The sequence below is a fragment of the Amblyomma americanum genome, chromosome 3 (assembly GCF_052857255.1).
Source record: "Amblyomma americanum isolate KBUSLIRL-KWMA chromosome 3, ASM5285725v1, whole genome shotgun sequence".
Lineage (NCBI taxonomy): Eukaryota > Metazoa > Arthropoda > Arachnida > Ixodida > Ixodidae > Amblyomma > Amblyomma americanum.
The window spans coordinates 107,744,419-107,815,863 of NC_135499.1; the positions used below are offsets into that span (position 1 = coordinate 107,744,419).

The 71,445-nt window shown below is 48.3% G+C and overlaps 1 protein-coding gene, 5 non-coding genes and 1 pseudogene across 6 annotated transcripts; all 7 read left to right on the plus strand.

Moving 5' to 3' along the window:
- The first annotated feature begins 19,516 nt into the window (after positions 1–19,516).
- Positions 19,517–19,588, plus strand: TRNAM-CAU (transfer RNA methionine (anticodon CAU)). The gene has a single exon. It is a non-coding gene; the product is annotated as a tRNA-Met (tRNA).
- A 102-nt stretch (positions 19,589–19,690) lies between these two features.
- Positions 19,691–19,762, plus strand: TRNAM-CAU (transfer RNA methionine (anticodon CAU)). The gene has a single exon. It is a non-coding gene; the product is annotated as a tRNA-Met (tRNA).
- Positions 19,763–20,038: 276 nt separating this feature from the next.
- TRNAM-CAU (transfer RNA methionine (anticodon CAU)) lies at positions 20,039–20,110 on the plus strand. Its single transcript has one exon. It is a non-coding gene; the product is annotated as a tRNA-Met (tRNA).
- Positions 20,111–21,332: 1,222 nt separating this feature from the next.
- TRNAM-CAU (transfer RNA methionine (anticodon CAU)) lies at positions 21,333–21,404 on the plus strand. Its single transcript has one exon. It is a non-coding gene; the product is annotated as a tRNA-Met (tRNA).
- Positions 21,405–22,997: 1,593 nt separating this feature from the next.
- On the plus strand, positions 22,998–23,069 carry TRNAM-CAU (transfer RNA methionine (anticodon CAU)). Its single transcript has one exon. It is a non-coding gene; the product is annotated as a tRNA-Met (tRNA).
- Positions 23,070–23,229: 160 nt separating this feature from the next.
- LOC144123954 (uncharacterized) lies at positions 23,230–24,130 on the plus strand (annotated as a pseudogene).
- A 97-nt stretch (positions 24,131–24,227) lies between these two features.
- Positions 24,228–37,872, plus strand: LOC144123955 (uncharacterized). The gene is made up of 5 exons (XM_077656659.1): positions 24,228–24,348; positions 26,949–26,958; positions 27,052–27,235; positions 35,930–36,523; positions 37,837–37,872. The coding sequence occupies exons 1-5, from the start codon at positions 24,228–24,230 to the stop codon at positions 37,870–37,872; spliced, it is 945 nt and encodes a 314-aa protein (XP_077512785.1).
- The last annotated feature ends 33,573 nt before the right edge of the window (positions 37,873–71,445 follow it).

Consider the following 71,445-nt stretch of genomic DNA (forward strand, 5'->3'; position numbering starts at 1 on the left):
CGCACCCCTGCCATCTCCTACGCCTTCTTCGTCCTTGTCCGCCTCGGCGCTGGCCGCGCTCACTGCCACGGACCTCCCCATGGAACATCGTCGAGATCCATCGATTTCTTCGCTCCTAGATGCCCTCAATGCGCCGACTACGGCTTCGTTACCTCGGGCCCTTCGCCGTCAAGCTTCCCATTTCACGATTCGCGACTCTCTACTAAATCGCCGCAACTATAACCCGGATGGCCGCAAATGGCTCTTGGTTATTCCTCGCCAGCTTCGCTCTGAAGTTTGTGCGCACCACCATACCGACCCACAAAGCGCTCATGCAGGCTTGCTGAAAACATACGAACGTATGCGGCAGCGATACTACTGGCGTGGAATGTACAATTTTGTTTGCCGTTATATACGCTCCTGCATTGCCTGTCAGCAGCGCAAGTTCGCTCCTCGCCCCTCCCCCGGCCCGTTACAGCCATTGCCTTGCCCAGCTCGACCCCTCGATCGCGTGGGCATCGATCTATATGGTCCCCTGCCGTCCACGCCTGCCGGGAATCGGTGGATTATAGTTGCCGTGGACCACCTAACTAGGTATGCGGAGACAGCAGCCCTGCCCTCAGCTAGTGCTCGCGACGTCGCATCCTTCCTCCTCCATCATTTCATCCTTCGCCACGGCGCCCCTCGGGAACTTCTCAGCGACCGCGGCCGTGTTTTCTTATCTGACGTCGTTCACGAGCTACTGGATGCGTGCCACACCGTTCATCGCAATACCACGGCCTACCATCCCCAAACGAACGGCCTCACTGAACGCTTCAACCGCACTCTAGGAGACATGCTTGCCATGTACATTTCCTCCGATGCCTCCAATTGGGATCAAGTGCATCCATTCGTCACTTATGCTTACAATACTGCCTCTCAAGCCACAACGGGTTTTTCTCCGTTCTTTATTTTATATGGCCGTGAACCTTCTTGTCTCCTGGATGACATCATTCCGTACCAGCCCGACAGCTCGGAATGAACTTTTCTCTCTGACGTTTCCCTCCATGCCGAACAGTGCCGCCAGCTGGCTCGCTCTTTGACGAGTACCACTCAAGGCCTCCGCACATATGCGAGTGACCGCGGCCAGTCCGCCCATGACTTTCCTACTGACTCGCTCGTCTGGTTGTCTGTGCCGGCTGCCTCCAAGTTTGCAGTTAAGTACCTCAGCCCATACCGTGTTTTGGAGCGCACGTCACCTATGAACTATAAGGTCGAGCCAGTGACCCCCTCTTCGGATCATCGCTGTCGGGGCCGCGAAATTGTTCATGTCAGCCGGCTAAAGCCATACTATGACCCCCTTGTCACCCCATCGCCCTGAGTCGCCAGGATGGTTCCCTCTTGTCGCCGGGGCAGTTGCAATGAAGATGACGACAGTGTGCCACCATCGACGACGATGAAGAGGTTGGGCCGGCATCGGCGACCGGCTGCCGCGCGCGTGGGAGAGCTCGAGCTCGCTCTGGAAGTCTGTTCTGGTGCCGCTGCTGCTGAGTCAGTTTGTGCAACGGTTACGCCGCCAGCCCTTTCGGCTCTACAATAAACCACTCTTCAAAATGAATAAATATAGTTCTGGTGTATGTTTGCCTCTCCTTCGCTATCCATAATGTTTCACATTCCCTTTAAGGAAAAATGAGGAAAAGTTGGTGTCTGGAGTCAGTGTGCACCAATTTTTTCTATATGCATCAAGAAATAATGAGCACTGGACATGACTAGGGGAAGCAGGCACCCTGAACGAACGCTGAGCGAGAACTTGTATACTGTGAGTTAGGGTCTTTCGGAGCGCCGTCGAATGCATCCTCTGCTTGTCTATAGGTGTGGGTATGTGAGCGAGAGTGAGCGCATTTTTATTCTCCCCAAATCGGGTCCATCGTAGAGCACCGACGAAGGGGCTGTGTTTCGCCTAAGGCGTGTGTATACTGCCTCGCCCTGGTCACTGTGCAGAGTCATTTTCCAGGCGACAGTTTCGGAGCAGTGACTTCGAGGATATGCTTCAATTCACACAACACATTGCCAATTTGATTGATTCAAATTCTCTTTGATTGGTCATTACAACGCATGTGCTCACAGGGACCATGGACGCGGACTATTGCTGATGAGGCTCCGTATCACGGTAGAATAGAGAGAGGTGATGTGACGGTGGCGTTAGGCGTGACCAGTTTCTTATACGCATGACGCGGCCGTAAGCTGCAGCACCAGTACTGGGAATCTTTTTTGTCGCTCTTTTTGCTGGTGCTTCTATGGGCGCGCGTTAGACGGGCGCTTGATTTCGATACATATATTTGGTGCTCACATGCTTTAAACGACGCTGATTTGTTGGAGGGACGTCTCTTCATACTTCTTACATGTCGTGCCGTAATTCGACTCAGGGCGCATGAGTGACCCCTTAAATGATGAAGGTAGCTGCTGCATTCTCAGCGCATAGCTGCATTCTACTGCAACTTCGAAGTTTATGAAAAACGTGGTTAGTATAATTTTCACTGACTGAAAACTAAGTGTGCAAACGTGTATTTAGAGTGGTGCAAGAGCACAAGGTCAGTAGAACCCTACACAGCTGCCAACAAGCACGCCATGTTTTGAAGTAGCTAGCTGTCGCGTGTATCGTGTCATGGCACAATTTTAAGTGTTTGATTATTGAATTCTGAGTTGTACTCGCGATGTATTAACCAGAAACAGTGTAGTTGTCTTAAGAAAACTAATATCGAACATTATAGACAGGTCCCAGATGTCGTTTGAAGAAGCCGGCATCCGTCTCCTTGAATGCTTAAAACAAAACTTCAAATACTGCAGGAAACATAGAAGAGAAACACAAAACCAGAACCAGCACCGCATACGTTTGTCATATGATTTTTGTTTGAAGGAGGTACTGTAGGGTTGGGATAATAATAAGAAGCAATTGCGCAGACACCTGCCCTCGCTCGCCTGCGCGTCGCCTGCTCAGCAGACTAAGGGTCCCTCGGCGGCCGGAAATGGAAGCATTTTAACGTTGAGTAGTAAGAAAGCTTCGACCTGATCAGAATTAGGCGGCTAAATAAAGAAAGGAGGCATATATCAAGATGGGCGCCTTTTGAATGCAAACTTAAGTCGCAGAGTTTCCATGCGTGCTCTTCTGCTACCTAGCAACGCCATGAGAATCGGCGGAGAGGAAAGTCGCCTGAACACGTGCTGCCCCTAGCGGCGGCGCTCACTTCCCGTAGCAATAAGTGGCCGCTCTCTTGCCGCACAGCGGCCGCACCGTCGGATCACCACGCTTTCTTCCACCGTGTTCACTACGTTAATCAGACAGCAGGAACCAGCGATGCCAAATGAAATTAAACCAAGGTGCCTAACACTGAACTCTGAACTACTCCTGCATCTTTTTTTTCCCCGCATACTTGGATCGTAGCGTCTATTAATGGCAAAGAAAATCCCAAAGCCATCATTTTTTATTTTGTTCACTGTTTCTCTTAGTCGTTCCGTACAGAAGTAACGGTTCCTGCATTTGAAAACTATGAACACTTTGAATACCTTTAACGCCTTTGAACACTACGCGGCAACAGAAAACGCTGACATGGGACTTGTGGCTGGTTGCACACAACGTAAACTTCCCAATGTTGATCATGGTTAGTGTTCATTTCTAAATACAGTGGTCGCTGTTACCGGTACCATAAGTATTAACCATTCGTTTCTTCACTTGCAGCTTTTCAGCCTGCGGAGGGTATGGAGGCGCATGCACGATTCGCGCGGCAGAGCACCTTGAATGGACCAGGATGTGTGTAAATGGCTGAACGATTTTCATCCGCAAGCCTTTCTTTTGACAATGCGAAACGATAGAATTTCTGGTTCTACATCTTTTCAAAGTGTGAGTTATTAATTCATACAAAATGCGCCCGACCGCAAGGAAGGCGGCTTCGGTTACCTCCGGCCATTCTTCATGTATGCCATGTACCTTACCACAATCCGCCACATTCACTTCGTCCCTTGTAAAAAATAACATAATATGGTAGCATAGGTAGCATAAGGTAGCATAAGAGGGTTCTCGCACAGTTTCCCCCCTCAACGTTCGACCTTGTCCTACGTCCGGTGCCATGCGCGAGGATGACGCTGCTGAACACTCTCAAGGTTCGGTTGCGCATAGCCAACACGCTATCTTTCTGCCGCCCCCTACTGCGTTTGCCTTCTCCTGGAATCCACTCCGTTACCTTTAAGAACATGCGGTTATCTTGCTTTCTCATTACATGCCCCGCCCAAGCTCATTTCTTCTCTGATTTCGATTAGGATGTTATTAACCCATGTTTGCTTCCTCACGCACTCTGGCCGCTTCCGCTCTCTTAACGTTACATCTATCTTTTTTTTTTCTCCATAGCTGGCTGCTTTGTCCTTATCTTAAGCTAGAAGTGCGATGGCTTGATACTGAACCTTGCCAGACACTCGGCACATCCGCCTTAAACGGCTAGATCCGGCAATGGCTTTTTCTGTTCCTCGCGGAATACCCCGCCCAATTGTATGCTTAATACACAGCTTACGTATAAACATCGCCTTCACGTGTAAGTACTTGCATTTAATTGGACAAACGGACTGCGCGACTGTTCCACATGTGGCGTGCTCGAGACTGTAGAGCATGTCCTAGTGGCGTGAGCAGCATATGAACGATAAAGACTCATGTTAGCATCTAATGTGAGTCTTTTGACCGAAGGCCCATCTCGGAGGATTTGATCCTAGGCACTTGGCTAGAGAGTTCAAAAACTCTGCAGGCATTGTGCGCGCTCTCATTGTTTTTAAGCGACACTGGCCTGGACTTAGTTTGTAATCTTAGAAAATGTTCCTTGTCTTATTTTCATTAGCCTTCCCTCATCATCAACCCCTTGTGACCCTCTTTTCGTCCTCTTTCCCTACCCCAGTGCAGAGTAGCAGGCCAGATGTTCATTTTTCCGACCAACCTCTCTGCCTTTCCCGTCCATAAACCATTTCTCTCTTAACGTAAGTTGAACCCTATTGGTTAGCCTCCACTTTTCTGCCCCATAGATGCGCACCGTTAGGGTACAACTATTGTGTACAGCTGTTGTGCTGTTGTGCACATGAATGCCCGCGACAGCAGAAGATTGGACATCCGTCCCCCTAGCTAAGCTGGTAGATCAGCAGGCGTGATAATCGGTGTTCGTGGGTTTGAATGCCCCCGTTGGCATGTGGTTGTTTTCTCTACAGCTATGTCATAAGTTATGCCTAAAATTATTACCATAATTTTCCACTGATGAACACAAATTTTTTAAAGAAAGCTGCTTCATGCTCCTTAGTGTCCCAACTAGACGCCATAGTTTCCGTGACTGTTGGTTTCGTCATGTATGATAACATAGTGATTTTAGTCACGACCGCATGAAACATAGTATTTTCAAGCGAGGCTCTATTTTTATTCATATATTCATATATTCGTTAAAGTGAGAAGTTGGGCTTGATGGCACGTATTCATGGTTAACGATCGCAAGGAGTACGGAGAGGAAGGGATGATGACGAGAGCAAGACACGAACGCCATATATTCCATATATTCGATATATATTCTATTTGGTGCGCTATGCGAGCAATAACACAAGAGAAACAACGACGCGTTGCTTGTGCACCGTACAAGACGCATTCTGAATAGAGCGCGTCGCCGAATGAGGTTGCGTTTCAAGCTCGGTAAATACAAATGATCAGGACGAAGTCTGTTCTTCAGAAAATCGACTACCGTGAGTGAACATGTCACCCCCGTTTCTTCCTGCCAAGTATTCTCACTTTCACAATACGAGGCCCTTTCTCTGGTCGGTGCCTTCGGCCTCGGCGGACAGCTTTGATGGCGACCTCTTTGTCTGGTTGTTCGACGTCCTTCACTGGCTCTTCTTCCATCCCACAACACTTCTCATGTCTGGAGGTTCTGCGCTGCAGAGCCGCAGGCAGTCTAGTAGCAGGGCTCGCTTTCTTGTGCTTTTCCGTCGAAGCGATGGCAGTGGGAGACTGCCTATGGTGTGGAGACGACGTCCCGGGTTCTTCCCATGTGACATTTCCGTCCGTCCACGCTGCTGTACTGGCGCGTAGTGCCGATAACGTTTGGGCTCTGGAGGCCGCCGAAGACGAAGGCTCAAGGAGTGAGGGCACGTGGTCGTACCCTGTGAAGCGACCACGCGACACGTAATACGCGGCCACGACGAGCGCCAGGCCGGAAATTACCCCGATGTACAGCATGCACAAGAAGCCGGGATGGCGGCGGACTTGGCGAGGCTGGGACGGGCTGAGGCCGCCCCGGGCAACGGCGCGTTCGGCTTGGGGCGCTCCCCTGACGGTGGTCGTGGTTTCGGCCACCTCGATGGCGGCGCCTCTGCGCGGAGCCCGCGGCCGATGTTCGACGCCGGTGGGCACCACGTTGGTTGCTGCTGCCGGACACGCTCCTCCGAGTTCATGCAGTTCTCTTGCGGGTGTCAGGGCCCCGGGTGCCTGGTTGCCGACCGCTGTACGCATGTTTGTCATGGACGGCTGGCCTTGAGCCCCTGCCGCCGTGGACAAAACCGTTTGACGGAAGGCCACCCACTTCTTCATCTTCTTCGCTGTCGGCAACCATCTCCACAGCGCACCGTCAATCCTTGCGCGGCTTGCCCAATTCCGCCATAATCGTTTTTTTGTTAAGCCAGTGCGACGAAAGGTGGAAATTGCGCCGTCATCGCAGCACCGCTAATCAAATTATTACAAGGTTCCTACGCTGTCTACGAGTTGACTAGAACGTAAGTATATAAGAATACAGCTAGTTTAAAAGCAGCTGTGCCTTAACCGAAAACTCCCTAATTCAAACCCAGAAATCCCTATTTCTCTCCCTTTTTTCGCTGCAGTGGCTTAAAAACGCAAAACGATGTAAAAGTCGGGCAATTTCGGTTTTTAAATTCTCTGTAACTCCGTGAATATTGGTTTTCGATAAAGTTTGCTCCTCACTGTTTAAAAGGCAAATTATCTTCGCTGCATACAGTTTGGAATCCAGCGGGCAAATCTGCTGACACTAAGAAATTATAATGAAACTAGAGGAGAGGTGGCAGTGTAATTTAGCAATGTCACGTTCGCTGTGTTGATCATAGTGGCGTTGTGCTTTGGATATCATAAATACGAACTCTGTGTCAGCTGCGGGCACTCAAGAAGCGAAGGCAACTCCTTACGAGCTATTGAAATGCCGTCCGGCACATCGTGCTTGACTATATTGGCACGAAAGTTCTTACTCAATGTTTCGTCATAAGAATTTACCTTGTGTGCGCGTTATGAATGAAGGTATCCTCAACTAAAACTGCGTGACTCTAACCCTTTTGGTTTTATGATAAATTTGCACACATTTTAAGCTCGGGCTATGCATGGTTTCATCCTGAAAACAGCGCAAACAAGACAAGGACCACGGAAGGAAAGGACAACACGAGCACTGTCCTTGTCTTTTTTGCGCTGTTTTTAGGATGAGTGCATACCAACTCGCCCAGGCTTCTACTTTGACTGTGCTCGGTTCCGAGGTGACCAATTCATTTCTTGACGTGCGCGTCGTAACCTTTTGGCCGAGTTATGACGAAGGCTGAACCAAACAATTTACGAAGCGCATCCTGTTGAAAGGCAGAAGAGTTGCGGATCGGGCTAGTTGTTGCACGTTTGTCATTTTTCGCAAGCGCCAAAAGAGCACGGACAAAGAAGGAACTGAGAGGACGAGCGCTTCCTGTCTCGTCCTGTCTGTTCCTTTCTTGTCCGTGTTGTTTTAGCGGTTGCGAAAAATTACTGTTGAAAAACAACTGCATGCAATCTTTTCTATGTTGAAGCTGAGCTCAATTCTGGTTGCGCTGCTCACTCCATTTGCCTACGTTCCTTGGAACTGGAGCGCTATCAAGCAGTATTATAGCAGAGCTGGACGTTAAAAGAGTTTCTAGCCATTCTTGCACATTCTTTATGCGTCTATTTAAAACCTAGCTTCTCCTCACATCAAGTTCTACTCTGTTCAGTCTTCCACAATTGCACAAATACCGAGCCAGCATTGGCCGCTGTGCTTGCTGGCGAGACAGGGAAGAGGACAGAAGAGCGTATAAGGAGCACATTTTGTAGCAGCTGAAATTACAGACGTAATATTCTGCGTTGTCATTGGCTCAGCTGGGGGAAGACGAGGGCCCTAAAAGCGTCTCATCGGCGCCGTGGAACCAGCTAGACTGGCCTTGCCCGTGCATCGACGCCCCTCGCGCTAGCGATACCAAGATTATAGATACCCTTCTGTGTTATCCAGTCGAGGAAAGTAAGAGTGCCTGCCCCCGCCCACCCCTCCTCCCCCCCCCCCCGCCAAAAAAAAACCCTGCAAAGACAGATCATATATCTTCCTCCCGTGCAGGAGAAACTTGAGTAGGTCTAAAGCAAACAGTGTAGCCAAACGCAAGCGCTCTTTGCACGGGAAAGCAGAATAAAATTAAGATTGGTTTACTTTTATGGAGTTTAACGTCCCAAAGCAACTCATGTTATGAGAGACGCCGTCGAGAGGGCTCTAGGTAATTTCGACCACCTGGGGTTCTTAAGCGTGTACGGGCATCTAGCATTTCGCCTCCATCGAAATGAAATCGCCACAGGCAGAACTGAACTCCCTCTTTAGGGTCAGCAGCCGAGCATCACGATTACTGAATCACCGCTGCAGAAAAGGCACATTGATAAAAAGAGTTTTCCATACAATATAGACACCAGAGCACTATTTCAAATAAATGACAGAGCTATTTTATCGAAATCAGGAGTAAATCGGGAGACAAGTATGAAATCATCGAAAACAAAGTAACAGCAGGAGCTTTGGTCTGTTATATAACCTGCTTGTTATCGCAACTCAGCACTCCAATCTTGAGGTGGATTTAAGAGAAGGAGGCGAAGCAGTCACTGCGGGTCGAAGGAAGCGCACGTTTTTAACGAGCGCGTTTATTCACATCGTCGCGACACAACTCGCTCGTTTACGGTCCACTTCCTGTAGTCGTGGCGGTCGAACAGCAGTGACGTCCGCTGTCACGCCCGTACTACTAAGATGCCCGGGGGACGGGTCGATTCAGCTTTTTGTTCCTCAGTCGCAGAGTTCCCGTTCGATTCCGCTATTGATTCCGTTGCTGGTTCTGGGGCCGATGAGTTCATGTTCGGCGCCGGTGATGACGAATCATCTTAAGTTTTTCCAAGGTAGGCGCCACTGTGAGCTTCGTTACGTTCGATGGTAAATCTTCGGGCAAGCTCTCCGTATCCTCCTCCATGGTCGAGTTTTCCCCTTCTGTGGCCGGCGCCTTGAAGGGCGTCTCCTTCAGCGTCGGCCAGGTGACAGGCGTCCTCAGCTCAGTCTCCGGCACTACTATAGAGTAGTTCTCGAAGACTACCTCGGTGGTCGTGTCTTCGAGGTATCTGCGCCCCACGTGCAGCAGCAGCATCAACTTGCTCAGGGCAAGCACTGCGATGACGCCCACCGTGGCCGCCCTCGCCGACTGGTGGAGCTCATCGTCCGCTCTGAGGTCGGAGGGCGACCCCAGCACAAGGGCCGAATGGGCGCTCTTTTTCTTGCTTGAACTTGATGTGTCCTGCTCGACCTGCGGGCACACGAAGCACGCCTTGAATTACAATAACTGTCTTTATTTAAAGATCTGGGCCGTCTTATGTATATGTATACCTGTGTACAAATAAAAAAACTGGACTATAAAACCGTCGTTAAAACCGCAGCACTATATTACAATATGTACTACCCCAAATCGCTCTTTGAATTCTTAGTTTGTACGTATACCAATGGGATTCATTAGCACCGTTGCGTTGGCGTTGCGTTTGCGTTCGCGCGTGCAATCGGACCTTCTAGTGGCTTCTTTGTCGCGCGTATATTTGACAACAACCTCACCTTGCTGCCGCTGCTGGTCGTGCAGTCGTGGCTCACGGACTTCGTGCCATCTCCCGAGGACGAGGATGAGGGAACGGATGCGGCAGCGTTTCCAGAAGGCGCACTTTCGTTGATACCTGACTCCATCTTAGTCTCGGAATGTTTTCTTACTTGAGACTCCAATACAAGCGCCCTTGATATCACGTCTATCTGGTGCACCGAACAGAAGGATTCAGCGGGTACCCCCTTGTTTCTCCTCTTTTTCCTTTGGCTATCGAGATCCGAGCGGCGCAAAATGGTCATGAGGTCAGTAAACTGAAGTTATTAAATAAAGTATGAGCAGAAGTAGAATCAAAGCCATAAAAAAGGAGGGAAATAAAATAGAAGGGGTTAACAAATTTAACCGGTGCCCAAGAAAGAAGTTGTGGCTTGGTTTTGACCTTGGTCAAGGCGCGTTGCAGTGAAAAACCATCTTTCGCTCTCTGTCTTGCGCGGTGATCCTTATCTTACAGGGCCTACGCCTAATAAACAATTGTAAGTGCTTAAATAGAAAATAGTACCTGATAAGAATGAAGAAAATTGACATGTTTGATTTGCGAAAAATTTAATAGTGGTGTGCTGGGAAAGCTTTCAAGGGTTTCGGAGCAGAGCCACCTGGAGCGGCTAAAGCCACGCTTCTTATGAATATTTAGGCACATACCAGCGGGAATTAATATTCTTATAATCTGGCTTGTGGTAAATATAAATAGGAGGACAGGAGGAAAGAATTTTTTATTGTCCAACAGTTTCACTCCAAGTATTCACTGTCTGGTTATGACCAATCCCCCTTGTGGTCATGTGGTATTTTGCGAGGCAATCATCATCATCAGAAGGCACCCTGGCCAATCCCCCTCTGCCGGTACGTTCCAATCCAATAGAGGGTAGCAACAACAACAAATGGCATTCTCCCACCTCCGTCGGCACTAGGCCGGGGAGGCAGGAGGCAGGAGACACTGATTTAGATGCTGGCCTTGTGTCCTGGCGGCCTCTCAGCCAGTTGGACATGGCGGAACTGGATCTCAGAGCCCGAACTTCGCAGCAGGGTCTCCAAGATTCTTATGAATCCATATTTAGCGCCCTGATGGGAGAATTTGGGCATTCTCAGATTATATTATAGAGACTCTCCCAACTCACAGTGTGTATACTCGTCTGATCTTACCTCCACGAACATTTGGTTCGCCAGGACCAGTTGTGGGCACGTACATGTTTTGAGTAGTCTTCACGAGACTGTCTGCGTGTTATTTAATGACGGGTCTCGTGGATGTATACCAGCCTGCGTTGCAATGTGTAATGTTGAGTTATTTCCCCTTATTATGCCATGTGTTCACCGTACCCTTGCCCGAGGAGGTCGTCACATATGCCCAGTCGTATAAACCTCGAGCTACCTCGTGAGCAGCCTCGTAGCCGGGGTCGGCAACATGTACCGGTGTCCAGATAAGCGTAATTTTTCTCGAAATTTGTCGCTGGTCGACAATCTTCGCCACCGTGGGCGAGATTCCGACATAGGCTGCAGACAAATATCTTTCGGTGTTTATAGTTTTTCCTTAAAAAGAAATAATAGTACACATAAGAAGACAGCACGAACGGAAAGACTCGGACAAGTGCGCGTCTGTGTCTTAGCGTTCATCCTGTCTTCTTTTGTGCGCTGTTATTTCTTTTTAAGTATGAACCATCAACACGCCCAAACTTATTCCATTTCATAGTTTCATCCGCCACCCACTCGAATTACATGCTGTTTGACATTAAAAGCGCCGCGGTTGCACATAAATGCGCCTCCTTTTGCCACCATCGGTAGCTGTAGTTAAGCAAGAGGTCGGTTTACACCCGCCCTGATTAACACATAGGCATCGCTTTCGTAAAATTTTAAGAATTTTCGACCCCGTCCGGTGAGCTTTATTAGCCGCTTTTCTGATAAGTAAAAGAAAACAGGTTTTCTGAGTGGATCTCTGGAACGTCGCACGAATTAAACCACATTTAAAGGGACGGTGTGCTTACTTTCGTCGACAAAATTTTTTTCTGAATGAATCGGAAGCTTATTTCTCAAATAAACGAATGCCTGACTGCGGCGTAGATAGACTCCCGCTGAAGAACACCTAATATTTAGATGTGGAGCTCTCAATTTCTCGTGGTAGTTGGCAGTTGGCGTCTGCAAGAGCGTTAACATCACGGGCACGACGGTGGCTGCGCCGCCTAGACGACGTGCAATGGCATTAATGAGCGGGAAATAATCTGAGATGCAGAGGTTTAATAAACCTGTCTACCATAGGTTACATTGATCTAGATTATATAGTTAATTAACTAGAAAGAAATTTCAAAGGAATCAAAGAGGGGCATAGAGAGACGACGAGTGTTTTGGAGGCATCAAGGTTTTCGCATTCCTTCAATTCGGGTAGCCGCATTGATTTCTGACATTTTTTGGTAACGCACGCAGTCGACCTGAGGTGACTGATCTGAACGAATGCGAATGCTAGCAAACACACGAACACCGCGCTGAAACCTTTGTTCACAGTGGAACCACACCTTTATGGCGGCGCTGCTATCGAAGACTCTCTGTAGGGGGTCGACGGGGACTGCGGTCGTCGGGGTAGGTGGAAGCGAAGAAAGTGTAATAATGGAGGATGAGCCCAGCAAAATGGACTTGAGGATGTTCAGGAAGAAAACTATTAAAAAGAAAGTTAACACCAGTATCAGCTACATAAACATACAAAGGTGTAGAAAGAGAGCGAACTGGTTAGAAACAGAACAGCAGTTAAAGGGCGATCAAATACGTGTATACGCTCTCTGCGACATGAATCTTAGATTTCTAAAAGATCCAGCGTTTATCGATGGCTATGCCTTGGAAGGGTGTAACAGAACAACAAGGAAGAAGGGGAGGGGAAGGCATGCTGAGACATCAAGGAACTAATTGGCAAAGAATGAAATAAACTATACAAAGAGCATTTCTAGGCATCAGGGGCAACTGGAGGTAGGAGGAGTTATATGGGGAGAGGGAGAAATGTAGGCAAGAAAACGAGGATCTTATTGTCTCAATAAAGATGTAAGACAGTTTGGAGACAATGCCGATATCACTGTAATGAGGGAACATGAATGACCAAATCGAGGATCTGGATGCATACTGAGATTGTAACGGGAAGTTAATGCTAGAACTTTGTGAGTGGCGCAACCTAGTTATGACAAATAGAGAAACTTAATCTGAGGGACAAATCGCGCGGGAATTCTGGAGCAGGCAGTCCACCATTGACTGTTGCCTAATGTCGCAGGAAATCTATAGCAAGCTGGCAAAAATGGAAACAAACTAGGAGAAGGAGCACAGTTTTTGGAAGTCATCATAAACGTATTACTCTGGAAAAGGGAGACGTCAGCAAAAGACAAATGCTGATGACACAGAACGAATACGGAAAATTTAAGGGTTATTAAATTAATGCGTAGATAGCAGCAGGCGTCGAGGAACAAATCGAGAAACGTTGCATAGAAAAGTGGGACAATAGCCCTGTTTGCATGAACCTGATTGCGTCGGGTCGAGTCGGAGGTCAGGTTGAGCAAGGTCACCCCAACTCGACGGCTGCGTGTTTACATGAACTTGATTTTAACGAGTCGAGACCGGTTGAATTGCGGCGACGCCAAGCGTCGAGAAGCGCAGTGCCAGCAAGCAGTGGCAGCCTCCGAGATCACGGCCCGTACCGCTGTCTCGGAGGCACGACTGCGCAAGCGAAAAACAATTTCGCGTTTATTCTCTGCCCTCCCCCTATCCTAACTCTTCGATAACGCAGCGTTTACAAGCACATCGAGGCAGGGTCGAGTTGAGTCAAAATAACCTTCGCGGGAGAGTTGACTGGAGCCGACCACTCGACTCTCAACCCTACTCGACGCTCGCTTACATGAACCCAGTAACCAGTTTTGGACCTGATAGCTCGACTATCAGGTAAACGACCCTTATAATCACAACTATCATCAGTCCGGAAATGAAACAAGTAACAGTGGTGTTATGATCGGGCGTCGACCTACAGCCTAAGTGGATTAGCAGGCGGTCTATGCTTGGGCAACGATGAGTCAGGAAAGGCGTCGTCGCGGGGTCGAGTACCGGTATAGCCTTGGCGGCGGTGATGATACTAGAAAGCATCCTTTCTCGTCCCTGCGGGAAGAAAGGGATCCAGCCCCACCTCGCTGGCAGGCCAATTTCGGCGGCGCGCCCACAATTATTCCGGGCTGCGCCGTCCGGATGGCGCCGTAGGAAGCAAACCACATTTCTTCCCTGGATGGAGAACGGGAACGGCGGGCGAAGCAAGCCGTATTTTCCCACTGGTTGCTGCAGACAGAGGAAGACGACTTCAAAAGAAATGGGTGCTCAAAGTTAGTTGAAGTTGAAGCTGAGTTTTATTTTGGCAACGGGACAGGTGTCAGGGAGATTGACGAAAAGGCAAAACATGCCTGGCTAAGCGTCAACCTTCTGTAACACGGGACGCTTCATACTGAACATGGAAATAAAAGAAATAAAATCGAAGTGACAACATATACATACAACTGCATCTACAAACACATTCGTCAGGTTCAGTAGTTATAACTAACAGTAATTAAAGATGTTCAAGGAAGCCTCATTTTTAGGAGCTGTGGGAAGAACATGTGGAATCATCAACGGACAATACATATTTATCACAGACAATACGTATTTATCAAAAAGATTCTTGATCATTTCTAGAGATTTCGTTTAATTTATGATAGGCATATGATTTGAGGAAGATTATTAAGGAGGTCTGCTATCTTATAAGCCAGATTTTGCGCGGCGCAATTAGTACGGATCTTCTCGTGTGTATTTTGTGGAGTCCAATTCATAATGGTCCCCCCCGCACACACACACATTCGCACACAGTAGACTCAGAAGCTACAGGCAAGCAAACAATGGGACAATACGCACGGTACCGGGGGAGGCGACAAACGTATTTAGAGATGAACATTACGAATACGTCAACACTGGGCACACTGCCCATAGCCACGAGTCTCTGGGCAGCGTTTCTGTAGCCGCACCGTTTTCAGAGGCGTTGATCATTCTTCCGATTGGCCACGCACGGACCGTTATCCTCGGCCGGAACGTTTAAGAGAGACAATAAATGAAAAAAAAAAGAATGACTGCTGCAGGATTTTCTTCGCCAAAAACGACGCCGTGAGCCGCTTACGCAAAAAAAAATTGAGCGGAATAGAACTTGAGAGCACTCTTACGCGCCTCGGTTCATTGCATTCGGTTTCACCGGTTCCTGCTGTCTGATTAACGTAGTGAGCCTCATCAGCAATGTTCTATATGTGCGGTCGTTGTGAGCACGTGTTTTGATATGACCAATATGTGATATGTGTGAATTGTGATATGTGTGAATATATGTGATGTGTGAATTGGAGGAGAATGTCCTCGAAGTAACTGCTTCGGTGCTGTCGCCTGGAAAATTGCGGTGAAGGCGATGGAGTAAGAGAGCGTTCCAGGTCAAACAAAGCGACTTCGCACGTGCCCTACGATGGACCCGATTTGAGGAGAGTAGAAATGCGCGCTCTCCCACTCACACATGCGCGCGCATAGAAAAGTAGAGGATGTGCTGAACGATGCGATGCCAAACGCTAGCTCACATTACAAGCGCGGGTTCGACGTTCGTTCTTTGCGTCTGCTTCTCCTTTAAATGTCCAGTGCTCATTATCTGTTGATGCACCTTGATCATTCGTGCGCAGTGACCCTGCAGACACCAACTTTTCCTCATTTCTCGCTTAAAGGACCATAAATTGGTATAAAAAGCCAAGGACAACCACGCAGACATACGCTAGCCTCTTTCTTTCGGGACTAGGGTGATAGCAATGGTTGATGAGCTTAAAATATTTGGGCATAACCTTTTCAGCTGATAAGACCTGGACTGGTCACAATGAATCATTATTAGATTACTTCTAATTCATCACACTGCTTTTGCATCTCACAATAATTGCTGCGCGCTTATGCGGGATAAAACTAGTTTTATATATGCGCACATTATTACACGGATGCAACTGAAAACACTGCTGCACATTGTCAATTTGCCGCGACTACAACCAAGTCGCAAATTTTTTACTGACATTAATGCCACGAATATATTTGAATTCCGTTTGGTGCACTCATTGGTTTTTTATGGTGAGAATTGTTAAGCACTTTTAAGTGCTGGTTCCGGCCTAACCGCGCAGAGAAGTGATCCTTGAACCGGTGCATTAAACCGATGGCTCATACCACATCGCCGTGTGAGATACATACTGCAACCACTTGCCTATAAAGTTACCTTCCTTGTAAATAAATACAAAAAGAAGGTGTTGATTACTTTACTTTTACGCGAAGACAGACTGCGAGCTTTTTTTTTATAAATTTGCGATATTGCCTTGTAATTGTCATATGCAAGGTCCAGTTCTTTCCAGCTATATTATTATATAGCTGCTTTTAATGCTGAACAGACGCCTTGAAACATAAGCTGCTTGTTTATGCCTCGGCATTGTTGCTATGTAAACTTTCATTGGCTGTGGAACTTGTGGGTTACCACCCTCGCCAAAAGCAGTACGCGACTGCTACATTGCTGGGGTGCCCCGAACCTGGAGTCGGGAATAAAAATTTGTTGATTGAATGCTTGCTTGAATAATTGATTAATTAACTGGTGTCTGCCGCGGCTATGTAAAGCATTCGAGTGATAGGTATTCCAATAGCAGTCACCTTATAGTATGAATTTATCAGCTCTCAGCAATTAAAAATGACGCTTGCCCTCTCTTCCCTCAAGTGATACAGTCCGACTTCTAAAGAAAACATGTGTGGTCTGCGCCCCGCCCGAGAACTCTTCACCCATCGACAGCCGGTTTGTTTACTTCTGGTGGCCGCACTCGCTTACCCACCCGTCATCACAATCGCTTGTATACCTTTCACCGCTATCACTGTGAGCGCATCATGAACTCCGATCTCAAACCGCGTGCCCTGCAAGGGACAACTGCTGTGTTCTTAGAAAACTACAAACATGCCCTGCGTAGAAACGCGCGTCTGAAAGCCGGCGATGGCAGTGATGACTCGTTGGCTCATAGGACTCTCCCGTCGCACGGGAGGTGTAGCCGTGACGTCATGTCCCGTGGTTTAGCCGTGACGTGATGCTTGCACGGAATGGAAGCGCCGGGCTCTCTGTCACTCACCATGACATCCCCGGACTCGTGCTTTATATATTTTTGAAAAAGAATTCCAAAAACCGTCACTACGTAGGTGATCAATCAACTTGAAGATTAAACAAAGTACGGATTTTGAAATTTATTTACAAAATTCTGGTTACGTTTGAAAGACTCATATCTCGTGTGAATGATCAAAAGTATTCGTTATACGCACTGAACACATTTACGGAAAAGCTTGAGAACCGTTTCAGAGTCCTTTTAAGTCCCCCCAGCCTACGCGACCGGCGCAGATGTTTCTGACTTTCCGGACATTGCATCCGGCTATTCACAGGCTGGTACAACAGGCGGTACAAAGGTAGTACAACGCTTGATATCATGTTAGCTGGGAACAAGAGAGGTATGCTGGGGCCAGCGCTTTACAGCCATATGTGAGGTCAGATTCCGCGGCCTCGGCCTCCAGTAAGAATATGCGTCACCAGTGGCCGCTACAGCTTTCTGTTGCGAGATTTTTCTCAACATGGTGAAAACTGTAGTGTGTAAAGAAAACAGAGTACAAGTTGAAGTTGATCTGTATCGGTGTGTTGCCGCACTATAACGGCCAAGACTCCTCTAAATACACAAAAACGCGTTTTTTGTTATGGGGATCGATGAACATACCCGAAAAAAAAACCATCACTAAGGAAAAAATTTTTAGACTGTCAACAGACTGTCCAATCTTTTGTGATCAAGTCTAGAGAGTTCCTATAAACAAATCTTATAGACTAGCCTTTAGAGAATGGTAATACTATACGCCGTTTATAGGCTATCTATATATTTATGGCTACACACCTTTGTAGATTTTTGCCTGTAGACAGTAATCAACTTTGTAAAGCCAAAAAAGTTTATAGGAAGGCAACAGAGTCTGTGAAAAGTCTATGGGAAATCTATAGACCATATATATTAGAGATATAACAAGGTTCGCCAAGCGCAAAATTGATGCGGTTGATGTTACAGTCCCTGTCTGAACAAGTTTGGAGGCGAGAGGGAAACAAGAAACTCTTTTGTTTCCGAGGCCCAGAACATCCCATCATGAGACTTCAACTCGCTCAGATTGATGCCGAAGCCTCGACGATGTTGCTGAAAAGACATGCTCTGGAACGGCTCACCAGAACGAATTCAGACACATGGTCCTCTACAGCCTCGAATTGCATTCGTGTCTGCATGCTTGGAAAACAAAAATATATTGAAAAAAAAATCTATTCACCAGTAACGAAAAGGAGCACCCTTGGAGTACAGTCTGCAGCTAGTATTTTCTATGCTACCGAAGCCATACACAAAGACACATAAATATAAAAATACCAGGAAATAACTCGAATATAACAGTACAAGTGAAATCAGACCATGTTTGGAAAGCGGCTGCAAAACAAGCAAGAAATTGAATCACACTACAAAATGAAAAATGTGTTAATAATGAATTTATTTAAATATGTTTCGAGCAGGTTGTTTTCAAACGCAGCAAGCAATTTGTGGAGCATGCAGCACAACATACAGATTTTGCATGGTCGCACTGGCATTTCTAATTCGCGTGCAATAGGGTTCATGAAATATTGCACCCTGCATGGAGCTAACTGAGCGCTTACGAAGGCGTTCGATGATTACAACGAGAAATTAGATGCAGCAGGGCAACACACCCTCGAGCTGGCGCTGCCGGTTAGGCCGGACGCGGACAGTCTATCCCGCTCGGCCGCTGCTGTCAAGGTCATTCACTTTCTCACGTAGCGACCGGCTCCCATTGCATCTGTGCGAAGGGCATCCGGTGCCGTGCCTAGGTTCAGGAGGCCCAACTGAGCCTCTGCAGAAACCGGTTTATAAGAAAAAAAGCAGAGTGGCGCAGTGGAAGCGTGCTGGGCCTATAACCCAGAGGTCCGTTGTTAGAAACCACGCTCTGCTATTGTTTTGCTTTTTCTTCTATCCTCTTTTTTCAACAGTAGGATTCAATCTGTACTACAATTTGCATTCTAATATAGGGTACGTTGCAGTGCAGCGCAATCAGCAGAGTATGTATTTTTACACTGTTGGGATGGGTTTATTTTTGGGATGTATTACAGCGAACCTTAAAGAAAGAATTTCCACTAGACCCGTATGGCATCCGTTACTTATGTGTTGAAAATGAGGATGGGGTGCCTTATGATTTAATAATGCTGACAGGCCTCCACTGTATATGGCGCTCGAGAATGGCAGGCTTTCACTGTGACAGAGACGCAAGACCTGCCCGAATCTACTTTCGAGAAAGTATGGACATGTTTCTGGCCATTCAGAAGGCCGCAGCGGAGCCTCCGGAGTGGCTCTCAAGACTAGAGCCACTCTGTACACTGCGTGAATTTTAAGTTGACGAAGTCAGACTCATGCTGGCTGACTTCGAGTCGGGTGTACATAGCGTTTGTCTTTTGCTGATTGTTTGTTATGTGCAATTTTCTGTGTCAAAGCCAGGCAATAAAGAAAAAAAAAGCAGAGTGGCGCAGTGGAAGCGTGCTGGGCCCATAACCCAGAGGTCCGTGGATCGAAACCACGCTCTGCTATTGTTTTGGTTTTTTTCTTCTATCCTCTTTTTTCAACAGTAGGATTCAATCTGTACTACAATTTGCATTCTAATATAGGGTACGTTGCAGTGCAGTGCAATCAGCAGAGTGGCGCAGTGGAAGCGTGCTGGGCCCATAACCCAGAGGTCCGTGGATCGAAACCACGCTCTGCTATTGTTTTGGTTTTTTCCTTGTATCCTCTTTTTTCAACAGTAGGATTGAATCTGTACTACAATTTGCATTCTAATATAGGGTACGTTGCAGTGCAGCGCAATCAGCAGAGTGGCGCAGTGGAAGCGTGCTGGGCCCATAACCCAGAGGTCCGTGGTTAGAAACCACGCTCTGCTATTGTTTTGGTTTTTTTCTTCTATCCTCTTTTTTCAACAGTAGGATTCAATCTGTACTACAATTTGCATTCTAATATAGGGTACGTTGCAGTGCAGTGCAATCAGCAGAGTGGCGCAGTGGAAGCGTGCTGGGCCCATAACCCAGAGGTCCGTGGATCGAAACCACGCTCTGCTATTGTTTTGGTTTTTTTCTTCTATCCTCTTTTTTCAACAGTAGGATTCAATCTGTACTACAATTTGCATTCTAATATAGGGTACGTTGCAGTGCAGTGCAATCAGCAGAGTGGCGCAGTGGAAGCGTGCTGGGCCCATAACCCAGAGGTCCGTGGTTAGAAACCACGCTCTGCTATTGTTTTGGTTTTTTTCTTCTATCCTCTTTTTTCAACAGTAGGATTCAATCTGTACTACAATTTGCATTCTAATATAGGGTACGTTGCAGTGCAGTGCAGTCAGGCTAGGGCACCTCTTTTTAAGGCAGCTGGTGAACCGTTTTTTGTTTTTTCGCGACGTCTCAGACCCGTTCTTGCGCACCGTTTGCCAGGTCAGGCTGCGGCGTTTGCTGCCCGAGTTTGTTGTTACCACAGAAGAGCTCTCGGGTGGAATTTTTGGTTACTACAAAGAGATTGTAGCAAGTGTTAGGTTTCTTTCAGCGCGTTTTTCTAGCGATTATTTGTATAAAACTAAAAGAAAGAAGTTGTACCATGATCTTTGTGATATTGTTTTCCCAGAGCCTATGTACAGGGCCTTGTACAGTGGAGGTCCTGGAGCTGATGTTTTAAAAAGGGTAAAGAAAATGCAGGTGCCACCAGGAGTAAAGACCTTCTTTTTTAAATTACACACCGGGACACTCCCAGTTAAAAAGTTTTTGGAAGGAAAGGATTTCTTTTTACCGTGGGGATCGAACTGCTTAATTTGTAAACAGCCCGAAACAATAGACCATGTTTTTTTGCATTGCTGGGAAGGGGTTTATTTTTGGGATGTGTTACAAAGGACAATAAAGAAAGAGCTACCACTTGACGCGCAGGGAATTCGTTATTTAAGCACAGACAATGAGGATGGGGTACCATTTGATCTCATAATGCTCTTGGGCCTCCACAGTATATGGCGCTCCAGAATGGCAGGCTATTATTGTGACAAAGACGCACGACCTGCCCGCATTTATTTTCGGGAAAGAATGGACTGCTTTCTGGCCATCCAGAAAGCAACTGCGGAGCCTCCCGAGTGGCTCTCTAGGCTAGAGCCGCTCTGTATGCTTCGTGAATTTTAGTATGACGAAGCCAGACTCATGATGGCTGACCACGACAGTGTCGTATGTACATAGCGTTTTGTGTGTTTTTTGTTGAGTGTTTTTTGTGTAAATGTTATGTGTCGCAGCCAGGCAATAAAGAAAAAAAAAAAGCAGAGTGGCGCAGTGGAAGCGTGCTGGGCCCATAACCCAGAGGTCCGTGGATCGAAACCACGCTCTGCTATTGTTTTGGTTTTTTTCTTCTATCCTCTTTTTTCAACAGTAGGATTCAATCTGTACTACAATTTGCATTCTAATATAGGGTACGTTGCAGTGCAGTGCAATCAGCAGAGTGGCGCAGTAACCAAAAATTCCACCCGAGAGCTCTGCTGTGGTAACAACAAACTCGGGCAGCAATCGCCGCAGCCTCACCTGGCACACGGTGCGCGAGAACGGGTCTGAGACGTCGCGAAAAAACAAAAAACGGTTCACCAGCTGCCTTAAAAAGAGGTGCCCTAGCCCCAACCCCCCGTCTTTTACCCGCCGGAACAGGTTCGTTCGGCTGCAACGTTCCCATTCCGAAGCCCATATAAAGACGGCAAAAATCCGGTGTAACTTCTGAATGTGCACCCGAGAGCAATGCAAAACCTGCATCACATACCAGAGCTTGCTAATAAAAAACAGGTTGCAGACTGTAGCTCTGGCGAAAATGGAGAGATTGGTGCCTTTCCATTTTCCAGCTCTGTCACGTGCTTCTTTCGTTTGCTGTTTCCAATACTCCTCGCTTTCGCGATAAGCATCGAGCGGAACGCCCAAATACTTGCCCGGTGTCGTCGCCCACGGTACGTTGGCAAAATGGTCCGGGTGGGATGGCCACCATCCATGCCAGAGATTGTAGCAAGTGTTAGGTTTCTTTCAGCGCGTTTTTGTAGGGATTATTTGTATAAAACTAAAAGAAAGAAGTTGTACCATGATCTTTGTGATATTGTTTTCCCAGAGCCTATGTACAGGGCCTTGTACAGTGGAGGTCCTGGAGCTGATGTTTTAAAAAGGGTAAAGAAAATGCAGGTGCCACGAGGAGTAAAGACCTTCTTTTTTAAATTACACACCGGGACACTCCCAGTTAAAAAGTTTTTGGAAGGAAAGGATTTCTTTTTACCGTAGGGATCGAACTGCTTAATTTGTAAACAGCCCGAAACAATAGACCATGTTTTTTTGCATTGCTGGGAAGGGGTTTATTTTTGGGATGTGTTACAAAGGACAATAAAGAAAGAGCTACCACTTGACGCACAGGGAATTCGTTATTTAAGCACAGACAATGAGGATGGGGTACCATTTGATCTCATAATGTTCTTGGGCCTCCACAGTATATGGCGCTCCAGAATGGCACGCTATTATTGTGACAAAGACGCACGACCTGCCCGAATTTATTTTCGGAAAAGAATGGACTGCTTTCTGGCCATCCAGAAAGCAGCTGCGGAGCCTCCCGAGTGGCTCGCGAGGCTAGAGCCGCTCTGTATGCATCGTGAATTTTAGTATGACGAAGCCAGACTCATGATGGCTGACCACGACAGTGTCGTATGTACATAGCGTTTTGTGAGTTTTTTGTTGAGTGTTTTTTGTGTAAATGATATGGGTCAAAGCCAGGCAATAAAGAAAAAAAAAGCAGAGTGGCGCAGTGGAAGCGTGCTGGGCCCATAACCCAGAGGTCCGTGGATCAAAACCACGCTCTGCTATTGTTTTGGTTAATTACTTCTATCCTTTTTTTCAACAGCATTATTCAATCTGTGCTACAATTTGCCTTCAAATATAGGCTACGTTTCTGTGCAGGGCAATCAGCAGAGTGGCGCAGTGGAAGCGTGCTGGGCCCATAACCCAGAGGTCCGTGGATCGAAACCACGCTCTGCTATTGTTTTGGTTTTTTCCTTCTATCCTTTTTTTTTCAACAGTAGTATTCAATCTGTACTACAATTTGCCTGCAAATACAGGCTACGTTGCTGTGCAGGGCAATCAGCATAGTGGCGCAGTGTATTCTGCTTCCGGCCGTGCTAGCGAACGGACGCGTTATCATGAGCTCCGTCGGAGCGGCGTCAGCGGCCCAGCAGGGGCGCGGAAACAGCTCTTTTGGTGCTTTTTCTTCGACAGGTGCTGAATACAAGGTAGGTCTACCGAGTTTGCCTACAGGGCGTTTTGTTGCCAACACAGTTTTTTTGCACTGTGATATAAGGGCACGCCCATACCGGGTGGAAGATTTTCGCGATGTTCTGGCTGAGTTATCGCTCCTGCCGGAAGTAATCGCCATCGGAGCCTACAGGATGAGCCACGTGTGGGCGGTTACGTTTAAGGATGAAGACGCCGTGAAAAAAATTGTGAGTGCTGGTGAGCTCGTTGTGAAAAAGTGCCGGTGTCTCGTCATCGACCCAGCTAACCAAGACGTGCGCATGAAAGTCCACTGGCTTTTGCAGTGTTCCTGACGACGACGTGAAGCTCACCTTCGCTGCATTTGGCAAGGTGACTGACGTTGCCCGCGAGCGGTGGCGAGTGCAGGGTATGGCAGACAAAGGCTCCACTACTTGGCTCGTCACCCTGAAGCTGAAACCGGGAGTGAAGCTCGACGACATTCCGCACCAGGTGAGCGTCGCCGGTGAGCTGGCTGTCGTGGTCGTGCCGGGCAGGGCTCCGCTCTGCCTTCGCTGCCGTGGCACGGGCCACATACGCCGGGAGTGCCGCATACCGCGGTGCGGTGCTTGTCGAGGGTTCGGCCACGAGGACAGCCAGTGCGAGCGTACCTACGCAAAAGTCACCGGGTCCGTTAACACTCAGGACGCTTCAGCCTTGCTCATAGACGCGGCGGATATGGAAGAGACGTCTGCCGCTACTACTGCGACAGCGGCGGTCGAGACGAATGCCGTGGAGACATCGCAACAGGACAAAATTGTTGCTGAGGAGGGCGTAACCATACGTACGTGAACCAGCTCCTCGCCAGGACGCAGGGCCGAGGTCGGAGGGCGAGGTGAAATCCCCAGTCGCTACTGGGGCTCCTTCCATTCCTCCTGACCCTGTGAGCATGGACATGTCTTCCGAGGCGGCTAACCTAGCGGCGGGAAAGCGCCCGCACGACGACGGTGAGAGCATGGCGCTTCAACAGGACGGCAATGGCGGAGACGAGCCGCCGTCTAAAGCCGCAGGTATGAGGCGGCCGACCTTGAAGACGCGGCCGAACACTTCGTCCGAAACACGGCAGGCGGGGAAACCGCCTCCGTAGTTTCATGCCTAGAGCCCGTTATGGGGTCTGGGGATTTTTTTTTTAGGCGTGGCGCGAAGGCAGACACCATAAAGTAAGGCGTTTTTTTTCTCTCGATATGGCTCTCATTTTAACTGAAGCACTGCGTGTAGCCACTTTAAACGTGCGAGGCCTTGCAGCAAGAAGGCGACAATGCCAGCTCAGTCGCCTTCTTTTAGACAACAATGTGCGCGTAGTTGCAATACAAGAAACTAAAATTGAAAGCCAAGAAGCTACAGAACGTGTGGTGTCAGTTTTCCGTACGCACTTTGAAGTATGTGTGTGTCCTTCTGTAGGTGCCTCTGGCGGCTGCGTACTTTTTCTTCGCAATAATTTCGGTATTACGGTGCAGTCACTTTTCTCGTGTGATAGCGGCCGTCTTCTTGTTGATTTTTTGTACTCTGGCGTTGAGTTCCGAGTTATTTGTGTGTATGCACCAAATGCGGAGTCCGAGCGAAGAGTGTTTTTTGACCGCTTTGAGACATACCTAAACTGTGACAAAGTACTAATCCTACTGGGCGATTTCAACTGCGTCTGTCAGGCTACCGATCGTGCAAGAAGTGCGTTTGTGAGAGATAGGAGTGCTGATGTCTTGAACGAATTGGTCCATGGCCATTATTTAGAAGATATTGGAAGTGTTTTCACCAATGGCCCTTGCACACGGTATACCCATTTTCAGGGCAATAGCCATGCCCGATTGGACAGAGTGTATGCGTCGGCAGAACTTTTTTCACTATGCACATTGTATGATGTCAGACCTGTGGCTTTCAGTGACCACGCCCTAGTGATTACAACCTTTGGCAGGCAGCAAAGCAAAAAGCGGTTTAATTAGCATTTATGGAAATTAAATAATAAGTTGTTGGAGGACGAAGGATTCGCTAAGGAAGTAAAGCAAGAACTAGAGAAGCTAATTACAGCGCAACCGTCGAACTTCGCTGCAGAGTGGGAGGAGTTTAAGCAAAGGGTAAAAATAAGAGCGATTGAAAAAGGTACGCAGTTGAAATATGCCGAGAAACAAAAGGAAGCAGAGCTTCGTGAACAGCTTGAATACCTCACGTGTATAGAAAGCGCACAACCAGGCACATGCTTTAATGAAATCAGGGATGTCAAAGCCCAGCTGGAAAAAATGGACGCCGATAAGTATACTGCGGCAGTTATTCGGGCGCGAACTGAGCAGCTATGGGCAGGGGAAACACCAACAAAACGAGCGATATCCGATGAAAAACGATACTCGTGCCGAAAGCAAATATGACAAATAAACACTGGGGCAGGGGTTTCGGCAGACAGTGGCGTAATCAAGGAAACAATCTGTGATCACTTCAAAGATATGCTGGGTCATTCGCGGAAAGGGGCTTCCATTGCGAATTTCTACCACTTATGCCGAAACTTGACGAAGAAATCAAAATACCGCTCGAACAGACGATTTCCTTGCAAGAAATAGAGGACGCGATAGATGCATTGCCAACCGGTAAAGCTCCTGGCCCCGACGGCCTGGGAGCAGCTTTCTACAAAGCTTTCAAAACTGCAATAGCCCAGATACTGCAAGTCATTGTCGTTGAAAGTTATGAGAAAAAACGTGTTCCGCTGTCCTTCACAACTTCGCACATAGTGCTCATTCATAAAACCGATGATGCTGAAAAGCTCCTGATGGTGGGGTCTTATCGCCCGATAAGCCTCACAAACGTCGACTACAAGATTTTCATGAAGGTGTTGGCGAAGAGTCTGCAGAGTGTTATAACATCGACTGTAGGCACGCACCAAACGTTTGGCATAAAAGGTCGAAGTATCGCTACGAACATACACCTGGCGCGGTCCATTCTAGAATGCAGTGACTCTTTTGATGACCGAGTGGCGATGATACAACTAGATCTGCAAAAGCCTTTGACCGGGTGTCTCATGACGTCCTGTTTGCCGTACTAGAGCATGCGAATGTTGGCCGAATAATAACAGAAGGTGTTAGAATGGCATACGCAAACTGTACGACTCAGATTGTTGTGAACGGCGAACTCACTGACAGCCTGCAAGTGCGATCTTCTATAAGACAGGGTTGTCCCCTGTCGCCATTGCTGTTCGCGGCGTACCTTGAGCCACTTTGCTTGGCCATCCGGAATAATGAATGCATAACGGGTATCAGGCTGCAATCAGCGCACGTAAAGATCTTGGCTTATGCTGATGACATCGCTGTATTTTGTGCAAATACAGAAAGTATTTCTGAGGTAACGAACGTAGTGCACAAATTTTGTAGCTGCACTGGAGCCCTGATCAACTGGGAAAAAAGCATCGGATTCTGGCACGGTGGCTGGGACGTCACGCCTGAACACTATTCTCGGATGCGCTGGTCCACCACTCCAGCGTTGTATTTAGGAGTACCCCTTGACAGTTACCGGGACCCAGATCCGTACTGGCTTGATCAAGCATCGAGGGCCAAGGAAAGAAGTGATGCATGGCAAGGGAGACAGTTATCGATCTTTTCGCGTGCCATTATCTGCAACCTGTTCCTTACAGCTAAAGTGTGGTATGTGATGAATGTGCTCAGTGCTTCCCGGGAAAGCATTCAAAAACTTCATCGTGTATTTGCGGTTTTTATTTTGGCTTCGACCTGGGAAAGGACGAGTCGAACAAAATTGTTTCTTTCTGTTAAGAAAGGTGGGCTTGGCCTGGCGCATTTATTTTTGAGACAAGTTGTCTCGCGTTTCATGTACCTACGGGATGAAAATGATGTCTTCCTCCGGACCGTAATGCAAGTACGGCTTTGTCGACTTCTTCCTGACCTTCTTGTAAGTTCGGTACATGTAAATGGTGCGATAAGAGGGTACCTTAAAGAAGTTGTGCTCGCGTACAGAATGCTGCATGTTCGGTTTTCCATGGAGTATTTGTGTAATGTCAAGAAAAAAAAATTGTACGTGGACTTAGCGGACACAATGCTTCCTCTGCCGATATATCGTTTGCCACACATTGCAGGCCCAGCTGATGTACTTAAAAGAGTTAAGAAGATGCCAATATTGCCAGCGATCAAATCCTTTTTCTTTAAACTCCACACTAATACCTTATCAGTGAAAACGTGGATGCACGATAAAGGTCTTTTCGTCCCTTGGTCAACAAACTGTTTCCTGAGCCACAAACCGGAAACCATTGAACATGTTTTTGGACTGTTGGGATCCCATTTTTTTCTGGGATGTCCTTCAGAGAACTTTAAAGAAAGACCTACCATTAGATGCATATGGCATAAGATTTCTACCTTTTCAAAAAACAGATGATTTTCCATTTGATGCAGTAATGCTCCTGGGACTTCACAGCTTGTGGAAAACCAGAATGGAGTTTAACAATGCAGATGAACAAGTGAAACCTGTACGGGAACATTTCATTCAAAATGTTGTGCGATTTAGGGAGGCGTATAAGGCCCTCCCTGAACAACCAAAATGGATCGATGTGCTTGATGATTTGGCAAGACTGAAAAAAATTTTAACATGCCCTGTCAGGCAAAGGTCTGCCGACACGTTTTAATCGTTCATCTTATGTGTTTTTGAATGTCAAAGTCAGCAAAAAAAAAAGTGTGGCGCAGTGGAAGCGGTCTGGGCCCATAACCCAGAGGTCCGTGGATCGAAACCACGCTCTGCTATTGTTTTGGTTTTTTTCTTCTATCCTCTTTTTTCAACAGTAGGATTGAATCTGTACTACAATTTGCATTCTAATATAGGGTTCGTTGCAGTGCAGCGCAATCAGCAGAGTGGCGCAGTGGAAGCGTGCTGGGCCCATAACCCAGAGGTCCGTGGATAGAAACCACGCTCTGCTATTGTTTTGGTTTTTTCCTTGTATCCTCTTTTTTCAACAGTAGGATTGAATCTGTACTACAATTTGCATTCTAATATAGGGTACGTTGCAGTGCAGTGCAATCAGCAGAGCGGCGCAGTGGAAGCGTGCTGGGCCCATAACCCAGAGGTCCGTGGATAGAAACCACGCTCTGCTATTGTTTTGGTTTTTTCCTTGTATCCTCTTTTTTCAACAGTAGGATTGAATCTGTACTACAATTTGCATTCTAATATAGGGTTCGTTGCAGTGCAGCGCAATCAGCAGAGTGGCGCAGTGGAAGCGTGCTGGGCCCATAACCCAGAGGTCCGTGGATAGAAACCACGCTCTGCTATTGTTTTGGTTTTTTTCTTCTATCCTCTTTTTTCAACAGTAGGATTGAATCTGTACTACAATTTGCATTCTAATATAGGGTTCGTTGCAGTGCAGCGCAATCAGCAGAGTGGCGCAGTGGAAGCGTGCTGGGCCCATAACCCAGAGGTCCGTGGATAGAAACCACGCTCTGCTATTGTTTTGGTTTTTTCCTTGTATCCTCTTTTTTCAACAGTAGGATTGAATCTGTACTACAATTTGCATTCTAATATAGGGTACGTTGCAGTGCAGTGCAATCAGCAGAGCGGCGCAGTGGAAGCGTGCTGGGCCCATAACCCAGAGGTCCGTGGATAGAAACCACGCTCTGCTATTGTTTTGGTTTTTTCCTTGTATCCTCTTTTTTCAACAGTAGGATTGAATCTGTACTACAATTTGCATTCTAATATAGGGTTCGTTGCAGTGCAGCGCAATCAGCAGAGTGGCGCAGTGGAAGCGTGCTGGGCCCATAACCCAGAGGTCCGTGGATAGAAACCACGCTCTGCTATTGTTTTGGTTTTTTCCTTGTATCCTCTTTTTTCAACAGTAGGATTGAATCTGTACTACAATTTGCATTCTAATATAGGGTACGTTGCAGTGCAGTGCAATCAGCAGAGCGGCGCAGTGGAAGCGTGCTGGGCCCATAACCCAGAGGTCCGTGGATAGAAACCACGCTCTGCTATTGTTTTGGTTTTTTTCTTCTATCCTCTTTTTTCAACAGTAGGATTGAATCTGTACTACAATTTGCATTCTAATATAGGGTTCGTTGCAGTGCAGCGCAATCAGCAGAGTGGCGCAGTGGAAGCGTGCTGGGCCCATAACCCAGAGGTCCGTGGATAGAAACCACGCTCTGCTATTGTTTTGGTTTTTTCCTTGTATCCTCTTTTTTCAACAGTAGGATTGAATCTGTACTACAATTTGCATTCTAATATAGGGTACGTTGCAGTGCAGTGCAATCAGCAGAGCGGCGCAGTGGAAGCGTGCTGGGCCCATAACCCAGAGGTCCGTGGATAGAAACCACGCTCTGCTATTGTTTTGGTTTTTTCCTTGTATCCTCTTTTTTCAACAGTAGGATTGAATCTGTACTACAATTTGCATTCTAATATAGGGTTCGTTGCAGTGCAGCGCAATCAGCAGAGTGGCGCAGTGGAAGCGTGCTGGGCCCATAACCCAGAGGTCCGTGGATAGAAACCACGCTCTGCTATTGTTTTGGTTTTTTCCTTGTATCCTCTTTTTTCAACAGTAGGATTGAATCTGTACTACAATTTGCATTCTAATATAGGGTACGTTGCAGTGCAGTGCAATCAGCAGAGCGGCGCAGTGGAAGCGTGCTGGGCCCATAACCCAGAGGTCCGTGGATAGAAACCACGCTCTGCTATTGTTTTGGTTTTTTCCTTGTATCCTCTTTTTTCAACAGTAGGATTGAATCTGTACTACAATTTGCATTCTAATATAGGGTTCGTTGCAGTGCAGCGCAATCAGCAGAGTGGCGCAGTGGAAGCGTGCTGGGCCCATAACCCAGAGGTCCGTGGATAGAAACCACGCTCTGCTATTGTTTTGGTTTTTTCCTTGTATCCTCTTTTTTCAACAGTAGGATTGAATCTGTACTACAATTTGCATTCTAATATAGGGTACGTTGCAGTGCAGTGCAATCAGCAGAGTGGCGCAGTGGAAGCGTGCTGGGCCCATAACCCAGAGGTCCGTGGTTAGAAACCACGCTCTGCTATTGTTTTGGTTTTTTCCTTGTATCCTCTTTTTTCAACAGTAGGATTGAATCTGTACTACAATTTGCATTCTAATATAGGGTACGTTGCAGTGCAGTGCAATCAGCAGAGTGGCGCAGTGGAAGCGTGCTGGGCCCATAACCCAGAGGTCCGTGGATAGAAACCACGCTCTGCTATTGTTTTGGTTTTTTCCTTGTATCCTCTTTTTTCAACAGTAGGATTGAATCTGTACTACAATTTGCATTCTAATATAGGGTACGTTGCAGTGCAGTGCAATCAGCAGAGCGGCGCAGTGGAAGCGTGCTGGGCCCATAACCCAGAGGTCCGTGGATAGAAACCACGCTCTGCTATTGTTTTGGTTTTTTCCTTGTATCCTCTTTTTTCAACAGTAGGATTGAATCTGTACTACAATTTGCATTCTAATATAGGGTACGTTGCAGTGCAGTGCAATCAGCAGAGTGGCGCAGTGGAAGCGTGCTGGGCCCATAACCCAGAGGTCCGTGGTTAGAAACCACGCTCTGCTATTGTTTTGGTTTTTTCCTTGTATCCTCTTTTTTCAACAGTAGGATTGAATCTGTACTACAATTTGCATTCTAATATAGGGTACGTTGCTGTGGAGGGCAATCAGCAGAGTGGCTCCAGAATGGCAGGCTATTATTGTGACAAAGACGCACAACCTGCCCGAATTTATTTTCGGGAAAGAATGGACTGCTTTCTGGCCATTCAGAAAGCAGCTGCGGAGCCTCCCGAGTGGCTCTCGAGGCTAGAGCCGCTCTGTATGCTCCCTGAATTTTAGAATGACGAAGCCAGACTCATGCTGGCTGACCACGACAGTGTCTTATGTACATAGTGTTTTGTGTGTTTTTTGTTGAATGTTTTTTTTTTGGTTAAATGTTATGAGCCAAAGCCAGGCAATAAAGAAAAAAGAAAGCAGAGTGGCGAAGTGGAAGCGTGCTGGGCCCATAACCCAGAGGTCCGTGGATCGAAACCACGCTCTGCTATTGTTTTGGTTTTTTTCTTCTATCCTCTTTTTTCAACAGTAGGATTCAATCTGTACTACAATTGCATTCTAATATAGGCTACGTTGCAGTGCAGCGCAATCAGCAGAGTGGCGCAGTGATTCTAAAATTCACGAAGCATACAGAGCGACTCATGCTGGCTGACCACGACCGTGTCTTATGTACATAGTGTTTTGTGTGTTTTTTGTTGAATGTTTTTTTTTGGTTAAATGTTATGAGCCAAAGCCAGGCAATAAAGAAAAAAGCAGAGTGGCGCAGTGGAAGCGTGCTGGACCCATAACCCAGAGGTCCGTGGATTGACACCACGCTCTGCTGTTGTTTTGGTTTTTTCTTCTATCCTCTTTTTTCAACAGTATGATTCAATCTGTACTACAATTGCATTCTAATATAGGCTACGTTGCAGTACAGCGCAATCAGCGGAGTGTGTTTCAATCAGCGGCTGTGTTTCAACATGCTCCATGCTGGAAACAGCGCATCGGCCGTTGGCCGAGGTCTACCGACGTCTCAGGACACTACGGACTCGTACAAAGTTGTCCTTCCCCGATTGCCAACCGGTAATGTTGTCCTTAATACCGTTTTCCTGCATGCTGACCTTAAGGGTCGCCCGTACCGAGCACCTGACTTCCGTGACGCACTCGCACAGATAATGGATCTCCGGGAAATTTTGTGCATTGGTCAATACCAAATGAGCCACGTGTGGATGGTTACCTGCGAGAGTAGTTCTTCCAAACAGAAGCTTGTTAACAAAGCGGAGTTTCCTGTCAAAGGACTGCGGTGCATGGTGTTTGACCCGGATACTAAGAACGTCAAGGTTAAGCTCCTTTGGCTTCCCCGCTTTATGGAACACCGGAGGATTGTGGAAGCATTAGAGCCTTATGGCACGGTCCAGTCTGTGGAGCGTGAAAAGTGGCGGTGCCCAGGGATGGAGCATATGGAAACGGCGAACCGTGAACTCTCCCTCACACTCAAGGATGGAGTGTCAGCTAGCACCATTCCACACACACTTAATGTTTATGGAGTGCAGGCATTAGTCCTTATCCCAGGGAGACCTCCACTGTGCCTCCGTTGTAGCCGGGTTGGACATGTCCGGCGCCAGTGTCGCACGCCTCGATGCACTCAGTGCCGACGCTTTGGCCATACTGCGGAGAACTGTGTCTTGAGTTACGCTGACAGGTTGCGTCAAGGCCAGTGGTCACGGGAAGATGACGTGGCATCAGAACACATTATGGATGTGTCTGAGGTTGTGGACGCGACCGGAGAACTAAGTCATGAGCATCGAATAGATGGGGAACAGAAGACTTCAACACCTCAAAACAACACGGAATATGAAGCGACTGGCCATCTAGCATCCACGCCTCCAGGACGAAAACCGCAGGCCCCGGGCCCCCCCGTGAGTGTTACAGAGACTGCTGTACTTGCTGCACAGGAACACCTCGTTGCCACAGGTCAACGTCCGGATATGCCTCCTGTGGAGTCAGTCGAGGCGATACAGCCAGTGAATGCTCGCCGATCCTCCTCTGATGCTGATTCTGCTTCGTCGTTGGAGGGTAACGGTGAGACGTGTGTGGCGTCGATCTCGGGTGTGTCAGGTTCTCTGTCGGCAGTCAGTGTGGCAGCGAGTGATGTGCTCCCTTCGGGTTCGTGGGCCGAGGCCTTGGCTGTCTCAGAGGAAGACATGGACAGCACCGCACCTCTGAAACGTCCTGCAGATGCTGACGAGGTGTGTATCGATGGCGCTGACCAGAAGGCACAATGTGTAGAGGCCACGGGAAGGGTGGTGTTAAAGAGGAGGGCGATGTCTGCCCGAGAGGCCGCCAATTTGGCGGCGGGCCACCACATTCCAGGGGATGGCGTTTGTTAAGACTGGCACCAAAATGGCGAGCGTCGCAGCATATCAAGTCGCTACCCTTAACGTTAGGGGTATGCGTAATCGTAGGAGGCAACAGCAGGTACGGTATCTTTTAAAGAAATGGAGTGTGTGTGTAGCCGCTATCCAGGAAACAAAGTTGTCCTCTGATGAAGAGACAGCAGCTGCTCTTGAGCCTTTTTTGTCGGAATACAGCATTATTGTTAGCCACGCGAGAGGCTTATCCGGAGGTTGTATGCTATTCCTGGCGAACACGCTAGAGATGACAGCCATGTCTTATTGCATAGATGACGAGGGGCGACTTATATGCTGTGATCTCACAATTTCACGTGTACAGTGGCGGATTATTTGTGTTTATGCCCCCACAAAGCAGCGCGATAGAAGGCTTTTTTTTCTGTCATTAGTTGAACATTTGTGCACGGACCGCAAAATTATATTGTTGGGAGATTTTAATTGCGTTTGTAGGGATGAGGACCGTTCAGTGGTATCTAAGGGATTCGACCATAGTGCTGCATTACTTACCGATTTGGTTTCTGAATATAGTCTTGTGGATGTGGGGCAGGAAAAAGGCGACAGTATACATTTCACTCATTTTCAGTTTTCCTCTAATGCACGCCTTGACAGAATTTACGTTTCTGTTGACGCATTAGCAAGTGTGTTTGGCTACTGGGTGCGGCCCATTTTCTTCAGTGACCACTGTATGGTGTCTCTTCAGATAGGAAAGTACACTCGGCATGTACTTCACCCTCGATGGGAGTTGTGGAAGGTGAATAACTGTCTGCTCTCAGACGAAATCTTTCAGCGTGCTGTACCTACTTGTTTGAAGGACGTATGGTCACGCCGTGATCTTTCCATTTTTCAAAAGTGGGACTTGTTTAAACAGGAGATCAAAAACTTGGCAATTGAGGCCTCAGCAAGAATCGCTTTCCTGAAGAGACACCACCTTCGTGAGCTTGGGCGCACCCTAACGGAGCTACATGACCTAGAGAGGGTAAGCCCGGGTGCCTATCTCGAAGAGATTAATAACGTAAAAGCACAGCTTCAGCAATTTGCGACAGACAGATATAAGGGGGCCTTGATACGATCTAGGTCCCGAAGGTTTCTGGATGAGCAACCTTCTCGTCGGGCCGTGAGTGATGAAAGAGAGAATGCTCTTGCGAAGGAAATATTGGAAATTCAGTATGGTGATTGCACATACAGTGATGCGGCTGGTATTCTTGCTGCTTTCTTCGACTATTATCGGAAGCTGTTTGGCAGTTGCGAAGATCCAAGTCAGGGTTTCGATTACAGTTCCTTGCTCGGAAACTTCCCTCGACTTGATGATGAGAATTTTGCTATAGTGAAGGGACCTATCACTTTGGATGAAATTCAATCAGTCATTTCTGCCCTGCAGAGCCAGAAATCTCCTGGGCCAGATGGTATTACTAGCGAATTCTATAAAACATTTTCGCTTTGCCTAGTGCCTGTTTTGATGGAAGTTTTCAAAGCATCTTATGATGTGGGTGTCCTGCCTCCCACTTTTTATTCTGGGCACACAATATTAATTCCCAAAAGCAAAGATACTAATCGGTTGAAAACTGTTGAGGGATATCGTCCAATTTCTCTTTGCAATGTTGATTACAAAATTTTTGCCAAGGTTCTTAGCAGTCGTCTGCAGCTCGTCATTATGGACTTGATAGGTCCGCATCAGGTCTGTGGTATTAGAGGCCGCAGTATTCAAACCCATATCCATATTGCACGTTCAGTATTAGAGACAGTATCAGATGAGATAGGCCAAGTAGCTCTGATTCAAATTGACTTGGCTAAGGCGTTTGATAAAGTTCGGCACGATTTCTTGTTCGCGGTCTTGGAGTATGCAAATATTGGTGACGTCTTGCTCAAAGGCATAAGGCTGTGCTATAAGAACTCCTATACAAGGGTTATTGTTAATCAGGAGCTAACGAAACCAGTACCACTAGAAGCATCTGTTCGTCAAGGATGTCCACTGTCTCCATTGTTGTTTGCCCTATATCTGGAACCCCTCTGTCTCAGTATAATTAACAGCGCAGCTATCCGCGGTTTCTCTCTGGCTCAATGTGAAGTTAAAGTTTTAGCTTACGCTGATGATGTCGCCCTCTTTTGTTCTGACAAAAAGAGTGTACTCGAGGCTCTAAACTTGACTAAACAGTTCTGCGATGTATCAGGCGCGGCTCTTAATTTAGAGAAATCCAAAGGCTTTTGGTTGGGTCATTGGGGAACTAGGCCAAGCCACTTCGGTGGTATGTGCTGGAACTGTAGCCTCTTGAGTACCTAGGCGTTCCGCTGCACCAAGTTCGCAACAGTACAGCCTACTGGGATTCACAAACTGTAACTCTACGGCGGCAAACACAGGCTTGGATGGGTAGGGAACTCTAAGTGTTTGCGAGGGCACAGGTCTGTAACATTTTTTTGTTTGCAAAGCTCGCGTATGTCCTTCAAGTCCTGCATTGTGCGAGGGGGAAGGTGCAAGCAAAACATAGAATATTTGCAGCATTCGTTTGGCGCTCTCAATGGGAGCCGATGAGGCGTGACAACTTGTTCCTTCCCTTAGAGGGTGGTGGAGTGGGCCTTGTTCACCTGTTCGTGCATCAACTCGTTTCCCGTTTTTTCTTTTTCAAATCGGCAAACGACCCGTTTCTGGTAGCTGTGCTCATTAGGCGGCTTAGTTTTCATTTGCCTTACTTATTCGCACCGACTGTGCAGGCTCGTGAGGGGACTTTATGGGGATTTCTTAAGGAGGTTGCTGACACTTTCAATTTTCTCACTGTGCGCTTCTCTTTAGATTACCTGTATAGCCTCTCGAGAAAGCAGATGACCCAGGCTCTCACTGAGTCTTTGTTCCCTACACCATTGTATCGGCAGCCTTATTTGGGGTCTTTGGACATCAGTGTTCTAAAGCGTGTTAGGCGGATGTGCATTCAGGCAGCCTCTAAAACGTTCTTTTTCAAACTACACACAGCGACGCTGCCTGTCAAGACATTTGTTAATGACAAGGGGATGTTTGTACCCTGGAATGTGAATTGTCGTCTGTGTAACGTGCCTGAGACAATTGATCATTGCTTCATCCTGTGCCGTGATGCCATGTTCTTTTGGGACATACTACAACGAACTCTTAAGAAGGACATTGAAATTACATCATACACTATTAGATTTCTGCCTGTTGACAAAAACTCTGTTGTGCCTTATGACGTGTTTGTGTTGATGGGACTATTCAGTCTTTGGAAAAGCCGTATGATGGACAGACATGCCGAGCCACCAAGATCGTCCAAATCTGTGTTTCGGGAACAGTGTGCGTTGGTGAGGAGTGTATATGCTGCTCACGACGAACCTCCAAGCTGGCTGCCGTGCCTAGATGCTTGTGTGTGCCTCCCTGAATTTTGATGTTTTGATGGGGATGCAGTGGTGAGTTAGGGCTATGGGGGGCTCATATTAAGCAGCCCGGTAACTTGAGACCCGAACTAGTCTGATTGAAGTTTCCTCCTTCCTACAGAAGTTCTTCCATGCAATAAAGAAAAAAAACTCAGCAGAGTGGCGCATTGGAAGCGTGCTGGGCCCATTACCCAGAGGTCCGTGGATCGAAACCACGCTCTGCTATTGTTTTGGTTTTTTTTTCTTCTATCCTCTTTTTCCAACAGTAGGATTCAATCTGTACTACAATTGCATTCTAATATAGGCTACGTTGCAGTGCAGCGCAATGAGCAGTGAGCCTCCCGAGTGGCTCTCGAGGCTAGAGCCGCTCTGTATGCTTCGTGAATTTTAGAATGACGAAGCCAGACTCATGCTGGCTGGCCACGACAGTGTCTTATGTACATAGTGTTTTGTGTGTTTTTTGTTGAATGGTTTTTTTTGGTTAAATGTTATGAGCCAAAGCCAGGCAATAAAGAAAAAAAAGAGCAGTGTGGCGCAGTTGAAGCGTGCTGGGCCCATAACCCAGAGGTCCGTGGATCGAAACCACGCTCTGCTATCGTTTTGGCCTTCTTTTCCTACCCTCTTTCTTTTTTATATGAGCTATGAATCCGTGGCCCCAGTTTTTTCGGCACCGCAGCACAGCAGCCTTGTACCGTTTCTCAAACGCATCATGTGGGGCATCAAAACAAGCACAATAATGAGCAGTTTTCTTTATACACCCGACAGCACTGCGCCATCGTGCGTAAACATGATCACGTGCTTCTTTTGAGTCCGCTAAGTGCGACGCTAAATGAATACCTATGGAGCAGAAGCCGTTCAATATATTTTTTTTAGATCTTGTCTGTTTAACATGATAGCTGTAAACGTTTACCTTGATCTGCCATTGGTTACCCTTACTCCATTCGTACCATTTGGAGGTAAGCAAGGAATCTTCATGCTCAGAGTCGGGTACAGGCCAATTTCGACTTATATAGACCTTGCCGATGTTGCGTGTTGCTGACACTGATGCAGATCGCCATGTATCAATACTGAAGAACACATGTAGAAAACAGACAGGGTTTGTGAGTTAACAAAGAAAACTTTCTTAAGCGACACCGTGTAGTAATGACCCTGCCAAATAAGCACAGAAGCAACCAATCGGACTAACACTGAAATTTCTGTATTTGTCCTCGTCTGCTCGCCCTGCTGGCATGCCATCTCAGCTGCAGAATGTAAGACTTCTGAGCCTGGCAGAGTAAATTTATTCCGGGTAGAAATATATTTAATTATGTACTTAGCAGAGGTGTAAGTAGTCTTATGAAATAAATTGGCGTCTACAGATCGAACATTTGGTATCAGCACCCCTTGGATTCAGATTATACATTCTGGAGTTCCAGATCCTGATGCGACACATTGACACTAACAGGCGCCGTTTTGCAGGGCTTGGGAATAATTTTGCCCATTGGACTTGTTCACCATGCGGTGACACCGCAGTGCAGCAGACCATTTGTGTATTTTGACTTCACTGGGGTCGGCATGTGAGCACCAAAGCCAGAGCCACCGCGGCGAGTAGCCCCCTATACGTGAGCGATCGTCATATAGCCAACCGGTGCTCGAAACTTCTGGCCTGTAAGCGATGCTTGAAGAGTAGAAAAACAATACCAATGCGTTCAACCTGGCATCCTTCAGGATGTGGACGTCCTCGAAAAGGTGCGCTGTAGCGACCACAGAATGGTAACGTCTCGAATTAGCTCAGACTTGAGAAGGGAACGCAAGAAGCTAATAAAGAAATCAATTAACGAGTTAGCGATAAGAGGGAATATAGAGGAATTCAGGATATCGCTGCAGAACAGATACACAGCCTTAACTGAGGAAGACGATCCTAATGTCCAAACAATGAACGATAATCTAACACCCATCATTACAGAGAGCGCAGTAGAAGTAGGCGGAAGGACGGTTCGACAGCATACCGGAAAGCTATCTCAGGAGACGAAAGATCTGATTAAGAAACGCCGAAGCAAGAAGGCGTCTAACCCTACAGGCAGGATAGAACTAGCATAGTTATCGAAATTAATAAATAAGTGAAAGGGGGGGGGTAGCGACATAAAAAAGTTGAATATGGAGAGGATGGAGCATGCTCTAAAGAACGCCGGTAGCCTGAAAGCGTTGAAGAGGAAACCAGGCATTGGTAAAAATCAGATGTATGCGTTAAGAAACAAGGAGGGCATTGTCATCAGCAATATGGCTAAGATAGTTAAAGTAGTCGAAGAGTTATACACAAATCTATACAGTTGTGAATGTAATCAGAGCGTTAATGAGAGAGACAGTAGAGCATAGCAACGCGTCATCCCGCCAGTAGCGAAATAGGAAGTAAAGAAAGCCTTAGATGCAATGCAAAGGGGAAAAGCAGCTGGTGAAGATCAGGTAACAGCAGATGTGCTGAAGGACGGAGGGGATATTGTGCTAGAAAAACTAGCCACCTTGTATACGCAATGCTTTATGACCTCGGCCGTACCAGAAGCTTGGAAGAACGCAAAAATTATCTTAATTCATAAGAAAGTAGACGCCAAAGACTTGAGAAATTACAGACCTATCAGCTTACTGTCCATTGCCTACAAGGCATTTACTAAGGTAATCGCTAATAAAGTCAGGGAAACCTAAACGCTAATAAAGTCAGAGGAACCTCAGACTTTAATCAACCAAATGATCAGGCAGGCTTTCGTAAGGGTATACAAGAATTGATCATATTCACACTATCACTCAGGTGATAGATAAATGCGCTGAATATAACCAACCCCTATATATAGTCTTCTTTGATTACGAGAAAGTATTCCACCCTGTGGAAACCTCAGCTGTCATACAGGCATTGCAGAATCAGGGTGTAGAAGAGCCCTATGTGAAAATACTGGAAGATATCTGTAGCAACGGCCCAGCTGAAATAGCCATCCATAAAGCCAGCAGTAAAATTCCAATAATGAAGGGCGTCAGGCAAGAAGACACGATCTTCCAAATGCTAATCACCGCTTGTTTACAGGAGGTATTCCGAGGCCTGAATTGGGAACAGTTGGATATAAGAGTAAATGGAGAATACCTAAATAATCTGTGATTCGCTGATGACATTGCCTTGCTGAGTCACTCAAGAGATAAATTTCAAAACATGATCAATGGTTTAGACAGGCAGAGCAAAACGGTGGGTTTAAGAATTAACACGCAGCAAACCAAAGTAATGATCAACAGCCTAGCAAGGGAACAGCAGTTCACAATTGGAAGCGAGGCGGTGGAAGTGGTAAAGGAATACTTAGGGCAGGTAGTGACAGCTGAACGGGATTTTGAGAGGGAAATAACTCGAAGGATAAGAATGGGGTGGAGAGCATATGGCAGGTTCACTCAGATCATGAATAGCAGTTTACAAATATCCCTCAAGAGGAAAGTGTACAACAGCTTTATCTTGCCGGAACTAAGATACGGTGCAGAAACATGGAGGCTAACGAAAGGGGTTCAGCTTAAGTTAAGAACAACGCAGCGAGACATGGAAAAAAAATTGTAGGTGTAACGTTATGAGACCGGAAGCGGGCAGAGTGGGTGAGGGAAGAAACGCTGGTTAATGAGATCCTAGTAGAGGAGGAGGAAAAACATTTATTCAGAGCATAAAAACTGGGTGGGTTCAGTACGAGAACCCATTCGTCGCCATCATAATCCAGCCCCTCTCAACCAGCGATTTCTGGTCGACGGGGCTGTGGCTATGAAGGGTTGCTTCCCAGCGCTCACAAGTCGGATCGGGATTGCTGTCCAAGTCAGGATTTTCTTGACATTCGCAAACCGCGTGAAAGAGTGTGCCAACTGCTCCACAGAAGGGGCAGGACGAATCGTAGGTGTCTGGGTACCATTTACTTATTAGGTAAGGATTGGGCAGAGTATTAGATTTAAGTCGCCTGATTATGTGCTCTTCATATTTACTTAGGGTTTTGTGAGGAAGAGGATATTCCCTTCTTGTGATCTTATAGTACTCCGTAATTTATGCGTAGCTTAGTACGGGTGAGGGTTGTCAACTGTGTCAGAGAGAGGCTGCGTGCCAGATGCTCGACGGGCAATGAGGCGGCCAACACAGCTGCTCGAGGTCTCCTCATCCTAGGAGAAATCAAGAGGAAGAAATGGGTTTTTGCAGAGTAGTGCGACGGCAAGACAACCGTTGGTCCTGAAGGGTAACGGAGTGGATTTCAAGAGAAGGCAAGCGGAGCAGGTGGCGGCAGAAGGTTAGGTGGGCGGATGAAATTAAGAAGTTCGCAGGCACAGGGTGGGGCGCAGCTGGCAAAGGACCGGGTTAATTTTTGAGACATGGGAGAGGCCTTTGGCCTTCAGTGGGTGTAGTCAGGCTGATGATGATATGCTGAGGCACCTTAGCACAGGGGGATTTGAACGGGGGCGCAATGTTCTTAGAACGTTGGAAGAAAAGATGGAGGTAGTGCAGGTCAGAATAAGTATCGTGAGGAGCGAAACCGCAAAACAGGTCGTGATTGAGGCAGGCGGCAACACTGGGCGGTTTTTCTCCTCACGATGTCCTACCAACCGGCCTACAACCAAGTCCTAAGTTGCCGAATAACTAAGAAGATTTTTTACGAGGGCCTTTATTCACGCTAAGTCGAGAGAAGTTCGCTTACGAAGCAGTGCGTGGAATATGGCGGATGGGTCATTCATGTCGGCTTTAACGACAGTTGCGATGTGCGCGCTCTTTAAAAGCTATGGGTCTCTGTCGACACAGTTGCTTCCAGCGCCAACGTGTCCGTCGTGTCTTCCGTGCTCGACTCTGATGTGTCTGCTTCTGACGGCGACCTCTCATTGGTCGATTCTGCAGTCGAGTCTGCGGCCGCTTCAGCGGTTGACTCTGTTCCTCGTTCAGTCGACAAAGTGTCCTTGGGCGTACGTATGTCAGACGTGCCTATAGGGCCTTCCGCTGTCGACTCTGACGTCTCTGGTTGTCTCGCTGATGAGTCCGTGGGTGCGCCCGTTGTGGATTCTGCTGTTTCCGGTTCTGTCACCGACGCGTCCGTGGCCGCGTCTACTGTCGACTGTGATGTTTCTGATTCCATCGTCGAGGAGTCCGGAATAGGTGCTTCTGTTGATGCCGTCGTGGATGACTCTATGCTCGATGTCGCTGATGAATTGGCGGTAGGTTCATCTGAATAAGGCACGCGCGTGGGCTCTTCCGCGCTCATCGTCGAGTTGATGGTCGATTCTTGTTCTGGAAATTCTGTCGTGGTTGATTCCATGCTAGATGTTGCTGATGAATCGGTGGTTAGTCCTTCCGAAACAGATGCGTCTGTGATATCTGCTTCCGTCGATGGCAAACTAACAGTTTCCCTCGCTGTAGGCTCGATGGTTATTTCTGAACGAGGCGCTTCCGTGATCTCCACTTCCGTCGTTGGTAAACTAATGGTCTCGGTCATTGTAGGCTCCCCCATAGTCGAGGTGCCTACTTCCGTTGCCGGCGGGATGACGGGCGGTGGCTTGAGCGTCGGCACAGGGAGAGGCGTTCTGCTGGCGACCTCCGGCATCACCATTCCGGAGAAATTGTCAGAAAATTTCTCCGTGACCACAGAAGTATCCAGGTACCAGCGGCCTACGTGTAGCAGAAGCATAAGTATGCTCAAGGTTAGCACCGAGAGGACGCCGACCGCTGCCAACTTGGCCGCCAGGTTGAGCTCTTTGTCCTCCTTTATCTCGCCGGGCGACTCCAACTGGAGCGATGGGTCGACCCCTCGTTTCTCGGTCTGCACAGGAAGCATACCTTGCATTGAATAATGAGATAAACAGTTTGGATCGCCATCTACGACTGCCTGAATATGCTGAGATGAACTAGATTGCAGCATGAGCGGGGACACTACGAGGTATTAAGAATCGGTAAATGGTTAATATGAATATGAATAACAACGAAGCCTTCAGAGTTTTGAGCACGCCATCCCTTCCGAAAAATTTTAAAGTATAAACCAGGTCAGTCATATGCCGCTGCCTATTCGGGGGATCTTCAAATCGATTCCTCTCGCATATTTATCTGCATTACAAGCGAACTTCAGCATGCAGAATAACTGAAAACCTCACCCTGCTGCTGCTGCTTGCAGTCAAGTCGTGGCTGGTAGACCGAGAGCCGCGTGTTGAGGACGATGATGACGGGTAGGAGACGCCAGCCGTTGTAGAGAACGCACTTTCGTTGGTGAAGGGCTTCATGTTAGCCGGATAATGCTTTTTGACTTGAAACTGCAACGCAAGCTGCCTCGGAGCCCGTGGGGTGTACTTAACAGAATGCTTCTGCGGGCGCGACCTTGTTGTCTTTTTCGTCTACCTGCTGACACGTGTGAGCGGCGCTGGAACGGTGAGAAAGTCGAGCAACTGCAATCAATAAATCTAAAGGCCTTTGCGAAATTGAGCGCATGTCCCAAAAAAAGAGGTGAGCTGTAAAAAGTCGCTGCGTTGTGAACGTGAAATAACAAAAAAAAATTGAAGTGACGATGACATTTACATGTGGTTGCTGCATTGAGACGCATCGCCGAGGATCACCCGCTGATGTTAATCTTCATCTTCTCGAACGCAACAAAGCTTTTCGAGCATAAAAATGGCAAAGGATACAATACAACAGCTAAGAGCTTGACACGTTTAAATAAATTATAGGCCTACGATGAGGTCGTACAAAAGAAACTATTCCCATGTGTCAACTTCCGGATGAGGTGAAGGCAGGGCCGCGAATGATGTCCAAAACGTTGTTGCTTCAGCGTTTGCGTCCTTAGGAGAGGCCTGGCAATTTGCTTTGCACTTTTTCTGGTTAAGATAGCCGTCCGCATAACTCACCGGCGGCGCCCACTAGTCGCCGCAGTCGAGCACATAGTCGGGCACACAGAAGCGAGAGCTTGTCTACATTGGCTGGCCATACTGGAACAACTCAAAACGGCGGATGGCAGAAGAGGAGAGGTGAAAAATGGCACTGCCCTGGTGTAAGCACCTGAACTTTTTTTGAACAAGAACAACTTATATAAATATGAAAGACGAATCTGCACGCGTCGCCCAAGCAGGTGAAAAGGCACAGATTTGCCATGCAGTTCTCATATGTATTGGAGTTTGAGTATGGCTGTGCAGTGTCTTGTTAGGTTTGCCTGCTATTTTATTTGTTTATTGTTTATGTCAAGGCACTTTATAGCCCATGCAGAGGGCATTACAGAGGGGGGTGAATGGTTACAAAGTGCTACATAAGAACAATGCTGAACAAGTTTTACCAGTGATAACGTTGTTTATTATTTATTCATGTACAACACAGTTCTGCTGGCCTTCTACGCGACAACAGAATAGGTATGGATGGCTGCAGTGGATCTTCAGTATTTTCTGCTTATTCTACTGCCAGAACTAGAGTGAACTACTTCACTCTACCAGAACCAACCGCACTGACATTTCAACCGCACTTCCCATTTGTCTAATTTTACACTATGCCTCATTGGGGGATCAAGTCCTAACGACCACAGGATAATGTTAGCGCATCAAAATCTTGTTCATAAAGGGAGATGTGTTTCCTTACTGCAGATGCGCCATGCTTAAGTAATTTTCGATAAAGAAAGCAGTAACAGAGGCTGTTTGTTTAGACAATTTTTTATTTATGTTTACGAGTGAGAGTTTTGCCTTACAGCACATCAGCAGAGGCATAATAAAGGGCCTCGCACCCGATTTTATGCAGAAATTATTCAACGCTTTTCTGCTCATCAAAGGTTTATGCATTGGAATTAATGAGAATTATGATAGTGCACGAAAGCTGGGGGTAAAAAGGAGTGAAAAAAGTGTATTTGATTATTTCAACAATGGCTATCGATGAAGAAAGCGCGCTGGAAAACATTTCACTCCCATAAAGTTAACATACCGAGCGACTCACCTTGCCTGAAAAAGTAGCAGCTTCTATTACACATGCACGCGCCCCACACCCGAATATTTTAAGTACTTGTGGGAGCGGGTGCACATGGGCCAAATACCTGTCAAGGTGACAGGGTGTCCCTTTCAAAAATGAAAAGTTGGGTTCACCTCAGTGTTGCATGCCAGGCGGTAGGCAGAAAGCTGGCTGGTTCCTACCTCGTAATAATACTCGGGAGGAGCGTTCATCATACACGTCACGCTCTGTTTTGAATGCGTACAAATTGATGAGTTGATTTTTTCTTCATACTGGAATCTCCGCCTTCTGCAAAATGCTTACTTTCTTCTGTTTTTTTTTACTGGGATTGGCTTTCGTTCAAAGCACGATTACTAATAAGCTTATCTAACATTTCGCTTATGGTGCCAATTTTGTTTACATTTTTTGTGAGCTTCTTCTGCGAATATAAACAAACCAGGAACAGTGGGATAGTGAAAACTTCCTGTGTGCAGTTTTCTTCTCGACGCACTACCGTGTTATACGCAAGATTGCAAACAAAACAATATTATTAGTATAGTCAACGGTGTGCACGCTTCCAAGGGCATGAGAAGCAGCAGGAGCAACATATGTTTTGATATTCATTTGCAGCCACAACGGATACGTCCTCGATTTTCTGGGGAATTTCATTTCAGCATCGCATATAACGTCACCAGTTATTTTTGCGAATGCTAGACGTTCCAGATGCCCAGAGATGATGGAGCACCCCACGCTATTGGCGGGGAGGAAGACGAAGAGGAAGAACAAGTGTGATAATTGCTGATGCAGTCTTCCGACAAAGGGCTTTGTTGACGACGGCAGCGACACAAGGCCATCCGACCTCCACAAAGCCGCCGGCCAGCAACCAGACACCCCGGCTCCTGAAATCCACCAAAGACCCGCACGAAGCAGGAGCTATTCCGGCTGCAGCAGTACCGGCAGGGACCGCAGCGGTGCCCTTCGGCGCCGAACATCGGCCGCGGCCTAAACGCAGAGGCGCCGCCATCGCGGTGGCCGAATTCACGATCACCCCGAGGGTAACGGCCGAAGCCGAACGCGGCCTCGGCGACCTCAACAGTTCCCAGCGTCGTCAAAGCCACCGCCATCCCTGCTTCTTGTGCCTGCTCTACCTGGGCGGGATGGGCAGCCTGACGCTAATTGTGGCCGTGTATTTGGTGTCGCATGGCCGCTCTGCGGGGCACTTGCGGATGCCAGTACTCCTCGCGCCTTCGTCCTCGACTGCGTCCGGAACTGAGGCGACGTCGGCGTTGAGCGCCAGTACAGCTGCATGGACGACGCGGACCGTGACAATGGAAGGACCCGGACTGCCGTCTCGAAGCCATACGCAGTCTTCCCCTGCCCCCACTTCGACAAAGAAGTTGAATAAAGACCGCGTTGCGACTAGACTAGCGGGGGATAGACAGCGGAGACCCTCGGAACTTCAGGAGGGTGTTGTGGGGGAGAAGGCGCCAGCGAATGAAACCGAACGACCAGACGAAGTGGTCGCCCTCAGGACTGGACGCCGCGGCCGGCGGCAGCGAGAACAGCGAACGCCTCGCGTCGTGAAAGTGCGAGGACAGCGCAGCACGAGGGGGCGCGCACTAGCTAGCTCACGACGACACCGTGCTTAACTAAGTGTTGTCGCTGTTCGAATTCGTTTTACTCCCCTTGGAGTGTGCTGGGTTTAGTGCTTTGTAAATTACAGACCCTGTACGTTGGTTTTGCGTCGCTCCCCAACAAGCGTCTTTTACGTAGCAGACAAAAAGAACAGCAAATAAAATGGAGGCCAACTTGAAAACGCTTTGTTTCACTCATTCATTTGAGAGCGAAAACGTACTTTTGATGGCGTTGTGAGAGAATAGTTGTACAAAGGTTGAAGACGCTGAGGAACGCGGTGAATATGATGCATCACAGGCAAACGGAGCAGAAGCTGTTTTCCTGCCACCTGCGCAACTTTGCTGGTATTTGAAACAAAGAGCAAAAAAAAAAATAAAAACGTGTACGTAATTACGTCGGACGCAATTGCACATTTAGAGACCTTGTACTGTACCGAGATATGGTGTGAGGGAAAACTTAAAACGAAAAAAGTTAGTCTGTTGCGGGGCTGTAAGAACTTTAAGAATGGATCAGTTGACCGAGCATAGTATACGACTCCAAACATTGCGACTAGCGCAAAAAAAAAATTACGGGAGAGAAACGACCGGAGTCACGATAGTTCTACTGTTCTGGCCAGCAGTACTATGTCTGGAGTCAGTAAGCGACTAGCTTACTTAAGAGCTTTAGCAGAGTACGGCTATCAACGGTAGACGTTCGCTTGTTAAATGATCTTTGAGAACAGTCTTTTCGAACGTGCCATGGGTTGCATCAGTTCTCTGGGACGCTGTTATTCGAAGAAAAGGGCTTGGTAACACGCAGTGCGAAGCGTCTGGTGGTGGAAAAACTCTGCGGCCTTTGCCACTGAAGGTTGAAAGCCATCCAATGCACATATATGCACATGTAATATTGAGCAAATGTAGCGCACTTTATTAGTGCTCTACATACTAGTGAGCACGAGAGTTTAGTTCGACTGTATTAGTTAGCAAATGTAGCGCTTTTGGCAGCATGCAATACTACACGAGAAGCTTGTGCGATTATAGCGTACAGAAATTCTTTTGAAATATGCCCGGCTTTAAAGCACACGTTCATCATGCCACATTAAAAAGATAGCTTTGAAATTGCGTACTACAACCTATGACCCTCTTTTTCAAAGCGTTGGCCTAATGTTAACAAAGAGCCGCCTCCATGGGTACTCTGGGAAAGGAGAAAAATATTTCCGAAAAAAAGATGCCTTTCTCTTCGTGTCGGCAAACACTGCTAGCCGTCTAAAAATTTTTGTTGCGTTTAAGAGACAGGCATTTTGAACCAAATATTAAAAAAAGTTCTTGGCACTTTAAATAGTGTACTATACACGCTGAATTCCGTTGACGCGCTCTGAAAAATGGAAGCGTTTCATGATGTCCTATTTTGTAGTTCGCGCCCAACGTTAGTGCGAGGGCTTGGCTCGTGCATTCAAAAACTTTCATCAACTATACTTTTATGTAAGAAACTGGTTTATACATGCCCGCTCTCACCTAGTCATGACACTGCGTTTCAGATTTTGCACAGAAGAACATGAATAAGAAATGTAAACCTGTCGTAATCGTAAGTCAATACCGTGCTCATGCTGACAAGTGCAACATGCGAGTATTTTCCTCAGCTCGTTCATAAAGTGGACGTCGTTCGGGCGTGCAATGCACGGCCACCAGCAGACTTCGAAATTCAGCAAATTTATCCTCGACGAGTAAGGGTCGCATAAGTTGAGCTTGTCGAAGTATTTTCTGCAATTGTCTCCGAGACCCCTTCGAGAACTGTGCGGACTCTTCAGTTTTAAAATAAGAAAAAAACTTTGTTCCCTTCTTTCACCTTGCAGTGCACAAGTGTAGCACAGCTGGATACGCAAATCCAGTCTGGTGCGCAAATGGTCCCAAGCGATGGGGCGGAGAGACTTCAGGCCTAACCGGCACCAGACATTGCGCTCACCTGAATTCGTGTCAAGCGCCTTCAAATTCTAGGGATCTTAAAAGAAATGCGTGCATAGCTGGATAACCACACCACCCCAAAGCGAACACAAATTGGAGAGGGCACTTAAGCTCCGTCTTAAGGGAATGACGCGATAGCTTTAATACGTTAATGGCCACATATGCAGAAATGGTCATTCTTTACTTAGCATAGTATACTGAGGGGCCACTTGGTCAGACATATTATAAACGAAAACGTAGCATATGGACGGGACGTAGAAGGGCGAAGACAGGACGATTGCTACAGGACGATAGCAATCGTCCTGTCTTCGCCCTTCTACGTCCCGTCCATATGCTACGTTTTAGTTTATAATACTTTACTTAGCACTCATATATCCCTTGCAGTCCTCATACTACACCCGAGGCAGTGACCTAGCGGCTTCAGCGATGCACCACTGCCCTGCGATGGCAGGTGCTGCCACCGGTGGGGCTTGTGCGACCCATGTTGCTCTTCCCGAGCAAGCCCCTCGTGACCAATCATTAATTTAAGTCCTACCTTCCAGGGTGCGCAGCTTTCTCACAGTCCGGTGCGCTGGTTGTGATGACGCAGCAAGGTGACGTGACCAAAGTGGTCAGCCTGCCTCTTGTGTTGCTTCATTTGTCGCAGATTTTTCGCTTACGGTCAGCGACGCCGACGGCGCCAAATTTTCTGATACACGGGCTCTTTAACCGTACCGCGTTAGAACATCAATGAAAACGAAAGTGGGCAACCAAGAAATCTAATGGGCAGCATAGTCAACAACCCACCAGATGTCAATCCGAAGCCGCCAGCTTCCCGGCATACCTCGGGGTCTTTGGTGGTTGCAGTGCAGGGCCGCCAGCTTTCCCTCTTGTTTATGGTAACAAAATTGACGAGTGGGGGGTGAAGATTACTGGTAGCACCCGCAGGAAGCATGCAAAGAAAAGTTTTCAAAGAATTTCACTAATTTCAATGTGGTCTACGATATCGTCCTTTCGTAAAGAGCTACCAAGTTTATCCTCGTAGTGGCAGTGAATGTACAAAGCGTCATTTCAAAGGTTCAAAATACCGTGCGAGGCAAACGCGGAGGTGACTCCCGGTAGGTGGTGCGGACCAGTTGGGAAGTGCATTAAAGAAGTGTGTGACAATGTACGCTACATCATTTGGAATATATAATTTTAAAACGCCACGATAAAACTACGTCGCGAAGCCCTAGATACCCCCAAAAGGTGCTTTATGCGCCGTGTGTTCCCGCGTATAGCGGAAGCTTGTAGTGTAGTCTGGCATTTCCACCGCGCACACTCTATTCCCTTGCAAATACTGCAGTTCAAATAGCAAGTTTTATATTGAAGGCAGTTCTCAAACAGCGTGCACGATAAAGGAACCGTGCACTGTAACAGGCTACTTCGAGGGATTTCGTCCATATCGCTGATTATATTCCTGTACTATTTGCAGAGTTTTCGGCTTTTGGTTTGGCTCTTCCCGAAGTTACTTGCTATGTCACAGGTTATCATCTTGACAGATTGCACGCCTGCCACTTTATTATCTCTCGAAGGGCAGCAAAGCGAATCCGAAGAGCGACAACACTTAGTTAAGCCCTCGGTCATCGTGAGCTATCTTGCGCTCGCCAACTCTTGTTGCGCAGTCGTCGCACTTCCTCGACGCGAGGTCCCCGCTGTTATCGCTGCCATCGGCCGCGGCGTCGAGTCCTGAGGGTGACACCTTCGTCTGATCGTTGGGTGCCGTTGAATGCGGCCTTCTCCAACCCATCACGTTTCTGATGTTCAGATGGCCTACGCTGCCCATCCCCAGTCAGTCTTGTGGCAGCGCTCCCTTCCTTCCCGTTGCTTGTCCAGGAGGTGGCGGGGGATGACTGCATACGGCTCGGAGACGGCAGCCCGGGTTCCTCCCATAGCACGGTCCTCTCCATCCAAGCAGCAGTACTGGCGCTCAACGCCGATGTCGCCTCAGTTCCGGGTGCAGTAGAAAACGAAGGCGCGAGGAGTTCAGGCATTTGCAAGTAACCGGGAGGATGGCCACGCGACACGTAGTACGCGGCCACGACGAGCGCCAGGCGGTCCATCCCGTGCAGCAGCGATGGCGGCAGGTTGGGAACTACAGCGGCACCTCTGCGTCCCGACCGGAGCCTATGTCCAACGCCGAAGGGCAACACTCTGGCCGCTGCCACCGGCGCTGCAGCCGGAGCAGCTCCTGGTGCGTGCATGTCTTTGGTGAATTCAGGAGAGGATTTGTGGAGGTCCGCTGGCCTTATGCTCCTGGCGTTGTCAAGAATGCCCCTCGGCGTTGTTGTTGTTGCCTTCCTGACGTGGCACATACCCACGACGGGGGATTGGCCAGGGTTCAATGTGGAGAGCCCATAAAATAGGGTAAACTGGTGTCAAGTTAATTATTGTGTCTTGGGTGAAATTTCAGAGTAATTAAAAAGAAAAGGAAAAACAAGATATCGGAAGAGAATAACTGAGAATAAAATATATAGAATACCCAAAAGCTCTTCAAGAGAAAGATAGTTTTTTATGGCCCCTTGTCAGCAGTCCATATCGTTTATTTTCACACTTCGTCTTCATCTCGGCCCTCAGCGTGGTGTGCTCCATCGTCTTTTGCTATCCCAATCGACTTGTATTCGAAAAAAGAAGAGGCAACGTTTTAGGAGATACCGGAATGAATGTGCCCTAAAGAAACGACCACGGAACTGTTGTGGCTGGAAAGAGATATCCCGAATACTTTTGTCGTCTTCTGCTTCTCATGCCCCCAAAAGTGTGCGCACAGATGCTTCTTATTATTATGTTGTTTTATTATTATTTGTGGCGCTATAGGTTCCACAGGGCACAAAATATGAAGTCAGTAACTAACGTTAATAAACGTTAGAAAGAAAAGCATAAAGTCTAGTGATATGTTAAAAACCACATAAACTTCGACCGTAAATGATTTTCGTCTACCACAAGTGGAAATTCGAGTCATTATTTGAAGACAGGACAGCCTCTTGAAGAAAGCAAGCGCGCACCGGCGAAGTTCCTGGGCAAGTCCACAGTAAGTGGTGCACTGTGGTGTCGGAAGCGGGTGCTTCGCAGTAAGGGAATTTTTTTCCGCCGCAGCAATCTTCTCACTTGGCCACTAGTGGCGAACTTCAGGCGTAAGGGCCACTCCGACCTCCAGACACCTCATAGAGTTTTCCTCCACCTGTAAAAGGTGGGGGATTAGGTAAGTACACGTGGCAATTCTTAGGATTATGTGTACTCTGCCTGAAGCAGGCTGAAGATGTTAAATACTTCAGAAGTGAATCTGGTGACAAAGAGGCAGGGGGAGTTTGTGGGATGCCGGTTAAACGGGATAGTATGTCAGCTGCGACGTTATGGACATCTGTGCTAGCTTGAACCCAGTGGATGAGTGTACGCACCGGATAGGACTAACAAGCAGCATGTACGGCCTGGGATACACGAAGGGCACCACGGATTTTCTTTATATTCTTCAGAGCTTTGTGTGAATGAGTAAATATGTACACCTGGTTATAAGGAGGGTCGGCAGGTAAAGCTGCTGCATCTTTTTAAATGGCTTGCAGTTCGAAGGCAAGAGGAGATGAAATGTTAGTACTGTACGTTTGACGGCTGTAGAAGTGAGGAGTGTTGGGCTTATAAAAGCAGTTGATGCCCCCGTTGGGGTTGTGGTGACATCTGTGTAAAGAATAGAGCCACCATGCTTCGTAGAAAAATATGGTGGAAATAGCGTAGAGGAGGACTCTGACTTCATACGGCGAGCAGGCTTGTTTGAAGTAATGTGACTGTAGAACCACGGAGGTGGTTGAGGCTCGGACTTTGGATGAACGGAAGCTTTCCGCGCTCTGTTGATTTGTCGCTGGGCAATAAAATCTTCCACTGTATTGAGCTGCGCATACTCCTGCAGCCGACAAATATGAGTTGCTCAAGGTAGGCCAGTAATGAGATGCATGGCTTCGTGTTTGAGTGCTTCAAGTGTGGACCACTGTCTTTTCGTATGTTGTTGAAACTGAGCCTGGTGTACGAGCCGAGGTTGAAAGGCAGCACGAACAAGACCGCGAGCTGTATCTGAGCGGGCAGCTCCAGAACAATAAGCTATTATGCGGATAAGGCCAAAAGTGTTTTTAGCACTCTTGCACATAGCTGACAACCAAGCCATGCTTTTGCCTGAAGCATGAACGTGCAGGCCCAAAACATTGGTATGTTCTTATTCAGGAAGTGGCGCATTGTCAATAGTGAATAGGAACGGAGTGGCTCAGAAATTAAAGCGGCTAGCTTTATTGGCCACATGGGCATAGTAGGATTTGGAGGGGTTGAGGGAGAGGCCAGTGTTGAAAGAAATTTGTTAAGATGGAGGGAATTTTGCAGGGTGTTTTGCTGCATCTGAGCTGGGTGGTTTGTGGGCCACTGAGTGATGCCATCTGCGTATGCTGGAACATGAACATTAGTAAGAGTAGAAAGAGTGTGTATGAGTTGAATGAATGCGATGTTAAATAGATTAGGGGCTAAAACGGAGCCCTGCGGTACTGCTCAATTAGATGTCCTGTGGGTGTACCATTAACGAGGATAGCGAACGTCCCTTGTGAAAGAAAGGCATGAATTGTGCGACAAATCTGTAAGGGTATGCTAAGTGATGACATAGTGTTGAGAATAGCTACGTGAGGCCTTCGTGATATCGGTTGCTAGGGCTGTGCGAACGAGATGGTTCTGAGGTGTTTGACACGTGTTACGTCGTTGGCAATGGGTCAAGACGATCCTCGGATCAGCATCCTGGTCGGAAACAAGTTTGGAAGGAAAAAACATTCCTGATGATGGTCGAGCCATTAGGAGAGTCGAGTGGGAAGTAGTTTTTCTTACAGTATGCGAATAGATGAAGTAAGACAAATCGGACGTAGTGCCCCAAGAATTGTGGGTGATTTGCGGGGATTTTGTACCGGAACAACCACTGAATGTTTCCAACGGATGGCATTTTACTGAATACCCAGATTTCTTAAAACATTCTGAGAAGTGAAGTGCATGTCTTACTGTCCCGATTCCGGAATAGGGCATAAGGCCATGTGCAGTGTTAGGGCGGATGTCTTTAATGGCATCTGTAATCTCAGCCATAGTGAACGGGCATGTGATCTTATCTTCTGCCTCATATTTTGGACTGACTGGAACAGGTACAGATGGGCAGTCATAATTCGGAAAGAACTGAAGGGCACTTGCGAAGCGAATTCATCTGGAGAAAGACGAAGGACAAGGCGAACACTCTCGGTGTAGTCTTTGACGGATGGCTTGCGTTCCATGGAATGAAATATGGCAATGCTGATATAATTTTCATACGAAAAATATAGAAATATTGAATGCTGGCATGAGAAAGAGGCCGCATAGGAGTGCGCAGGAGTAGCACAGGTTTATACGCAGTAGTAGGCTAGGTGGTAGAGGGTAACGATGAATTGACCCCTGCGAGTGAAGACGGCGACTTGAGTAGCGGTGAAATACCGGGGGCAGGAGGCGCTGAGGTGCGGAGGAGACATCTTTGAGGCTGAAGGGTAGACAAAACGGCAGAGGCATTGATAGCAGGATGTGATCTTTTCATTTTATAACTACTGTTCATGTCAATCGGCCCGGTTGAGGTAGGCCTAACCGCCTCTTAGAATGAACGTCGGCGTTGTGAAGGCAACGTCAGAGCGATTGTCTTGAGATCCTCTGGCTCTCTTGGGTTCATCAGGCAGCGTGAAGAGGTGACACTGTAGCCAGAAAGGTAAACACAGCCCATAAAAGCACAAAAGTAGCCGATCGATTGTGGTTGTTGTTGCCTCAAAAGCGATGGTGCATACTCACGGTGGGGGATGGGCCAGGTTTTGGTGCAGATCCAAACAAAAGAAAACTCATCCAGGTTTATCTCAAACGGCTAATGAATATAAATAGACGGATCTGTGAAAAAAGTCACAAATTTTGAAAGATCTTGAGGAAATCTGAATAACAACCGAGGAAATAAAGCGGTGAGGATTGAATAACTAAATTTTAATGCAATAATCTGAAATAAAGTAAATTTGAGAGAAAAGTAAAGGCAACGAGAAGTGAACACAAAAATCTCCCGTTTTCGATGACATACCTGTGAAGAAGCTCGCATACCTGCCTAATGGCATGCCATTTGACGGTTGCAACGAAGGAGAGGAGGACGGGATGATTAAACGGCTGCGCTAATTGAGCGAGAGGATTTTGCAAAAACTTAATTCTGTGCCGTGCAAACCGCCGGCAGAAGAGGTTGAAATGATCTATAGTTTCAACGTGTGCTCAAGAAGCGCATAGATTCGACGGATGTGAGCTCAGAACGGCATAAATAAAGATTGAGGCGATGAATCCTGCAGCGCAAAAGCGTCGTGGAAACCTCACATTGCTTTGATGTGCATGAACGTATGTTCCATGGGAATTTTAAGTGTTCGAAATCCGTTGCAGCAAGGATGGGCCCATGGCTCAGGCTCTGGTGCTGTTGGAAACGTTCGTCACAGAGAGGGCGACAGCCCAATTTCGTCTTCATCTTCATACCCTGTGTGCAGATAGATGATTGTGATGTTAATAATGTTTCATTTGCATCTTGCATATTAGATGGTAAGGCGGCGGGAAGAATGCTGCATGCAGGCAGCTTGACCATCCCACTGTTCCTGGTTTCTTTATACCGGCAGAAGGCGCACATCGAAAATATACGCACGGGTCTGGGCACTGGCATGAGCTGAGCCACAGTCGCTACCACGTGCAGGAAGAGGAGGGTTGAAAGATGTGAGAGCAAAGATTGAAACAACAGACGAGCGTCGCAACAACCTCTCCCGCCCACGCACCGACGCTGCCTGTAACAGATACCCCAGTTCCCTCCCGCCCCAGTACTGGATAACAGACAGTACTAACCCGCTGTGAAGCAGCACCTTTACCCTTACTAAAAAATATGCCTAAAGCGAGCACGTATACTAAGAGCGGAGGAGAGTTTCGAAAAAATGTGTTCGAAAGAGCTAGGAGATGCTAATTAGCAGGGTGGTTAGCTCATAATAAATGGTATCTTTTTAACTATTTATGTTAGGCTACTTAAGTATTGAGAGGTGTGTAGCACACCGTAAGCAATATCCATATCAGTTTTTAGAATTTGAAAAACGTGATTAGCTTCGGCGCTGTGGTCTAACAAATGTTGGATATTCCGAAGAGTTCCGTGCACTGCAGAGGTTGCTTTCCTTGCAAGCTTCTCTAAAGCGCTTGCATTTTGGCGCGATGTAGCCGAAATCGGTTGGGCCACAGCGCCGAGGGTAACCGTGTTTTTGAAATTCTGAAAACTGATATCGATATTACTTTATATTATTGGTTTATTTTTTGTTTTCAATGCAAATGTAAACCAAGGATGGGCTATACTTACGATGGGCTATACACCTTTCAGTAATTAAGGAGCCTAATAGTAATAGTTAAAAAGATAAGTATTCAATATTAGTTAACCAGGCTGCTAGTTAGCACATTTTAGCTGTCTTCTGCTCTACTTCACCCCTGAAAATGCTATGTCGTAAAAGGGCTCTTCAACCTCAGAAAGCTTATTTTTAGAAATTTTGTAAAATCTTATGTGAAACACCATGTATAAAGAAGCGCCCACTTGCAACTGATAATGTGTCATTTTCTACCCTCCGCAGGATGCATATGAAAAGCGGTACAAGGCCACTGTGCTGCGGTGCCAAAAAAATTGTGGCATAGATTGAATCTTCCTGTTGAAAAAAAAAGGATAGAAGAAAAAAAACAATAGCAGAGCGTGGTTTCGATCCACGGACCTGGGCCCAGCACGCTTCCACTGCACCACTCTGCTTTTTTTTTCTTTATTGCCTGGCTTTGACCCATAACATTTACACAAAAAACACTCAACAAAAAACACACAAAACGCTATGTACATACGACACTGTCGTGGTCAGCCATCATGAGTCTGGCTTCGTTCTACTAAAATTCACGAAGCATACAGAGCGGCTCTAGCCTCGAGAGCCTCTCGGGAGGCTCCGCAGCTGCTTTCTGGATGGCCAGAAAGCAGTCCATTCTTTTCCGAAAATAAATTCGGGCAGGTCGTGCGTCTTTGTCACAATAATAGCCTGCCATTCTGGAGCGCCATATACTGTGGAGGCCCAAGAGCATTATGAGATCAAATGGTACCCCATCCTCATTGTCTGTGCTTAAATAACGAATTCCCTGCGCGTCAAGTGGTAGCTCTTTCTTTATTGTCCTTTGTAACACATCCCAAAAATAAACCCCTTCCCAGCAATGCAAAAAAACCGAGTTTGTTGTTACCACAGAATAGCTCTCGGGTGGAATTTTTGGTTACTACAAAGAGATTGTAGCAAGTGTTAGGTTTCTTTCAGCGCGTTTTTCAAGCGATTATTTGTATAAAACTAAAAGAAAGAAGTTGTACCATGATCTTTGTGATATTGTTTTCCCAGAGCCTATGTACAGGGCCTTGTACAGTGGAGGTCCTGGAACTGATGTTTTAAAAAGGGTAAAGAAAATGCAGGTGCCACCAGGAGTAAAGACCTTCTTTTTTAAATTACACACCGGGACACTCCCAGTTAAAAAGTTTTTGGAAGGAAAGAATTTCTTTTTACCGTGGGGATCGAACTGCTTAATTTGTAAACAGCCCGAAACAGTAGACCATGTTTTTTTTGTTTTTTTGTTTTTTACTGCACCACTCTGCTCATTGCACTCTGCAGAAACATAGTCTCTATTCGAATGCAAACCGTAAACCGGTTTCTCAAGAGGATTAGCTGGGCCTCCTGATCCTAGGCACGGTAACGAATGTCCTTCGCACAGACGCAACGGGAGCCGGTCGCTGTATACCTGAGGAAGTGAATGACCTTGACAGCAGCGGCCGAGCTGTAGAGACTCCCGCGCCCTGTCTAACCGGCAGGGCCAACTCGAGGGCGTGTAAGCCCGCTGCTGCTACTTCCTGTGCTTAATAACAAAAAACGTCGTCTCAACGGCTCCATCGAGCTGCTCGTATTCCACGAAGACGTGTGCAGCTTGAAGAGAAGGGCCAATGTAGCCTTGCAAAATCCGTTCGCGGTGCCGCACTGTTTACAAGAGGCTTGCTTATAAGAAAAAAACCTTCCCGCCCCATATTTAAATAAAAGCATTATTAACAACGTTTTATATAATTTAGTGTTATAGAAATTGTTGCTCGCTTTTCTGTCTCTCTTTAAGCGCGGTTTGATTGCACTCGTGGTGCTCTTTAAGATTTATTTTCTGTTAGTGTAATGTGCATTTTTTTTTGCATAGCTTCGATAGAATTGAAAGTCCTAGCTGTGGTATGTAGTCCAACTGTGCTCGTTTTCGATTCACGTGAACAGGTTTCTTTCCTAAATTTCAATAAAGTGTTGGTTTCCAAGCATGCTGTCACTAATGCAATTTGAGGCTGTAACAGCACCGTGTGCCTGAATGCCTTCTGATGAGCCGTTCCAGAGCATGTGCTGCAGCTACATTGTCGAGCCTTCTGCATCAAACTGGGCAAGTCGGCATCTCATGATGGGATGCTCTGGCCCCTGGAAACAAAAGAGTTTCTTGTTTTCCTGTCGCCTCCATCCTCGTTCAGATACCGGATCAATTTTGTTCTTAGAGAAGTTTGATTCTATCCCTAATAACAATGATGTGTAGACTTCCTATAGACTTTTAACCGACGCTATAACCTTCCTACAGTTCTTTTTTCCATTTTCATTGTTGATAAACTGTGTATAGACAAAAGTCTGCTGATGTTGTATGGTAATAAATCTTCAGGTGGCCTCCACACTGCCTAGAGGATTTTTATTCTCTAAAGACTACTCTGCAATATTTTATTACAAAAACTGTATCGGTTTTATGACAGTTTATAGACTAACTAAATATATTTTTGGTAAGGAATGGCTCCTTCTGGGTGCGTTGATCCTTGACCTATGACAAGACTGGCGTTTTTGTGGTTACAGAGGTGTCTTTCTTTGCCGTTATAGTAAGCTTCTACAATGTTTTCCTTCAAACACTACTGATTTCATCACGTTGAGAGCAATGCTCGCTACCGAGAGCTGCTCTGGCCAGTGACGACATACATTCTGTCCCAAAAACCGAGACCGCGGAATCTCGCCTCACACAAGGCTGCTAAGTGCCTTGACCCTGCAGACCTCTCTTCGTTTCTAAGCAACATGGTGTCAGGGGTTGTGCCACCCTTGTACCACCCGTTATGCCATCCTGTCAAGAGCCGAGTATAATTTCCAGAAAATGAGCTACAGCAGCACCGGCCACGTAGGCTCGGGACTTAAAAAACTCTGAAACAGTTTTCAAGGTTATCGGCAAATGTGCTCTGTGCGTAGAACGAATGCTTTTGGGCGTTCACGCGCGATATGAGTCGTTCAAACAAAACCGGCGATTTATAAATAATATATCAAAAACTCATTTTTTTTTATTTTCAGCCCAATTGCTCACCGCGTAGTGACTGTTCTTTAAAACTATTTTTCAATAATACATACGGCACGAGTCCGGAGATGTCACGGTGAGCGACACTGACCCCAGCGCTGCATTCGCTGCAAGCCTGACGTCACGGTTAAACCTTTGGGAAGGGGTTAGCCGGCTGCTTTCCAGTTGTGTCCGCGGTCGCCGGTTGCGGCCTAACTGGAGAGGACGGAGAAGGGGGGTGGGGGGGGGGGGTGGAGGCGCGTGCGCCGGCCCCTTCAGTCTAACGGGTCGTTGCTGCCATCGGCGGCGTTCGGACGCGTCTGTGGGTTTCGAACCCCATCGCAGGGTTCACTGGCAGAAGTCGTGGTTGTAGATAGCAGCCGTGAAAGGCACACAAGCGATTGCGCTGACGGGCGGGTAAGCTGGTGCAGCCACTGGAAATAAACAAACCGAGTGTCGATGGATGAAGTGTTCTCCGGCGGGTGCAGTCCCAACCTCTTTCTCTGTGGTTCGGCGGAAGGTATCACTTGAAGGAGCAGAGGACGAGTGTCATTTTTATTTCCCGTTATCTTCGGCTTTAACGAAGCTAGCTCGAGAATTATTGTGTTAGAATGACGTGTGTTGGAATACCATTACTCGTCTGGTTTACTCAACCCAGGAAAATATCAATCAACCAGTCATTCAATCAATCAATCAGTGAATAAATAAATAAATAAATAAATAAATAAATAAACCATTCATTCAATCAATCAATCAATCAATCAATCAATCAATCAATCAATCAATCAATCAATCAATCAATCAATCTTTATCTCACAATCCAGGTTTTGGCACCCCAGCGAAAAGGCAGTCGCATACTGCTGGCGAGAGCCGGAAACCCACAGATACGTCAGCAGGCAACAGTTTACATAAAATAAATGCACAGGCTGAGGAAGAACTTGCATTTCAGTGCATTTGTTCTGTACGAAAAGCAGCCGTAGTAAAATATAATTGGAAAACCGCACCAATAGCGAAAATAACAAAAGAATTTCAGAGAATAATTACATGTATCCATATTTATTGAACAATACCGGGAATATAGAAAAAGAACACCACTACTGCTTCAGAAAGTATTCGCGAATTTGTCTTCGAATAAAAATAGAGAAATCAGTGCATATTTATCGTATTTATTCAGCACGAAAGGTACCTGATAGGCAAAATATTGCAGTATTGACACGTGTACTTATCTTTATCGGGCTACCACGTTTCGCCGCCTAACAAGTGTTATCGCACAGCGCCGGACGCGCCTGCATCTATCTGAAGTTTCTGGCAAGTCATCGATGCTTCTATTCGCTGTCTGTTGTCGCCGAACCTTATGTTATCTAATTTCATCGCTTGACGCGAATGGTGTAGAAGTTTGTGGAAGGCTCGCGGGTCGCAACGATTAATTAGTCTGGAACATTCGATGACTGCTATATAACAGCGCTTAACCCACGGATCAGTTTTTCGACGATCGCCGACCGTGTTCGCCGCAACCGTTGTGCTGTAATGTAGCCTCTTTTGTGGGCACAGGTTCGCCCAATAAAAGTTAGTTTTGTCTTTCACAGTATTGCTACTGTGTTCCTCAACGTCACCACCGTGTGACATCTGGTGGAGGTGCTTCTATTTTTTGTTCATGTACCGGACGCCCCGGCAAGACGTGATCCAAGCCCGGACCGCAAAGAGAACACCAACGTAGTCCCGGACAATTGAGCAAGCCGCAGTCTTCAACAGCTGCCCCCGGAGCACGGACTTCTACCTAAGAAGACCAAGAAGATTGTGGCCGAGGCAACCCCAATGGCAGCCCCAGCGTCCCCCATCGTGCTGCAGCAGCCCAGGGAACCACCGACGTTCCGCGGTTCCACATTTGAGGGCCCGGAAAGCTGGCTGGAAACGTATGAGAGGGTCTCTACGTTTAACAGCTGGGCAAACGACGACAAGCTACGACATGTCTATTTCGCATTGGAGGACGTTGCCAGGACGTGGTTCGAGAATCGAGAAGCCACCTTGACGACGTGGGACCTGTTCCGAAGCAGCTTCCTGCAAACATTTACAAGCGTCCTGCGAAAAGAGCGAGCCCAAGCTCTACTGGAGACCAGAGCGCAGCTGCCGAATGAGACGATCGCAATCTTCACTAAGGAAATGAGCCGTCTGTTCCGTCACGCCGACCCGGAAATGTCCGAAGAGAAGAAAGTCCGCCTACTGATGCGTGGTGTAAAAGTGGAACTTTTCGGCGCAATGACACGAAGCCCACCGACGACCGTAGAAGAGTTCCTTCGCGAGGCCACCAGCATTTAGAAGACACTCGAAATACGGAACCGACAATTCAACCGCCGCACGAACTCGACAAACTACGCCGGAGTTCAGTCACTGGCCATCGACGACCTGCGCGAAACCATCAGGGCAGTCATACGAGAGGAGCTTCAAAGGATCTTTCTTCCCTTCATCGCAACCTCGAGGGGCCTCAGTCACCGAAATTGTCAAAGAAGTCCAGCGATCGGTGGGAGTTCCCGAGGTACAACCACAATCCTCGCAGTCCCAGCCAGAAGCGATGACCTATGCCGCCGTCGCCCGCCGTCAAGGTCCCCCTCCACGACCGCGCCAGGACCCTGTAACGCCGCAATTCCGTCGACCACCGCCGCCGCCGCCAACACGCCCACCCGTCGACCAGCGCAGCTACCCGAGGAAGACCGCCGCTTGGCGCGCTCCTGACCACCGCGCGCTCTGCTACCACTGCGGGGAAGCCGGCCATGTGTACCGCCGATGCCCATACCGCGACCTGGGATTGCGAGGGTTCGCCGTGGACGCACCGCACCCTCGGGGAGGCGAACGCCCTTGTGACATCGCCGACAACCTCGCCGCTACTCAATGGAGCCCTCGACGGCCGTGCCGGTCGCCGTCACAAGGACGCTACCTGTCGCCGCAGCGCCGTCCATACACTGGCCCAGCACGGGGCCGCTCTGCGAGCCCATATCCAGAAAACTAAAAGCAGCAACCGATGGAGGTGCGGTTGCTGTTCGTCGAACTGACGAAGATCCTCCGCCGCCGACGAAGACGACATAATAACGACACGCCGCCGTCCCGACGAAGTCAGGAAGCCAAGACTACACCGACGAAAGACGACTTGACGACGCGACGTTCCAACTTCAGTTCAACACGACGCAGCCGTGATCTGGTGCCAAGACCTAACTGCAACGCCAGACAAAGAACCACCGACCTCGACGTGCTTCTCGACGGCCACGCAGTTACCGCCTTAGTGGACACAGGGGCTGATTACTCCGTAATTAGTGGACACATCGCCGCCCAGTTGAAGAAAGTGAAGACCGCATGGGAAGGCCTTCAAGTTCGGACCGCTGGAGGACACCTCATCACGCCGACTGAAATCTGCACGGCAAGAATAACCGTTCATGACTGCACTTACCCTGTCACCTTCGTTATCCTCCAACAGTGTTCACGAGACGTCATTCTCGGTATGGACTTCCTGAACCAACACGGCGCAATCATCGACCTGAAGTCGAAGTCAATGACGCTGTCGGAAGATAAAGCATACCGCCGGAGAGCCCTCGTAGTCACCACGCCTTGAGTGTGCTCGAAGATCAAGTGAGCATCCCGCCTCGCTCCGGAATTGTTATTTCGGTCGGCACCGATATACCCGCTGACGTAGAAGGTTTCATCGAAGGCGACCAACGTCTACTCCTAGACCGTAAAATTTGCGTCGCAAGAGGAATCGCTCGACTGCATGGAGGGAAAAATGAAGTGTTGCTGACAAACTTCAGCCAGGGGTTCAAGCACATCAACAAGGGCACGACGATCGCGTACACCGAGAAGATTCTGGAAACCAGTAATGCGTTTGTCCTCTCGGATTCCGCCGCATCTACCCCGACGACCATGGTTCCCGAACCAAACTACGACATTAATCCAAGTCTCCCCGTGATTAAGCAACAGCAGCTCAGAAGTCTGCTCCGACGATACAAAGGCTGCTTTTCGACGTCATCGAGGATTGGACAAATACCAGTCGCCAAGCATCGCATAATCACCGAGGAGTGCGCTCGACCACTCCGGCAGAGCCCTTACCGAATTTCGCCGCGAGAACGTGAAGCTATAAGAGAACAAGTCGACGAAATGCTGCGCGACGACATCATCCAGCCGTCTAAAAGCCCGTGGGCATCCCCTGTTGTCCTGGTGAAGAAAAAGGACGGAACCCTCCGCTTCTGCGTCGATTATCGTCGTCTGAACAAGAAAACGAAGAAGGACGTATACCCTCTCCCACGGATAGACGACGCATTGGATCGGCTCTGCAACGCAAAATACTTCTCATCGATGGACCTCAAGTCTCGCTATTGGCAAATAGAAGTCGACGAAAAAGATCGCGAAAAGACCGCCTTCATCACCCCAGACGGCCTCTACGAGTTCAAGGTTATGCCATTTGGACTGTGCTCGGCGCCTGAAACGTTCCAGCGAGTGATGGACACGGTTTTAGCAGGATTGAAGTGGCAGACCTGTCTCGTTTACTTGGATGACGTCGTTGTCTTCGCCGCAAATTTCGACGATCACCTTAGGCGACTTGTCACAGTACAAGAGGCCATCAAGTCATCAGGGCTCACTCTGAAGCCAGAAAAGTGCCGCTTCGCTTACGATGAGCTTCTGTTCCTAGGCCACATTATCAGCAAGCCTGGAGTCCGACCTGACCCGTAGAAGACAGCACGTTCCCGCAGCCCATCGACAAGAAGGCAGTGCGTAGATTTCTTGGCATGTGTGCCTACTACAGGCGATTTGTCAAGGACTTTTCACGCATCGCTGAGCCGCTGACACAGCTCACTAAATGCGACGTCGAGGTCAAGTGGGAAACGCCGCAGGCCGACGCATTTCAAGAACTCAAACGACGCATGCAATCGCCGCCCGTACTTGCGCACCTCGACGAGCACGCCGATACCGAAATCCACACTGACGCCAGTAGCCTAGGCATCGGTGCCGTCCTAGTCCAGAGAAAAGATGGGCATGAACACGTGATAGCTTACGCTAGCCGGTCGTTATCAAAAGCTGAAGGCAATTTTTCTACAACCGAAAAGGAATGCCTCGCCATCGTTTGGGCTACAGCGAAATTTCGCCCTTACCTATATGGCAGGCCATTCAAAGTGGTCAGCGACCATCACGCATTGTGTTGGCTAGCTAACTTATAGGACCCTTCAGGACGGCTGGCACGGTGGAGCCTCAGACTACAAGAATACGACATCACTGTAACCTACAAGTCCGGACGAAAACACTCAGATGCCGATTGCCTATCACGCGCCCCCATTGACCCGCCGCCGCAAGATGACGAGGATGACGACGCCTACCATGGAATAATAAGCGCGGAAGACTTCGCCGAACAGCAACGAGGAGACCCGGAGCTAAAAGCCCTAGTCGATTATTTGGAAGGGCACACCGACGTTGTCCCTAGGGCATCTAAGCGTGGATTGTCTTCGTTCACGCTTCAAAACAATCTACTCGTGAAGAACTTCTCACCAGTCCGCGCCAACTATCTTCTTGTTGTTCCGTCGGCGCTGCGTCCAGAAGTACTGCACGCCCTACATGACGATCCAACCGCTGGGCACCTCGGTTTCTCCCACACGCTATCAAGGATACAAGAAAGATATTACTGGCCGCACCTAACCGCCGATGTCGCCCGTTACGTCAAGACATGCCGAGACTGTCAGCGACGCAAGACACTACCGACAAGGCGAGCGGGATTACTACAGCCAATCAAGCCTCCTTACCGACCTTTTCAGCAGATCGGGATGGACTTGTTGGGACCGTTTACGACATCAACTTCCGGAAATAAGTGAGTCGTCGTGGCGACGGACTATCTCACCAGCTTCGCTGAAACTAAAGCTCTACCGAAAGGCAGCGCAGCCGAAGTGGCGAAAATTTCCGTTGAGAACATCCTGCAGCGACATGGTGCTCCAGAAGTCCTCATCACCGACAGAGGAACGGCTTTTACAGCAAAGCTCACTCAAGCCATTCTGCAATACAGCCAGACAAGTCAAAGGAGGACAACTGCCTACCATCCGCAGACGAATGGTCTCACGGAGCGCCTGAACAAGACCCTCGCCGACATGCTAGCAGTGTACGTCGACGTCGAGCACAAGACATGGGATGCGGTCTTGCAGTACGTAACATTCGCTTACAACACGGCGGTGCAAGAAACAACACAGATCACGCCATTTAAGCTGGTTTACTGCAAGAACCCGACGACGACGCTAGATGCCATGCTGCCGCACGTCACTGACGAGGAAAACCTTGACGTCGCTACCTATCTCCAGCGCGCCGAAGAAGCTCGACAGCTCGCCCGCCTACGGATCAAGAACCAGCAGAGTACCGACAGCCGACACTACAACGTGCGACGACGCTTCGTCGAGTACCAGCCCGGCGACCGTGTTTGGGTATGGACCCCGATACGCCGACGAGGTCTGAGTGAGAAACTATTGCGACGCTATTTCGGACCTTACAAGGTCATTCGACGTATTGGCTCACTGGACTATGAGGTCGTGCCAGACGGCATTTCGCATTCACAGCGGCGCCGCGCACGATCTGAAGTGGTCCACGTGGTGCGCCTTAAACCCTTTTACGGACGCTGACGAACTTCCTTATTTTTGTTGTTTTCTTTGCTATGAGTGCTTTTCATTATTTCGTTTGTTTTCAGCATCGGGTCGATGCTTTTCAAAAGGGGGTAATGACACGTGTACTTATCTTTATCGGGCGACCACGTTTCGCCGCCTAACAAGTGTTATCGCACAGCACGGGACGCGCCTACATCTATCCGAAGTTTCAGGAAGTCATCGATGCTTCTATTCGCTGTCTGTAGTCGCCGGACCTTATGTTATCTGAGTTCACCGCCTGACGCTAATGGTGTAGAACTTTGTGGAAGGCACGCGGGTCCCAACGATTAGTCTGGAACATTCGACGACTGCTATATAACAGCCGACGCGCTTAACCCGCAGATGATCGATGATAGCCGACCGTGTTCACCGCTACCGTTAAGTGTAGCCTCTTGTGTGGGCACAGGTTCGCCCAATAAAAGTTAGTTTTGTCTTTCACAGTATTGCTACTGTGTTCTTCAACGTCACCACCACGTGACAGTATGTACCCGTACGGCAATGCCGTATTAGCCATCGACTTGGTGCACGGGTTGGAGGTTCGCTTCTTTGAGCAGTTAGACTGGAACAAGCGCTTAAAACTGTTTTAAAATTCTTATAAAAGAAAAACAATGAGTGGACCTAACGGAATTCAAATATATTCATTACATCAACTATGGGAAATCCGTAAATAATTGACGAAAGGGGCCTACTGGTGGCCAATTGGCAATGCAGTGGAGTGCTTTCTTTTGGATAGGCCGAAAAATGTGCCTATTCCTAACAGTCACAAGCGTGCAGGAATTAATGTGAGATGTTAAAGGAGCGTGATAAATTTGCAGTTGATCTTATAATAGTAGAAACTGCCGCATCGGGATATTGTACCTGTTGCTGAAGAGGAGTAATTTGATAGAGATTCCATGTCACCACTCCACGTCATATCAGCTGAAAAGGTTAAGACCAATATTGTAAGCTTGTCAACTGTTTCTGTCGCACTAGTTCATATGCGAACGCAAATCATCAGCTGAAGCATGCTCTGTAACCCACCTCCTCTTGTAATACCCGTTGAATGGGGCCTTTGAAGTAGTCCTTAATAAATAAATAAATAAATAAATAAATAAATAAATAAATAAATAAATAAATAAATAAATAAATAAATTGCAATGAAGAAGACAGTGCGCCACCATCGACGACGATGAAGAGGTTCGGCCGGCTTCGGCCAGCAACGTCTGAGTCCTTCCTTCCTTCCTTCCTTCCTTCCTTCCTTCCTTCCTTCCTTCCTTCCTTCCTTCCTTCCTTCCTTCCTTCCTTCCTTCCTTCCTTCCTTCCTTCCTTCCTTCCTTCCTTCCTTCCTTCCTTCCTTCCTTCCTTCCTTCCTTCCTTCCTTCCTTCCTTCCTTCCTTCCTTCCTTCATTCCTTCCTTCCTTCCTTCCTTCCTTCCTTCCTTCCTTCCTTCCTTCCTTCCTTCCTTCCTTCCTGCCGCGCGCGTGGGAGAGCTCGAGCTCCCTCTGGAAGTCTGTTCTGGTGCCGCTGCTGCTGAGTCAGTTTGTGCAACGGTTACGCCGCCAGCCCTTTCGGCTCTACAATAAACCACCCTTCACTTCGTGGAGCTTTGGTTCCCCGTCCTCGTACCGCCCTGGACCTCCGCAACCGCACGCTACCGGCCCCGGTAATGCCCGCCCAGCCCGAAGACCACCACCAAGCCGTGCAGGTGGGATGTTCGTCATTTGCTCCGGTGCCGTCCGGCAGCGAGACGCCGTCGTTTTCAGCGGGAACTGCGATCAAGATGTTGAAGACTGGCTGGTCTCGTACGAACGGGTGAGTCGCCATAACAACTGGGACGACCGCATGAAGCTCAACAACGTCATATTTTATCTGAGTGACGTCGCCAACCTCTGGATCCGGTACCACGCGGCTGATATTCCAACCTGGGCTAATTTCAAGACGACGTTTGCAGAAGTTTTTGGCCGTCCCGCAGTACGGAAACTTCGCGCTGAGCAATGTTTGCGCGTTCGGGCTCAGACTGCGGGTGAGAGCTTCACCGCCTACATCGAAGATGTGGTCGATCTCTGCAAACGTGTCGACCCGTCTATGGCTGAGGCCGACAGGATCAAGCATATTATGAAGGCGCTTTCCACATGCTGGTGGCGAAAAGTTCAACTACCGTCGCTTCCGTGTACAACCTCTGCCAGGGCTATGATGAGTTGCGCAAGCTACGCCTTGGCGCTCGTCGCTCATCCGTCGTGCCTGGCGAGTCCATATCCGGCCTGGCTGTCAACAGTGCCCTGTTGGGTCAAGTCAAATACTTCGTACGCGATGAGGTGGCCCGGCAGCTCACGCTCCTCTCGGGCACACACTCTTCGCCCCTGGTCTTGACTCCTGAATTGCGGCACACCATCGCCCAGGAAGTAGCCGATGCACTTCCAGCTCGTCGCCAGCCGATTCCCGTAGCTCCTCAAGTCAACCTTCTCGAGATGCAGCCCGCTCCCGTTGCTGCACCTTTGGCTATGGTGCAACCGTTGCTATGCCTCCTGCCTCTCACATATGCCGAAGTCGTCGCACGTCCATCGCAGCCGCAAGCCTTGGCCTACGTTCCCGCACCAGTGCCTCCGCCTGTTGCTCCCCGACTCCACCCAGCGTCGGCTGCTCACAACCATTGGCGCACGGCTGATAACCGGCCGATTTGCTACTCTTGTGGTCTACCGGGCCATGTCGCGCGCCTCTGTCGCCGTTCTCTGCCTGCCTCTGTGCCCCATCTGCCGGCCTACACCCAGTCCTACCACACCTTTCGCCCACCTTCAGGACCACCACACCCGGTGCCCCCTTCTGACCCTGCTCCCGGCCGCCAGCCATTCGCTTCGCACCGCTCACCTTCCGCTCGCCGTCGCTCCTTGTCACCAATGCGCCGTCGCAGCGTTTCCGCGGAACAGGAAAACTAGGAGCCGCAGTTCCTGGGGCAAGAACTGCGAACACTTCAATCAGCTCAAGTCCTCGCCTTTCCCCACCGAACATTTTAAATGTGTTAGTTGACGGCGTCCGAGCACTTGCGCTTGTGGACACACGTGCTACCGTTTCTGTTATATCCAAAACCTTCTGTCATTCTCTGCGTAAAGTCACCACCACACCTTCGGGACTATCTCTTTGCACCGCTAGCGCCGAGACTGTTCCTCCTTCCGCTGCTTGCACAGCACGTGTCCTCATTGCGGACGTTTTGTATGTCGTCGAATTCTTTTCTGCTCTCATGACCTCATCCTTGGCTGGGATTTTCTATCCCGCCATCATGCCGTCATAGACTGTGCCCGTGCTCATGTGGCATTATCCGTGCTCCCTGATACGCTCGCCGACGACCCTCCGTCTTGCTCTGGTACCAAACTTGTTGTTGCCGCGGACACCAATGTTCCCCCCGCCAGTGCCATGCTCGTTCCGGTGTCCGCCATGTCTGGGTCCAGCAAGACTGTACTCTTCGCGCCTTCGCCCGTCCTCGCTTCCCGCCGACACCTACCTCTTCCATTCGCCGTCCTGGACATACGCCACGGTGCAACCGAACTCGTCGTCTCGAATCCCTTGCCCTATCAGTTCACCTTGCTCCATGGAGAATGTCTCGGACACATTTAACAGCTTGACCTGCTCATGCCCTTCGACGATGAAACTCTTTGCGGTGGTACCTTTGTCGCCGCCCTCACACCGCCTAGTGCTGTGTCCGACCTGATCTCCCAGGAAATGTTTCACCGTTCAGTGGCCAGCGACCTCGACCCAGCTCACCGCGAGAAGCTCCTTGCCCTGCTTCACAAGTTCCGCTCTTCCTTCGATCACCAGACAACTTCTTTGGGCCGTGCGACCAGCGTCGTTCACCGCATTAATACAGGCCCTCATGCCCCTCTCCACCAGCGCCCCTACCGTGTGTCGCCGCCAGAGCGCCGCGTCATCGCTGAACAGGTTGACGACATGCTGCACCGCGGCGTTATCCAGCCCTCTTCTAGTCCCTGGTCTTCGCCCGTCGTGCTCGTCGAAAAGAAGGATGGTTCGATTCGGTTCTGTGTAGATTATCGTCGCCTAAACAAAATTACTCGCTAAGAAGTTTACCCACTACCCCGTATTGATGACGCCCTCGACTGTTTGCAAGGAGCCGAGTTCTTCTCCTCCCTCGATCTCCGTTCCGGCTATTGGCAAGTAAGTCCCCATGAATGAATCTGACCGCGCGAAAGCAGCTTTTGTCACCCCTGACGGCCTCTATGAATTCAACGTGGAGCCATTCGGCCTTTGTAACGCTCCCGCAACATTTGAGCGCATGATGGAGATCATCTTGCGTGGCCTCAAATGGCACATTTGCCTATGCTATTTAGATGATGATGTCCTTTTTTTCTCTGATTTTCCGACACATCTCGAGCGCTTGCACAAGATACTGCGCTGTCTCACCGACGCTGGTCTCCAACTCAACCTCAAGAAATGTCGACTTGGTGCCCGCCAGCTGACCATCCTCGACCATGTCGTCTCCAAAGATGGCATCCTGCCCGATCCGGAGAAGCTTCGTGCTGTCACAAACTTTCCCAAACCGACTTCTGTTAAGGAGCTCCGAAGCTTCCTGGGCCTATGCTCATAATTTCGCCGCTTTGTGCGCAACTTCGCCTCTATCATCGCCCCGCTTACGAAGCTCCTGAATGGGCCCGCCGATCTGTCTGCTTGGAACTCACCCTGCGACGCTGCTTTCGCTACCCTCTGTCGTCTTCTGACTTCACCATCGATCCTGCGCCATTACGACCCCAGTGCGCCAACCGAGTTGCACACCGATGACAGCGGCGTAGGCCTCGGAGCCGTCCGTGCACAGCGTAAGGCCGGCTTTTCCGAATACGTTGTTGCTTACGCCAGTCGTAAGCTCACGAAAGCCGAATCTAATTACACCGTTACGGAAAAGGAGTGCCTCGCCATAGTCTGGGCACACAAAAATTTTGCCCCTACCTTTATGGCCGCCACATCGACGTCGTTACTGACCACCATGCCCTCTGCTGGTTGGCTGCACTCAAGACCCTTCTGGACGCCTCGGCCGCTGGGCCCTTCGTCGTCAGGAATACGACATTAACGTCGTATATCGGTCAGGCCGCAAACATTCCGACGCTGACGCCTTGTCGCGCGCATCCCTGCCATCTCCTACGCCTTCTTCGTCCTTGTCCGCCTCGGCGCTGGCCGCGCTCACTGCCACGGACCTCCCCATGGAACAGCGTCGAGATCCATGGATTTCTTCGCTCCTAGATGCCCTCAATGCGCCGACTACGGCTTCGTTACCTCGGGCCCTTCGCCGTCAAGCTTCTCATTTCACGATTCGCGACTCTCTACTAAATCGCCGCAACTATAACCCGGATGGCCGCAAATGGCTCTTGGTTATTCCTCGCCAGCTTCGCTCTGAAGTTTGTGCGCACCACCATACCGACCCACAAAGCGCTTATGCAGGCTTGCTGAAAACATACGAACACCTGCGGCAGCGATACTACTGGCGTGGAATGTACAATTTTGTTCGCCGTTATATACGCTCCTGCATTGCTTGTCAGCAGCGCAAGTCCGCTCCTCGCTCCTCCCCCGGCCCGTTACAGCCATTGCCTTGCCCAGCTCGACCCCTCAATCGCGTGGGCATCGATCTGTATGGTCCCCTGCCGTCCACGCCTGCCGGGAATCGGTGGATTATAGTTGCCGTGGACCACCTAACTAGGTATGCGGAGACAGCAGCCCTGCCCTCTGCTAGTGCTCGCGACGTCGCATCCTTCCTCCTCCATCATTTCATCCTTCGTCACGGCGCCCCTCGGGAACTTCTCAGCGACCGCGGCCGTGTTTTCTTATCTGACGTCGTTCACGAGCTACTGGATGCGTGCCACATCGTTCATCGCAATACCACGGCCTACCATCCCCAAACGAACGGCCTCACTGAACGCTTCAACCGCACTCTAGGAGACATGCTTGCCATGTACATTTCCTCCGATGCCTCCAATTGGGATCAAGTGCTTCCATTCGTCACTTATGCTTACAATACTGCCTCTCAAGCCACAACCGGTTCTTCTCCGTTCTTTATTTTATATGGCCGTGAACCTTCTTGTCTCCTGGATGACATCATTCCGTACCAGCCCGACAGCTCGGAATGAACTTTTCTCTCTGACGTCGCCCGTCATGCCGAACAGTGCCGCCAGCTGGCTCGCTCGTTGACGAGTACCACTCAAGGCCTCCACACATATGCGAGTGACCGCGGCCAATCCGCCCATGACTTTCCTACTGACTCGCTCGTCTGGTTGTACCGGCTGCCTCAAAGTTTGCAGTTAAGCC

Coding starts and splice junctions, on each gene's coding strand:
- LOC144123955 (XM_077656659.1), top strand. CDS start 24,228: ATGGACATGTCTTCCGAGGCGGCTAACCTAGCGGCGGGAAAGCGCCCG. Junction 27,236..35,929: donor TTCTTGTAAGTTCGGTACAT/GTAAATGGTGCG, acceptor CCGACTGTGCAG/GCTCGTGAGGGGACTTTATG. Junction 36,524..37,836: donor TTCGGGAACAGTGTGCGTTG/GTGAGGAGTGTA, acceptor ATGCCATCTCAG/CTGCAGAATGTAAGACTTCT.